The sequence below is a fragment of the Branchiostoma belcheri genome, unplaced genomic scaffold, assembly GCF_001625305.1.
Source record: "Branchiostoma belcheri isolate BF01 breed outbred unplaced genomic scaffold, Haploidv18h27 scaffold29, whole genome shotgun sequence".
In the NCBI taxonomy this organism is placed as follows: Eukaryota; Metazoa; Chordata; class Leptocardii; order Amphioxiformes; family Branchiostomatidae; genus Branchiostoma; species Branchiostoma belcheri.
The window spans coordinates 251235-323323 of NW_017803898.1; the positions used below are offsets into that span (position 1 = coordinate 251235).

The window sequence follows — 72089 nt, forward strand, 5'->3', positions numbered from 1 at the left end:
TGTCATGTTTGTTGTCGTGTTTTGTCCCCTGCCATTCTTGCTGTAACATGACACTGTGTCGGGGACAGCTGGGGACAGCATAACAACAACATCCGCACGCGCTCACTTCCCGCCAAAAATAAATACAGGCTATCCCTGTCACGTGATGCGACCTTGACCAATGAAGAACGACCTTGGGACGTAAACATTGGCGAATGCTCTGGGCGATACCATCAGAATCATAAGGAGGGGAGAACCTGCGAGATTTTTATCTATGGCTCGGAAAATCAAGGAAAACTCTAATACTTCAGGAAGAAAAGAAAGAAGATGTGGAAAAAAGAAGACAAAAATAATTTCTCCAAACCAGTCTGAAAGAGAGAAATTTTGACGGTCGCAGAACATACAAAAGTACAATTTTATTATCAAATCTAACCAAGGACCTTCAAATAGATCTATTTGAAGCTCCTTGATCTACCTTAATTCAACTTCAGACAACTTCAAAATAAAAACCTCCTTGCCTTATTAGAAAGTCTTTGAATAATCCTTACTTTGAGTGAAAGCTTCTATTGCAATTCGTGTGACGAAATATTTACGTAGGCATCACTGGTGTTACATGTTATTAGGCCGTATTTAAGTACCAACAATACAGAGGTCGATCTTCAAGGTGGATACGTGTATGTTAATCCTGACCCTGACACTAGCCTAGTATCCGAGACAGCTGGCGGCTATCTATGGTACAAACTGGGTCACAATCTGCAAGAATTGACCTCCAACTTAGTCCAAGCAGATGTTGTGGTCAGAATACAGGCCGGTCACAAAACGTTAATATACTCTTGCAGATTAGTGAAAAACACTTTCGACCATATGGCAGGAGGCCACAGCAAGCTGATTTGTTGGTTTTTGGATTGGGAAAAAGATTCTTAAATTGAACTTGAAAAACGCCAAAAAAAAACACCAGTTACTCAAGCAATTGGATATGATTTTGGAAACGGTCAGACGTTTCATGTAGCATACATTACCTTTCGTTAGTGACACTAGAGGACTTATAAGCAATAACTGCTTGGTACATAACGTTAACAGTTTCAGCGAGTGAATTTTGTCTGACGTTCAAGCACATTCAGTTTGTTTTATAAATAGTATCTTTTGCGATTTCTGGTGGTGAGCGTTTTAAAATGTTTTGAAATAGAAAGACGCACAAAAAGGGAAAATAAGCATGACCCTACATCTGATTTGAGATTAAAAGATGCACATGTGTGCACAGTGAAACTGCACACCACTCAAAAACCGTACAAAACGAGCAAAGACAATCAAACTACAAGCTGAATCCACAGGTCTATTAGATAACCCAGCCCGTTACGTAAATAACCGCCTTATCTTGTAAACATGTTTATTTGTGTTGCCATGGTTACGCTGACAGGTTAATCGTTTGTGTGACTTCACTAGGCCTCATCTCAACAGTTCCACAATAGACCTTAGCTAGGTAACTGATGTCACCGGAGCGAACTGAATAGGCATAATTAACTGTAGACGAAAACGGATTTACTTCATTTACTACATAACGCACGCTGCAAACTGTGACGTCTAGGCCGTCCTTCAGCCCTTAGTCCTTTCTTAAAGATAAAAACCTGCTCTTAGTATATTTTAAGTACATTTTCTAGGAATTCACAGATAACACAAGTATCAAAAGGGAGGAAACTGGTTGAAAAAAGTGAATAAACACAGCAACTCTGACACCTGTGGCGTTAAGGCGTCCTTAGACTCTTTTCTTTAAAATAAAATAAAATAAAAACTTTCTTTTAGTACATGTATATAAGTAGATCTGCAAGAAATTCACAGATAGCTCACGTATCAAAAGGTCTCAAAAGGAAGGGAACTGGTTGAAAAAGAGTGAATAAACGCAGCAACTTCGACACAAGAAAGGAACAAACCTAATTTGTGGGTGGGGTTTTACCTTGTTACACTTTGACGTCAGTTCTGACGTATTTACCCCCAGGACATGTCCACACTGCATTGTCATAGGTGATCTCTTTGTGTACATAATGACATAATGACATCCCCAAACAATACTGTACAACGAAAACTCTGCGAGTTCGTATATAACGTTACCTGTTTTGAAAAGAGGGAAGAAATACGTAAACTCATCGTATGTTCATCCATCTGTATGCAATAGATGTAGTGTAGCACTTTTGTAGAATTTTAGTGTCTATACGACTTATGTGAAACTACATGCGCTTAGACCTCATGGGCATGAATGTGCGAATATTAAACATCATTGTCATTGTCATTCATTCAGCGTTGTTGTTTAAGTTCACCCCCGTTGCGGCGTAATGGACTCGTCCACCGCGGGAGTGACGCAACGTTGAGAAAGACAACAACAGACAGACCCATACGTGGCGGCCGAGAGCGCTGTGCGCCAAAATTACCCCGACGTTTACAGCCGAATTACGAGCTCAATTCTCGCGGATTTAGAGTTCCGACAGCGGTTTTAAAACAAGGTAAGTGTCGACAATGCCACGACTGTTTTTGGTTGAGCTGACTGGTTTGGAATAGCGAGAAATCTGGATTTTTTCCCGGGGTATATTTTCACCGGTGCGGTGCTTGAACGTGCTGCACCGCTAATATTCACGGATGCTAGATTTTAGAGTCTTCTCATGATTTCTCGGCTGTAGCGCCATGGACAGAGCTTCATATCTTCTCTGCGTGTGGATATGATTTGTTTAATGAACAGTGTCTGTGTGTTTGCTTCTCTAGGCTTGTTTTAGAAGAGGGTTCTTTATTTTTAAAGGCGACTATTTTTGTTAAAGCGGTCCATTGTGTACATAAATGGCTTGCAGCTGATCGCCGCATCCAAACGCTTGCCTGCCAAATCCTCAGTTCTCAGAATTCAACACAGCATCCGCTTCATTTTTTACGGATTCGTTGCCCTATGTAGAGCTTGTAGAATAAAAACTCTGACAGCTTGCTTTCTTGTGTGAAATTTTGTGGTTTCTGCAGCGATTTTACTTTGTGTTGTTTCGCTGCGGTAGGGCCTTTCTGCAAAAGGCACAATAATTCGAAAGTCACGGCTGAAAGATCGATCTACTTGGCACAAATCAAATATTTCTGAACCGGTAGAGATTTCTGCGGCACTAGGGGCTTCCTCTTGCACAATTTCCCTTCGTGGAAGTGTAGGGAGTGTTTGTTTGTGAACCCAGGGGGGCTAGGGGCGAAGAAAGTGCACCTTTGTTTCACGTGAACGGCATCTGGTGGCCGGGCTGGGACGGTCAGGGGGCAAAGTTGTCCCCCTCTGTTTGGACTCTAAATATCCGCTTGGCGTTTTATTTGTTTGGCCCGAGTGGGTGTTGGAAGACAGGATTGATCAATGTTCATGCGGTCACTGCCCTCGCGATCGAGTTTTTTTTTTTCGTAGGGAAAACGAATAATAGATAATTTTGAAGGACAAATCGTGACCCATTGATAGAATAGGGGTCAAATTTTGACAGGTGTGTAACCTAAGAAGGGGGCAGCAGGTTGCTAATTTGCATGAAACAGATGTTTGAAATGAAAAGTGAAACTGCGAAATCTGGTTCATTCATTGGATAATTTTGAAAAGATTTTTTAAAACGGTTTTCTCATTGTTGGTGAAGAACTTCACAAGTTTTCACTTTTGAAATTGGCTGCCATATCTTTTTCCCCCGACATTTTGTTGTAACATTTAATATTATTTTGGAAACAAAAGGGTATATACTTAATTTTTAAGTGTAACACTTTCCTAACTTCAATTGTGACCAATTAAGGCATGTATGCCCAAAATTTTAATTGACAGTTGAAAAGAAATTTTAAGTTTATCCAGAAATAGTTTAGATGGCTCCCAAAATAGATGACACACTCTTGGGACGGTTGGCCTTCGCCTAAAAGAAATGTCATTGTTTACAGAGGAAACTCTCCCAGACATGCCCTCATCCTTGTACTTTGTAGTAAATTTAGGTTCTGACTCAATCTTTTTTAAAGGTGGTGTGATGTTGTCAAGTGTTTGGTTCCTTGTTGTCTGTTTATAGTACTAGTATGTGAGAAGTTTTTCCCAAGCAGATGTTAGGAGGAAAGAAGGAAATGATGTGTGTTGTCTTCTCCATTTTTCTGATTTCAAGTAGCCTGGATGCCAGACCCAAAGCACACTGGACACAAAATATCTCAGTGTGCTCACTGAGATATTTGTGTCCAGTGTGCTATGGGTCTGGAACCCAGGCTAATTTCAAGGGATTGTTGTATGTTATAACTAATGTCCAAGGCTTGAAATATGAACATGTGTACTAGTATGCAATTTCAAGAAAAATTGTTGAGATTGTAGAAGAAATGTAAATGACTCGCCAACTGAAAGTTCATTTATTTCATTTTCATATGGCTTGTCAAGTTCTACAAGGAATGCAATTTTTTCTGTTCAATCCAACATTTCGAAAACTGGGAAACTAATATAATGTTAGAACCACAGTGAACATTTCTAGATAATGCACAAGAAAATCATTCTACATTGTATATATTGTCCTTGATACACAGTACATTTTTGATGTGAACGAGTCCTGAATAGGCATTCTGCATTCTGATATAATTGATTACATGGCTGGTCGGTTTTCAAAGGACGAGACTATGAATATTAAATCTCGTGTAATAAGAGCAGCTGACGTTGACATACTCATTCACACGCATGGACTCCTGTTGAGTAATCTGATTATCACTCTTGTGCAAAATAGATAGTCTCCATCAGACTCCTTTGCAGGCCGAATAAATAGTAGAAATCGGCTAAGGGGAACATCATTGGCCAGAGGAGTTGGCTGGCCATAGAGGGTCCAGCTTGCCTGCTTGCCTTTCCGATCAACTCCTCTGGCCAATGATGTTCCCCTTAGCCGATTTCTACTATTTATTTGGCCTGCAAAGGAGTCTGGTGGAGACTACAAAATAGCAGCTATAAGAAATTTTAAACTGTTGCTTCCATGTCACTTTTTGAATGGTTCTAATCAAGAAGCTTTCTAATTGAAACTATAACCAAGGAGCTTGGTTGTTTTTTCCGTTAATGCCCATGATCATGATGATGATCATTCTGGCATACTCATTTCCACCCGAGCGAAGTGAGGAAAGTCCTATAAAGTGCCTTTTCCAAGGGCTTAAGGTTGGTGACATGGTAGGATTCGAACCCAGGACCTCTTGGTTCTGAGCCGAATGTTCTGCCATTATGCCATATAATCAAGTGTAGCCTATAACTTCTAAACAAATAGTCTGTCTGGCACCCTGTATCTAGGTCAGTAATGAACACACGTGTAGAAGCACATGTTTAATTTATAGTCTTGTCAAATTTGAATAGGCCACACCAAGTAAATTTTATGGATGACGTCCTTTGGAGACCCTAAATCTAATGCGAGAGGGCGAAAAAAAAACAAGAAGGGCCCTAAAAAACAAGATGCCTAGATTAGAAATGTACTAAGAGACGACAAATGTTAGGACACAAATTGAATGAGGTGACACAGTGTAACAAGCAAGAAGCCTTTTATTCATCATCAAAACAGCAATAAATCAGGTGGAACAGTGGACAGTGAAAAATTTTCTGTTCTGTTCCGACACCTCGCGTTACGGGTTTCACGTCAATCTGACGATTTGCGACACTGCCGTGACTTTGGTCATAGTTACAGGAAGCAAAATTTCTTGTTTTTTTTTCTAGGAAGAGGCCAAAATCAATGCGCGCGCGGACGTCATCCATAAAATTTACTTGGTGTGGCCATACATAAAAACTGGATCTGACCAAGGAATTTAACAGGTAACATTTTTTAACCCCCTTGATCTGATTTACTTGCATTGGATAGGACTGCACCCTTTCCACCTTGAACCAATTGTGTGAACTCAGTAGTGTCTTTTCTCTGAAGTTTTCACTTTTTGGTTAGATTTTTGAGATTCATTTGAAAAAAAGTTCCTTGTCTAATTGCTAATTTTAGAACACTGACCCATTTTGTACCATATCAATCACTTTTCTGGACAGGTATTGTATTTCTGACCTTTTGTGAGATCAGTCAGTGCATTATTGCTATATATCCGTACACTTCCGTTTAATTATTTATTATAGAAACTGAAAGAAAGAAAAAGAAAGGATTACTGTACATTTTGAGGGGGTGTCTGCAATCTCTTATGATTTGATTGTGAAATACATGTAGCTCCATACAAATGCACCTGTTTTGTTTCTTTGTTGCACAAAGGTGTGAAAAAACCCTGGAAGCCTATCCACCCTCTCTTTGCATAGGATAATCGGTTTATTCCTTGTCTTAAGGGCATCTGGTGGTACTGCACGTGCCATCATTATATAAGACAAAGTTTTAAAAGTTTGATCGGACAAAAAACGGCCACAATTCTGACTTTTCAGGCAGCTCTATATATGCAATCAGAAAAAGCTCCCAAAGACCCTGAAGACCCCCAAAACCCCAAGTTTTCGGCATGCTATAGAGGCTACCATCCAGGGTGGTTTCGGTGTACGTATGTACATTTTGCCTCGCCGGCAATACGTGATCTTTGAATTGGCGCCACGTGATCCGTTAAGTCAACAGGTAGTGCCAGGTTGGTACAGGTAGTGCTGCCGGCGTGCGAATGAATGGGTCAGGCTCAGGTATCACAATAACAATTGTGTAGACCTGGGATTAGGATAGGGCCCATTCACTCACAGGAAAGTGGCCACTCCAGACTGTAGCAGAGGACAGTAGACAGCCACTAGGACAGGTACAGGTGTGTGTCTAAGGCTTTATATTTGCAGTGTTAGAATTACCCACCTGTAGTCTGCATTTTCAGTACTGTAGTAAAAGAAAAAGTAAGCAACTTGGCAATTTTGGAAAGTGGCCACTACAGACTGTAGCAGAGGACAGTGCTGTATACAGACACTAGGACAGGTACAGGTGTGTATCTAAGGCTTTATATTTGCAGTGTTAAAGATGCCTATCTGTAGTCTGCATTTTGCAGAGACATTTTCAATATAGCAGAAGAAAAATTAAGCAACTTGGCAATTTTGGAAAGTGGCCGCTACAGACTGTAGCAGAGGACAGTAGACAGCCACTAGGAAAACAGGTACAGGTGTGTGTCTAAGGCTTTATATTTGCAGTGTTAGAGATGCCTATCTGTAGTCTGCATTTTGCAGAGACATTTTCTATATTGCAGAACAGAAATTACGCAGCATGGCAATTTTGCAGACAGAGAAAGTCTGACTAGGGGGGTTCAGTGGTGTCGGTCTCATTGGATATGGCCACGGTTTTGAAAATTGGCAGGACTTTACAAAAAGGGTTAGCAAATAAGACAATAGAATAGGGCATGGATGTTTTGTTCAAGGTGCCTCAAGTAGTGAGGATTTGGATTTGTACCTGTATTAGCTTTTCATGTCACTTTCTTTGTGATTTGACAAGGTAAGCCCTAACTCGAGTTACTCCTGATTGCATGCTTACTTAGGTGTGTTGTTCTATTTAAACACACGTCATTTTCTCTTTCTGTTTTCTAAGACAGTGTTGCCTGTAAGTGTCATGCATTGCCACATTGGTTCAATCCACCTGACCCACTTCCTTAAGTACATAATAAAAAAACTCCTTAAGAAAGATTGTTCGTACAATTCTCTTATTTTTGCGTAACATAAAAGCTCAAGGCATGGCCCTCCTTAAACTCGAGACTTCCGGATTTTGTCCCATCTGAGAGGATGTCCCTAACAAAAGAAGGAAATTTTACCTCAGTCCCCCTCAGTACAGCACTCAGATTGCTGTATGGACTGTGGGTCACAAAATGTTTCCTCTCTGACTGACTAACTCCCCTGGTATACATGTATATACTATTCCCTTTATTTTCACCAATTTCTACTATCTTTCCAGTGACCGGCAATGCCTGGTACTGTGGTAGAGGCTAGACTCTTTGTGTTGCTGGGCCTAGCTTGTATGCTATAGAGTATAGTATGGGTCTGGCAAGCCTTTTGTAACAGTAATCCTGATACCATAACAGTACCACTGTTTTGACCGTGACCAATTCCTAGTGACACAGTTTAGCCTCCCTACATGGGGCCACTTGTGGAGTGTCTTTCAGCGGTTCTGGTCCATTACTGTTAGGACTTAACTGATTTTCCAGATGTGTTGGAGGATGGATTAGACTACCAAAAAGTAAATCCGGTACTGGAAATAGCAAAATACAGTGAAATATGATATACAGTATTTTGTTTTTTCCTTTTCTACATCTGGGTATAGTGTAATGTTTTTGGGCAGTTGATATGCGGGTTTGTGTGTCTGTTTGTCCGGACAAAATAGGTTGATAGCACATGGGTAGGGGGAGGATTGACAGGCAGAATGACAAAAGGTCAAAATCATATGTCAGATAGCTGATGAAAAATTCTGGTGTTTCAAATTTTTTGAGTAGGAGAACAGTTTATTACCTTCACCAAGAAGGTTATGTTTCCAGTAGTGTTTGTATGCGTATGTACCCATTTTGTACGTTAATTCGTCAGTCGTAAATGTTATAACATCATCCAGCGAAGGTATGAGATCGTGGAAATCTAGTTTCTTAATACGAGATAAGAAGGACTATGAGAATCCGTTGCTGTGGCGCTATGCACTACTGAGTTATTCTAGTCACTGCCAGAGTACACTCGGATGTATACATGAATAGTGCTGCATACCGGTTCACTGGACTTGGATCTGGACTTGTAAGAATGTTTAGGTTCGAGTCCAAAAAAACCTAAAAGTCAAGAACCGAGTCCGGACTTATTACCATAAAAGACCATTTCACATACCCCTTTTCTTTCCAAACCACGTAAAACCTTCCGTAGATTGTAAAATCTTTGTTGCAAAACGAAGAAAACATTGCCATCGGGCATTGTCAAGTGTCGGCCTCCATGTTATGTGGCCAACGTTTCACCCAGACAACATTGCAAGGTTGCCAACATGCAATTTTGTAGATGCCATTGGTTTAGGTCCGGACTTACAAGTCCGGAACTGAACCTAAACCTCTGGACTTGAATCCGGACCTGAACCTAAAATTGAGTTTAGGTATGCATCACTATACATGAAGGCACAGCGCTTTGATTAGAAACGACCTTTCCCGTCCAGCAAAGAAATAAAGATGGCTGTCAGCTGCAAGGGAATTTCTTGTGCTTTGATTTGGAATTCAGAATGCCCCTCTGACTCAGAGTTCGTGCACGGCAGCAAAAAGCGCTCCTGAAAAATCAAAGGCTTGTGTAAGGACTTATTGATGAGTTGGTATTTTATGGAAGGGGTTGAGTGAGTAATACAGCTAGAGGTAGTACGGTCAACCCATGTCAAGAGGGCCTGCAAGCCCTTTTTCGTAAGGCGTAATCAGGCCGTTTTAGACTTCGTAATTCGTAGGCAGCCTCCGCAAAAATCAACGTAATTCGTAATTGGACATTAGTCGCAAATCGTAAAGTCGTAATCAGCTCTGAGACTTTAACGTAATTCGTAATAGGCGGCGAAAATTTTGCGTAATTCGTAATCACTACCCCCCCTTGCAGGCCCTCTGTCAAGTACATGTAGCCTTTGTGGTGTAACGGTCAACATGCCTCTTTTGGGTCAAAAGGCATAGCCTGTCATACTTTAAAATTCAGCTACGCATGCTATTTGGAGTAGTTGTATGTAGTTATTTAGGCCATACCAATTTAATTTGTTGGTTCTCAACTAAGTTTTGGCTATTGCAAAGTGCTAGCCCTGCTGACAAAGACATTAGACAATTTGGAGTTTGACTTGAATAGCATAATATGACATGAACTCATAATAAGTCTATATCAGCATTTTAAGTATCTATAAATTTCTTTTCCCACAATTTGGATTTGCTAGTTTTCTCACTGTTGTATATGATTCAGAGTTTTGGCCCAAATTATTAGATGTTATCCACTGAATCAACTTGATATTGCCCAAGCCCTGGTGTTCCCAGAAAGGCCCAGGCTACCCTAGCTGCCGCCCAGCCATCCAAACAGATCTGTTATTTGAGAGGAAAATTATCAGAAGTTATGCCGGGGTCAAAAGAGCAGGTCACTCCTGGTGTCACAACTATCAGTACTGACATCAACTACTTCAACTGTGGAGTTGATATAAGGACACTAGTACTGGAAATTTTATGGATGACGTCTTTTAGGCCTGCAGACTCTATCTACATTGTGTACTGCAAGGGCACAGAAAAAGATGAGCCTAAAAATCATCTGAAGACAAGAATGATACGAAGAGCCAAATTACATAGTATCAAGGTATGACTCTGTTTTGACGCATCAGACTTTTATGTTTACTGTATGTTGACAACTGTTTTGCTTTACTGTATGTAACAATTAAAGTCTTGTGTAATTTTGCTGGGCCCCCTTGGAAAACAGCTGATGCAAGCTGAATGGGGCTACCCAGCCGTCTTATGATGAAATAAATAAATAAATGAAGGTAACAAGTTTTTTCCTGATTCAAGAAGTGTAGAAAGTGATGCTAGTGTGATAGCCTACAACGAACTCAGTCATTGTTCTATGTAATATAAAAATTTTGTTGTGGGCTATTCTTAGTTACTTCGTGTAGTAACAATTGGCTCTGACTTTTGTTTGAACTTGCACGATTTAATATTACAACAGTCCTGAACAAAGTGGACTTTGGTTCAATTTGATGTTACATTTTGTATGATGCAATAACTTAACAATCAAATAAATGACCTACAGCTTGACCTTCGTGTCAGTCTATGGTTACACAATTCCCCTAGACTTCCTATGACTATACTGCAATTTCAAATAAGCAAACAAACAAACAAACAGACAAACACACCAGAAATATAACCTCTGTACATGGAGGTAGTGATAAGAAAACAATCTTCTGTCAAGAAAAAATAGCATTGATAAAGTGCTACAGTAAACATTCAGTTGACTCTCTACTAGGTGAAGTATTAAGGTGTAAAGTACAATGGGGGCCTGCATGCCCTTTTTCGTAAGTCGTAATCAGGCCTTTTTAGTCTTTGTAATCCGTAGGCAGCCTTCCCAAAAGTAGCTGCAAAGTCGTAATTAGCTCTGAGAATTTAACGTAATTCGTAATTAGCGGCGAAAATTTTACGTAATTCGTAATCACTACCCCCCCCCCCCACCATGCAGGCCCTCTACAATGTGTTGTTCACTGAAAAGTTGTTGTTTGGTACCAGATTGGGGCATGAAGCACCTCTGTACGTGCTTGGTCACTTAGTAACTCGTACATGTTATGTACTTGGTGTTAAAACCACTATGCAGCGATTTGGTGTTTGCGGTGTGTGGATGCTGACACAGTATGTTTGTATTTGAACTGTGGCCTTGTATAGATTTGTGCAAACTTTGGCTACCAAGCCACAAAGTCAAATAGTTGTTGAACAGATTTAGACACTAGGCAGCTAGCACAGGTTTAGAACAGCTCCTGGAGAAGCCAGACATACCTTTTGATTAAGGTACATTCAAAGCACTAAAATGAAAAGAGAAGAACGAGAATATTTCAAAGTCAAATTTGTTAGAGCACTGAAAATTTTCACCTTTATATAATTCTAGTATGTAGTATCAAATTTGAAGCAAAATCCTGATATAGATTCAAATGTTTCGACTGGAAAAGCCTTGTCGTCACTGGTATGAGTATGAGCAATTGCTGTTTTTGTTTACATCATGTACATGCAAATTACTTAAAGACATATGCAAATTATTGGTAGGTAAATCTCTCAACTGTCACCCACTTTTTGCCTACCACTAGCTGGCCATGACGTCATGGCCTTTGCTCGTATTGTACTTTCATTTAGACTGATAGAATTTTCATTGCCTGAAAATGTAATTTATTTCCTGGCATACCAGAGCTAGTGTGCCTGGGTGCCTGATGAATTGCATCTTAATGTCTAAATGATCCATACAACATGTATTACAGATGTATGCCAGAGGTAACTGACCGCAATAGCATTATGGAATTCTGGGGTCATCCAAACTTTTAATACTGTTATTATTTTGCAGGGCTTGAAACACACATACATGTATAACGTTACCATAACACCACCTGTAGATGGTTTAGGGATCAATGTTCCTTGTCCTATGTACATGCACTGGTGCAGGTAATGCTGAAAATATCCTGTACATACAAGTTTTACCTACACCACTCAAAATTTAGTAAAAACTGTTCAGAAACCTTTGTCATTATTTCTATTGTTCTTCATATGGTGCTAGCAGTAGCAGTCAATGCAGCAAATTAAAATACACAATACATGTAGTGATAGCATCTTTGAATACAGTATACGAGATCGGTCCAAAATGTCACTACTAGGTACATTTTTCCAACATAATTTTTGAAAGACTGAAAGGCAAAGAAAATTAATGGCACAGGTCTTGAGTGCAGGTTACAATGTGCCTGTACCAGTTCAGGTTTTAGACAAAGAAAAAAAAAAGAAACATTTCGAGCCCTAAAACTCTTATCAGCTGTTTGTCCTGCTTGTTAGCTGTTGTTTTAGCCAGGTGTGGCGAAAGGTGCGGCCTGAACGCCATTCCTGCATGGCACAATAGTACTGCACTGCTGGGTCAATATTGACCTGGAATGTTAGCCATTGTACTAGCATCAGTTAGGGTATAGAATGTCTGTGAAAAACAACTTCAGGTTGTTCATCGATTGTGCGAGCTGTCGCCTCTCGTGACCTTCACATTGTAAGAACTAGTCTAGGATTGTTGCCAGGTAGATGCTCTACATGATCTAGAAACACTGCGGTTTTACAGTTAGTTTTTCCTAGCACGTCGGCAGAATGTACTGCACCTGCGGGAAACCCGTAATGTATTGTGCATAGCACTATGGTAGAATGTCTAGACTCATATAAGGTTGTATTGGCGCATATAAGGTTAACACTCCGTCTGTAGTTTCCAAATGTTGTGTCAGAAAAGATATTTTCTGCAACAGGCAAAATTCTGATGCAGCGTTGACCAATAATCCAACGAAAACTGTGGAAAAGTACTGATGTACCTACATTATTGTTTACTTGAAACTGTGGGAAATGAAATGTAATTGTCAGCAAAAAAATATGTTTTTGACGAAATCGTAAAAATTATCTGAAATCTGATCAGTACACACAGGAAATTGTCCCTTACGTGTTTATTGATGCCATTAGTAACAGTATTTACACAAACAACACCAGTCCTAACATTCGTTGACGTAACACCGTGTCCTTTCACAAACAAAAACAGGTGGTCAGAGCATCTGCTGTTGCCAAGGCAACAGCTTTTGTTGTGATAAACAACATCGTTGTTGTTTCTTCAAGGTCATTTTGCCCTTGTTAAGTCTTTTTGACCTTGTTTGTAACAGCTGATCGTTCTAGTTACTAGATATTTTATTATGAAAGTTTTTTTGTATATGTAAACTTTAATCATCATGTTTTATGATAACATTAACAGGTACAAAATCATGCCATTCAAGAAGGCAAACTGCCGAACAGAAAATTGTTTTTGACAACAATCCAACTCTGCATGCCATAAACCTACCCTTAATAGCATTTCATCTCAGGGATATTAGCCTTTTTTGTGAGAAACATAAGCGTACATTCATTGCCTTTGGCAGCAAAACTGATCACATAAGTTCCTATACATAGCGTGAACAAAAGAGGTGACACGTGATTGATATATGATGGATATGGAAAGGGAGTGTCTATCATTAGTTGCTTTACTGTTTCACGAGAACTGAAGGCCAGGCTATTGTTCTGCAAGCTTTTAGTTTTGCTTGCACAGCTGTTCTAGAGGTGGTCAATTTTATTTACTGCTGCTTTTTAAAGCTATAGCATTAAAAATCTTTGGTATGTTTTTTTGTTGCGCAAGAAGTGTTACATAAAGAAAGAGCTCAGGTAAGAACTTGTGATGCTTGATTGTCTTCAAAAGAAAAACAGTGGACTTATGAGCTGCAGTCATGGGTGATTTCTGTGGTATTGGGTAAAAGCCTTTGTTCGACCACAAAATTCCAGAAAAAAAGTTTGAAATGCAAAGCAGCTACATCTTAATTCACATAGTACATACCATGCTGATCAGTCTTCAAAACTGACAGTTTCTTAAGTTATAGTAACAGTTGAACTTCTTTTCCTACAGGTGCGTCCTTGTTGTGTGTACATCTGCAATATTATGAGGTGACAAACTAAAAAAGCGACCCAAAAAGTACATGGAGGGGGATCCAGTCTTCGTGGTCAAAGGTCAAGAGCCAAAGGGCACGTGCAGCAAGATGGAGAAGGAGAAGGAACAGGCGGATGCGGTCGCCGAGCGATGGATGATGATCGAACACCTGAAAGCGGAGGAGGAGGAGGAGAAAGGCGGGAGAGACGTTTGCCCGTGCTGCGTTCCGGGCGAGAAAGACGCTCACAGGACAGAAATGGAGGAGCTTTGCGGCTACCGGTGCTGGACGCCATCTTGGCTGCAGAAGTTCACGCACGGGAAGTGCGTCGTCATAGCGATAAGCCTGCTGACGTTGGTGCAAAGCATGCTGGTCTCGGGCTACCTCAGTAGCGTCATCACCACCATCGAGAAACGGTTCGAACTCCACAGCAGCCAGTCGGGGCTCATCGTGAGCAGTTACGAAATCGGGAGCCTGCTGGTCGTGGTTTTTATCAGTTACTTCGGCGGACTGGGCCACAGACCGAAGTGGATTGGCTGCGGTGCGTTCCTGTTGGCTCTTGGTGCTGCTCTCTTCACGCTGCCCCACTATCTGGCCGGGAAATACGACTGGGAAGCACGCGATCTGAAAAACAGAACAGAAGACAGTAACCTGTGTAAGAACACGACAAATAACGGGAATAACGCCGACTGCATGTCCAAGTCGGGAGATTCCATCTTCATGTTCCTGTTTATGGGGGCGCAGATTCTGATTGGCGTGGGCTCCACCCCCATCTACACACTTGGTACGACCTACATCGATGACAACGTGAAGAAGAGCCAGGCTTCTATATATCTAGGTAAGTTTATGTGTTATTGTATAAAAAAACAATTACTGTATGTATCTAACCTGTTATTACAATTTATATACTAGTATGTAGATGGATGGATGGATGGATGGATGGATGGATGATTGGATGGATGGATGGATGGATGGAAGGATGGATGGATGGATGGATGGATGGATGGATGGACGGATGGATGTGTGTTTGTAAACGAATAAACAAGGAGCATTAAAACCAATAATTAAAACCATATAAACCAACATTTGCTTGGAGAAAACCAATTTTTATTAACACACACACACACAACAGCCAATGAGATAAAGATAGGATGTTACATTACATTACATTACCTAATAGTTAGCAGTTTGTATTATACTATACAATACTCCATTACAGAGGTCATTGACTTCCTTTACAGAGTAACAAAATTCTGAGAATTGAAGATTCTGCCACTACCTGTATCTTCCCGTGTATCTAGCTTAAGTCTCACTCCCAGTGGTTTCAGAGAACCAGCCTAATTAACCTGCCCAGTCCCACTTTAAACGGGGTCAGCAAGACTGATCTTCTGCTGCAAGATTTATTTTTACCTCCATCAAAAATGGAGTTATTGTTTTTGGCGCTTCTGTCTGTGTGTGTGTGTGTGTGTGTGTGTGTCTGTCTGTGTGTTTGTGTTTCTGCACATTTGTAGTCAGCATAACTTCATGACGCCTTTATGGATTGTGATGATATTTGGTATGCTGGTAAGTCTTAGGAAGTCGAAGGTCAAGGTGAAATATGGGCCTCCTGGTGGATGACCTTGGTACTGCAGCAGAACTTCTGGTTTTTGTATCTTTTGTCCTGAACATGCTATGGTCTTGAATTTTTGGTGACAGATTTTCCTGTCAGGAATAAGTGGTGTGGGTTTGGTCCTCCTAGCAGCTTGTTCTGGAACTGCAGGGCACTTTCTGGCGAAATGTTTAAAAGCCAATAAGTCCAGATAGGAACAACATATTTTCGTCATTTTTGGTAGGTAGGTAGCTGAAAGAGAGATGTACATAATTAAATGCAAATTATGCAAATGAGGATTTTATTTGCATAATTAATGAGGAAATTCTATATTTACAGTGTTTTACATTATAGTACTTTCATACATGTAATGTATGTAACCTATGGCAATTAAAGAAGAAATTTACATTTACATATCAAGCCCATATTTCATGGAGGTATGAAATTGGAGTTATTGGACTGACATGAAGAAATTCAATAGCTTACATAGCACAAATATCAATCTTTAATTTATGTAATAAGAATATAAACATGCATAAAACAGTATTATGTGAGCCTGTGGGAAAATTTGCACAGAATATCACAACTAATTATGTCATAGAGGTATGAAATCTTTGATTTCTTGCTTACTATAGTATGTTGTTACAGCAATGTAACTAAGAGTTTTCTGCTTTGCAATATGCTTTCTGAAGTCCAATCCCTCATAAGAGTTATATATATATAGTGTTATTAAATCTCTCAGCATTTTATCCCACACAGACACAGCTGCTATCAGAAATTATTATTAAGATATAACTCACTTGACAGCTTATAACAACTCCATAATTAGATCCATAACCACAAGATTTATACGGTATCAAATGCTCACAATGTGTAAATGACTTCAAGTTACCTTGTTACATTTTAGTGTGTGTGAACTATTGTTCCAGAATATTGGAAACACATTACAGTGTAACATAGATGTTTTAGCGAGGTGCAATGGGGCAGTGTGATCGATACTCAGCCTTTATTTTGTTGCAAAGAGGACATTATGTATCCCTATCACATTTATAGTTTATACATCAATATTTTACCCACATTATAGATGGGAAGCGAAATGAAGAAAAATGATAAGATAAAATGAGTTCTGTATTCGTGTAGTTATTGTATTAAGGCAAAGGAAAGAAAAAGGGGATATTAAATAATTATGTGCTTAATTTGGCAATCTATTTCTGTAACAGCTATTTTTTCCCGAATAATATATGGTTGTTCGGACTCATAATACATGTATATGGGAATTTACTGTGTTCTGGAATGGAGTGATACATACACGCACATATATACATAGTATACATACAATGACACATACATGTACACAGTAACACACACACACGCACACACATACAGACGCGCACACACACACACACACGTATACACACACACACACACATGCATGTACACACACAGACATACACACACACACACACACACACACACACAGACACACGTATGTACACATACACAGAAATGTATGAAGAAAGCCAGCTTTTTACTTTTTAGCTACATGAATTCGGTAACCATATTCTCTTCTTTTCTGACAGTGATACCAACTGTTCAGCAAAGTTCTAGTTGTGTGTTACCGCAGTGCTTTCTGATTTGATTTGTCGTAATCTTCAGTTTTCTGGCCAGGGCCGGTTGTCCCCTAATTTGCCTCCGATTTCTGCAGTCCGCTAACCCAATTTCCCCCTGCATGTCTGATATCACGCACCACTCAAGACGAGATTACAGCTGACAGCCTGGCTGGTCAGGACACTGTTGGGAACCACGCCACATCGGAATGTTAACTGTCACATTAATAAGCCTTCCTTCCGACCCACTCAACGTAAATGACGCCACATTATGTACTTTACTTCTTACAGGTAGCCCCAGCCTCCCTTACCCTACCAACTGCCGTATCTTTGATATTGTGTTTAACTATATCCACCACTCTGGAAGATTTGACCAATCTCAATAATGTTATGCTAGGTATTGGTGCGCCAGCCACTTTCATTTTATGTTAATGCTATACTTTATGTCATCTTTATGTTTACATTTGTATTATGTTTTATGAGCAGCGGATTTACATAAGCACAACAAGAGCTTCCTATCCAATGCTCAAAAATCCATGTGAATAAAATAAATAAAAAAATAAGCCACCATTATAAAACCATCCCTTTGCAGGCTCAAAATTCAGTTTTGGAAATAGCTGGTGCACAAAAAATATTTCAGGTGCACCATATAAGATAAATAGAAAACTAAATTATGTTTCATTTCTTAAGAAAAGTACTATGAAAATTATCTTTATTATCTTTCTTACACTTGTATGTTTTAGGATATGCAGTATACTACTATACATTTAACATCTTTACATATGTAAACCTATGAAAATATTTGGGTACACTGGTGCACCCACAGAAAAAAATTGGGCCGGTGCACAGCTCCAAATTTATGTGCACTAAGGTGCACATGCACCCAGTATTTCTAGCCCTGAAATTTGAATACCAGACAGATTTCATTATCCTAAATATTTTTTTGTTTTGCTGCCCTGAAATTACATTGGATGCCTTTACATTAACAATTTCCAGGGAATAAAACTTAACTGTTTTTGATTAATTAAATCTTTTGTTCAACTGAATCGCATAATTCCATAATCCAGTGGTACAAGATCCTGACTTATGACACAGTTTAAGTTCTCTCATCTGATAAGGAATTATTAATCTCATATCCATTGTTCTCATTCTTACTAATACATAACTTCCAATTAACCTTGGTAGCCAGACTTATTGTGCTGATGAGGGTAAGTACTGATTGGTTATTATATGATTTCCATCTCATAAATTGTACAAATGTCATGTATCATGCAATTGCACTGAATTAGACTGGAACTGATAATTGAATAAATATAATCTACCCAATTCATCGTTCAAGTGCTAACATTTTATCATATGTAACTATCATATTAAGTCTTGATATTTTGATCATTTATCATCTAAATTGATAAATATTGGATACACAAAAACAGCCATTTTGCATGTACATGTACATCAAGTACTTAAACAGTGTGACAAAATGTGCCCATACAATTGGAAAATAACATCCAATTCATATAAATTACTCTATAAGATCATTTTAAGATATAGGTTTTTAAAAGTTCATTGTCACAACCAAAAAGTGAGAGAGGTCTGTCATACCATACTTTTAACTGGTTTGGTAGGACAGAAATTTAAACCTTGTTGTGAACAAGCCATAAGTGGGTGACTTGCATCACTTCTCTACAACTTGACCCTAAGGTCAATCTGCAGAAACCATTTTCTTCCTACCTCTCTACTACATTCAGATACATGTATCTACAAACAGTTCTCGAACAAACACACAGACAAACAAACAAACAAACACACACAGACACACAGACAAACACACCCAAAACTGGCTGTCATACATTTGTGAATAGTTTCATCAGGTTGGTAAGTTAGTAAAGAGACTCTTTTTACACAACCAAGTTGCAGATTGCACTGCATATTGACACAGTTCCCTGTAACCAGGTATATGTGTAGATATGTAAATATTATATGTTGCAGAATGCATCTATGCTGCATTGCAATGTGAACCAGTCAGAATTGCTCTGAGGAAGGTGACAGACGGTCACCAAAATGTCGGCTGTGATTAAAACACTTGGTTGTGTAAAAAGAGTCTCTTTACTCTGGCTGTCAGACGTTATGTAAGCTGCCATGTTGACAGTCCTGCGTACTTTACTCTGAGTTACAGCCAAGTGTTTGTGTGCTACATTCCTGCCATGTTACTGCTGACCCCAGGACCTACTGTCAACATGCTGGAATGGCTTTCATTCTCACTATGGCTCTCTGTACACCCATGTACATGTACAAATGTACATCACCCTTTGCCTGTCACTAGTGTCAGGGCTGGAAGCACCGGTACTACATGCATATGCAGTCTAGTGCAGGTACTAAATGGTCGGAAATAATTTTCTTGCATTCCTAACGTCCCTCTGAGGTGTTAGAAGTGCAAGAAAAATACTCCCGACCTTTAAAAAAAAAATCCGCACATTATACGTATAATGTAATTTTGGACGTTTTTTTCCGTGCAAAACCTAAGATTTAGAGCCTGAAACGCGTTATACAGTATTTCGAATTCCTGCACCTAACTGCAACAGTTACTTGTCCATTTTGCTGCATTGACTGTTACCAACAAAAAAATGGTTTCTGAACAGTATATGTTCTACTATTCTTCCTAAATTCTGAGTGTTGAGGATAGAGGCAAGTGGCGGGCTGCCATCAAGCCTCAGTATTACAGTGCAAGCACGTCTAACCCTTGGAAGACGGGAATAACATTGAAACGATAAACCAGACAGTGAGTGAGTGAGTGCGGGTAAAATTTGTCTGTTGCCGGTAATTTTTATTCTGGACAGAAAAAAGTATTTTGAGCCCTGCGCTGTCAGTGTATTCCCCAGCCCAGCATATATATTTTAGTCTTGGTAGAAGCGCTTTCAATTTTGCCAGCAAGGCCTCCGGGGGAGTGTGAACCTGCTCCATGTGGAAGAACTCAGATAAATATATGTCTTAGCTATGCAAGTAATAAAGGGTATGTGCCTCAAGGCACTGTAGTAATGATTATCAGGCAACAATCTCTGTAGTCATCTAAGTCAAAAGAATTGACAGATTAGGAAATCTGCCAACTGCAATTTTTCATTGTAGTAATTAATTGCGTCTCCTGAGCTTTTATTCTTACCCTTTTCTAGGAAAAGCAAAGTCAACTTGAAGGTAATATGTTAGGTTCAAGTATAAGACCTCTGCCTAGACTAAGTTTCTTAAAATGACATCTCTTTCCATATGTTAGTCCTTTATTTTCTAGGTGGTACCTTAAAAATCAATCCAGGTCCTTCCAGTAACCGTCAGAATTTTTGGCATGTTTGCTCCATGAATGTTGATACACATTGGGATAGTGTTGTTTCAACTCAGTATATATGTAGTTATATCATACCCGGGCCGCGATAACGTTCGATAACGGGTTCCGGACTGGGCCATACTTTACGGTACGGCCCGGTCTGGAACCCGTTATCAAACGCTTCCATGGCTTCCATAAAACGGTTCGAACGCGTTTCTCCCTAACCGCGTGTGCCCCTTTCAAAAATTCGAATACAGAATCCGGACGTTGGAATTGATGTTGTTGCATTTTAGTGTTTAGTGGCACCAACTATATGTACATGTAAGTGACTATAATATTGACTAGTTTCCAAGCCTTGAAAACTGCACTGGATGCCTTTAGTTTAATCTGAGGATAACCTCATACATTACAAGCAGACAGATGGTTCATCACGGTTCACCATGGGGTTTGTGGGGAACGCATGGGGTCTGCATGGGGGATTGGGAATCAATGGAAGGTGCAATTGAAAGACAATATATTGGGTCATGATATCAACCCACATCAATCAAAATGGCACCCTGACAGGCAGTACTGTACAAGGAGGAATTCTGTATATCCCTGTATATACATTCTTCCTGCTACTGGAAATCACTTTATGTTCACTGTAGCAAAAGTTCGCGGTATGACTATGAGAAATATGGAGATGTTCACACTATCACAGAACTATATGCTGAAGGAATGAAAAAAGAAAGTCAGCAAATTATTTGTTAGCCATAGATTTTTGCGAGCCTCAAAATGTGTCAAATCATATAGCCAGGAAATAATTAGGAAGTATTTAATATAGTTATATTTAGGCTCGAGCTTATATCTTTAAGTACGGAACAATATGCTCACGGTGGCAGCAGGTGCCGAAGAAAGAAAGCAAATTATTTGTTAACCATAGATTTTCTTTGCGAGCCTCAAATCATATAGTCAGGAAATAATTAGGGAGTATTTAAAGTTATATTTAGGCTCAAAACTTAGTAGCAAAAGTTTCCGGTATGAAAAAAATGGAGATGCTCATGGAACTATATTTGGTGTAGGAAAAAGAAAGCATATTATTTGTTAACCATAGATTTTCTTTGTGAGCCTCAAATCATATAGGCAGGAAATAATTAGGAAGTATTCAAAGTTATACTTAGCCTCAAGCATTATTATTAACTTGAAGTACGGAACTGCGTTTGAAGTACAAAATGCACATCCTCTTGTTGTGGAGTCAAAAACTTGAAGCCGCATGCAGAGAGGGTTTCCAATATTCCTGGTACCAGTCAACGACCCATTACCGGGTTATTTTTAGCCAATAGGATCATGTGCGGATGGAACTTATTTCCGTCGAAGCACCCAGGAAGACATTTGACACAAACACCTGGAATAGGAAGAGGCGAGGTGAATACTGATCAAGGGTTTGGAGTAATCCGTATCTTTATCTCCTCATAATTTACACTACAGGCAATCACGGTCTGATTGGGGAGGGTTAAATAAAGAAATTACTCAGGGCCCGGTCATGTATATTGTATGTAGTAGGATCACAAACTGAACGTGTTTGGGGATATATTATGAAACAAGTTTGAACTGGAATTTCCAACACAAGAAATTGGACTCAAATTTTAGACTGTACAACTGCAGTCTTTGTCAAAGAATGAGCAATCCACCGCTTCCATGATGTCACACAGATAACACACGTGACTCCGTAAGCAGTGGGTCATAGGTTGCGGAAAGTCTGTGGCGCCCCCCGTCTCGGTTGAGTGGATAATCTTTGAAGTGTTTTGGGGTAGTTGAAATTCGTCCACCCACCAAAATTCTGCTGTTGTGTTACGGAAGAGGCAGCATCTAACTTATTCTAAGGTCCTAGTTGGTGGTTGGTTCTATCACAGCTTGCTTGAAAATTCAAAGAAGCTTTCAGGCGCTAAAATCCCTTGGGGAATGTGTCTGGCCAAACGTTTAACAAAAGCACACCATAAATTCACATTATACATCAGGGTGGTTTTGCATTAAGTGTTCTAAGCATCTTACGAAAAATATTTGTTGCCCGTGTTAAAATCATGAATGTATTTTTGGGTCATCATTTCAAACCAAGCGTGACATTCGAATCAAGCATGACATTTAGTTATTCCATGCACATTTACTAGACGTTTATAACCAGCCAATCCTGTATCCTTTGTAGCTTGCAAAGCTGGTGCATTGCGCTGAAGGGCAGATATCTTATACTTACACATGATATATAGCCTGGACTTTGCTTTTCCTAGAAAAGGGTAAGAAGAAAAGCTTAGGGCAGACAAATACTGCAATCCCCATGTATGCGCTGCGGTGGTTTTAAATGGAGCCTTTTAAATGTCAGTTTTTCAACATTAGACCGCAGGACTGGATTTTAGATAGAATAAAATGAATTGTAATGCAAGGAATTTTTTTTTTATAAAAACACAGTACACATCTGTGTTTAAAGATTAATAGAAAGAGATGTCATTAAACTAAGCTTAGTCTACAAGCAAAATTTGCCACTCAAAATGTAGGAAATAGCATTTCAGAGGGCCAAGATTTCAAAATACATGGCATACGTCCTGTATGCCTCTAGGATGCCCCTTCGGTGTTTGACATGATATTACGTCAAACAAAATTGACATGACAGAACAAAATTTTAGGCCGGCTAGAAGAACACTGGTATTAAATCTACATATTGGCCATGGTTGCATTTTGACTTTGAATCAGTGCCTGCTGGGTCACATTTGATACCAGGTAAGATGAGGGAACGGTGGAAGTATTACGGGATTACGTGCTGTACGTGACACGTCTTTGCGAGAGCCTCGCTGCAAGTGGCAAGCTGTCGTTATGAAGTTATAAACTGTGTGATGTATTCAGATTCATAGATAGGGTACCCCAGCGGCAGGGGTCGTATTTGAAGTTTTTTTAAGGTATGGAGCAATCGATTGTTAGTATGTGAACAAATGGAAAAAGGAATTTGCAAAGAAAATTGATGGCACTCAAAAAGCAAAATGACAACGAAAAAACTCCAAACTGCTTATAGTATATATAATAAGTTTACACTGAAAAAAATCATTTTTATGCACCGCAGAGGTCATATTTGAAGTTTTTTTAAGGTATGGAGCAAGAAGGGTTGTTAGTAGGTGAACAAATGGGAAAGGAATTTGAAAAGAAAATTGATAGCATTCAAAACGCAAAATGACAACAGAGAAATAAACAAAACTGCTTACTAGAATAAGTTTACACTGACAAAATTCGCACCCCTCAGTGTGTATAATGGTATCTTCCCCATAGCAACCAAAGTAAAAAAGGAATCAAATTCACCAGTCATAATAGAAGGACATTAGAATTTTTTCAGCAAATTCTTTAATCTCGGTAAGACCACATTCCCATACCTGCACAGACAGCCTTGTGCCATGTATTTTTAATGCATCTGTAATAACATCTAAGTTTGGGTCGTTAAAGGCATAAAACTCAGGACAAATTAACGAAGCGTCGTGCCCGTATGTGGAGAACTCTGGCAGCCGATGATGATGTGCAGATAACAGCTTCCCGCTTAGGCATAGGGAAAATAATGTAGTGTTTCCTGTTTCCCGACCGACCCTAGAAAAACTGGCAACCCTAGACTTTTTTTGGGGTGGACCCCTGCAAGGGACATAAAATAAATAAATTTTTCAAGCTGATCAACCTTTTCTAACTCCATGATCTGACACCTGAGTGATAAAATGTTTTACTATCTGTTTTCCGATGCTAGACGCAGGAAATTGTGTTATGCTTTCATCAATAGAATATATGCCACCAACAATAGCATTATATGCTGCCTTTTGAGATCAGACTGCCAATTCAGGAACACGTATTTTAAAAATGTATATAGATTGTTGTGTGTTTAGTGTCTATGTGGTCCTGTCTGTTACTATGGGTTTTTTCCTGAAATAAAGTCATTCATTCATTCATTTCCAGCATTGACATTGAAAGTATAAGTGTCCTCATGCACGTTTTTTTACTTTGTTAAACTGTGTTGTATAAGTTGGATCATGTTGGATCACAAGTTGGATCACTTGAGATTGCCAAAGTCTAATAAAAGAAAGAAAGGAAAAAAAAAAGATAATTCCTAAACCTACCAACCCCATTTATTTCAAGACTGAAAGTGAAACAGGAAACACAACATTTTTTCCCCTAGGCCCTACTGTGATCTAACACCTCCTCAGTAATGTGCTGTACAATATTAATGAGATTTTCCCAGCTTGCTGGTATCTTTAACGTGTATTTTTATTGACAATGATATCGATGGCCCTGGCATGCACATGGTGTAATGTTACATATCATGGCTAATATAATTTGAAATGCTTTCTTTCTGCTATGCAATGTGCAAGTTGTCAGAAATTGCAGCTGCAATTCAGGAAGGTTTTCTGCAAATACATTGTACTTGTACTCAAGCCGCTTAACATGTACATGTAGTGTTTTATATATGAGTCAGTGCACATCTTTCTGTAATTTGACAGAATTTTGTCACTGGTGACAGACAAAATTTTGCCCAATCTGTCATCGTTGACAGAAAAAAATTGTCATGTAAATGTATTCAACTTTAGATATTTCAATAAACTAAACTTGGTGTACCAGCAAAATTTCCCTGGGCACAAAATGCAGCAAACAGCATTTCAGAGGGTCAGGATTTCAAAATTTGGACCCCCCCCCAAACAAAATTGAGATGCCGAAAAAGGTTGGCTAGAGCACTGTGTCCATGCTAGCACGTTGTGCTATTACCTATATCCAATAGAACTGTGTTGTGAGTCATATCCTATGGGGCCTGGCATTATTAAGTTGCCATTTTCAACTGTCGCATTATATCACCACTTACATGTTCTGTATCTGTATAGCCAGTATAACCGCCTTTCGGCATAACACACCAGCTTCACAGGCACGCGACGCGGCGGCAGTTGGCTATATTACACCGATCGAGTTGTTACACCTTACCCTTGAACTTCTAGCTCTAGACTTTGTTTAAAGGTATCTAATGACAATGCACCTACTGTACTTGGTGACAGTGAGTTCCACTCTGCAATAGTTCTAGGAAAGAATGAATTCTTGAACACCTCAATCACTATCAGCCAGCTTGTATCTGCATTCAATTTTTTTCACAAAAATGACTCACAGGCCATTGTTGAAGCTGTTGAGTTGCTGAGATGGACATTTTTCAAACTTGTTTACTGCAGTCTTGGCCAAAATTACTGCCATATATATCTCAACTTCCTGACTTCACATGAGTGTGGCCTGATATAGATGATGCAATTCACTCCATTAGGATCTTGTAAACAACATCAAACTATACTGAATTTGTCATAGAATAAGGAAAAATGTATATGTGTCATTTCACAAATTGTTGATAACACATTAAAGTATTACTGGTACTAAGTTTTAAAATCTGAATAAACAAAAACAGCACTGAATGTCCTAGTTTTGAAATAATAATGATATTATGGATGAAAGACAAATTTTAAAGTGAGTTTCATCTTGAAACCAACATACCCAAGAGTTAACATTAACTTCATTCTGTCTATTTCTTTGTAAGGACTTCTACTTTTGTCCAGTCTTGACCAACGTTTTTCACTGAGTGATGTTGCCCTAACTCTTAATCTCCAAGCAGATCCTACAAAATGTAGCTAAGGTGGCAAAAAGACAGTATCAAATTGGCCAGGCAGTATCCATTGGCCAGAGAGGGTCCATGTGCAACCCAGCAAGGTTGGTGGGGATAGCGAAAAAAAAAATGGACCATCTATAATTTAGTATAAAAAGGTAACCAAGTTGAACCATCTTCCCCCATCAACCTCTGCTTGGAGAGTACTAAATCTATCACTCCCCAGATACAGAGGAACACATTATTACTGTATCATTTTCAGCCATCAATGATTAATACACATCTCAGGTGAGCTGAGTATGAACACGATCTCTCATCACGGCTCTGGTTTCTGATTTATCTTGTCATAATGACTCCAGATCTGGTGTTACTCTCACTCAGCTGGTTAATTATTTATCTACACATTCAGGTGATCTTTGGTCAGCAAACTTGTTATTGCTGCGCAGGTGCTTATATAAAACTGATACTTACGGATTAATTTTCTTTCTTTATTTTTATCAATTTTGGCTACGGGTAGTCTCTTTAGCTGAATTAAAGGCTTGCTTTAAAGGTGAAATTTGAAGGTAAACAGAATACCGTTTTGATACTAGTGAAGAAAATTCAGTTGAAGAATCAAATCACAAATCACTCAAATCCTTCAAATTTAAGTAAATGAACAGTCATAATGGTATATCATCAATTGTTAATGATAGAAAAATTATATGTAAACAAGCTGCCTCCAAGTCTTATCAATTTACAATGTCACACACACACACACACACACACACACACACACAAACAAAACTAAAAACATAACCTCCTTGGCAAAATGGTTTTATTAAAAATGTAGATCATTCAAGATCCAAACGTCTTTGTGTGCCTAAAGAAGCATTCATCATCATACTTTTACTTGTAGTTGTACAAAACAAACTGTATTCATTTTCCAAAACGCACCATTCATTTGCCTCCAATTCCTGAGGGCCAATATCCTGACTCTATATTACCTTTGATATTTCACGGATGGGCAGTTTGAGATTGAAATTACCGGTTATCCAAAATTCCTGTCGCGCTGACGTGCCAGGAAATGAGGTATAGGAAATTGAGTTGGTGTGCTCGACTAAGGACGGCTAATGATAGACTATGAGTGGGAACATCCTGTGGTTCTTATAATCACGTTTCTAAGTCGTGAGTTCAGCAAGGCTCTGCCTAAGCATTCAATGGTATAGGGCTCAGAAAATGCTTTTTACTGCATACCTGCACCAGAGCGTGTAACATTGAAAAGTATCTGCACCAGACAAATTTTACCTTGTGGTTCTTATATCTTCTTATAATCACGTTTGTAAGTCGTGAGTTCGTGCCTGTAGCAGCAAGTCCCTGCAGCCTAAGCATTCAATGCAGGACTGGAAATCCTTTTTTTCTGCATACCTGTACTAGTGCGTGTAACATTGAAAAGTATCTGCACCAGACAAATTTTACCTTGTGGTTCTTATTTACCTTATCTTCTTATAATCACGTTTGTAAGTCGTGAGTTCGTGCCTGTAGCAGCAAGTCCCTGCAGCCTAAGCATTCAATGCAGGACTGGAAATCCTTTTTTTCTGCATACCTGTACGTACCAGTGCAGCTAACATTAAAAATTACATTTACCAGACAAATTTTTAGCATTCAATGCAGGACTGGAAATCCTTTTTTTCTGCATACCTGTACTAGTGTAGGTAACATTGAAAATTACCTGCACCAGACAAATTTTAAGCATTCAATGCAGGCTTGAAATACTTTTCTGTATACATGTACCTGCACCAGTGCGGGTAACATTGAAAATAGCCTGCACCAGACAAATTTTACCTTCATCACTCAGAATTGAGGATCACACCAAAAACTGTTCAGAATTCTAGAAACCAATGCCAATACCTGGTATTTCTTTTGTACTTCTTGGGTGGTAATAACATTCAATGCAGCAAATAAAATCCACATAAGTATACCAGTTTGCATTCTAGATCTAAATATTTTATGGAGGTCTGAGATCTCAGAATTCTTGTTTTTTTTCGTAAGGAAAGCCCCATGGACACTGTTGACCAGTATAATTGATGACTGTCCCTCCCTCCACTGTTGCTATGCAGAATTCCGACTCGTTTTGCCATAATTAGAGACTGGTTTATGCTCCTGCTGATGTCCAATAGAACTCCGATGACCCATTTACCGACTCCTCGGCCCTGCAGAGACCAAAATTTGTTTTCAATATCAGGTCACCTTTTTTTAAGCCTGGGTACTATCCGGATTTTCGCTCCGCAACGCTCGAAAAAAATCACTTTTTGATTGATCTTGATTTTTTTTTTAGCATTGCGGAGCAAAAATCCGGATGGTACCCAGGCTAACTATTTTCATGAACACCATGAAAACTATTCTATATTTTAGTTTCAAATTTTATATTATGTTGATGAAAAGACAATACATAGGAATTGAGTATTTTTCATATTGTTACTGACATATTTTTCATGATTAGAAGGCATTCAGCACCAAGGACAGACATACAAAAACACTATGTTGATTAAAAGACAAAACAAAGCAGTTGTTCAAGTTTGAGTAATTGTTAGAGTAGTTGTCATATTTTCATGATCGAAGGCTTTTAGCACCAAGGACAGTCATACAAAAAACAAGATCTGTTTTCCATATTTCACATTATGTTGATGAAAAGACAAAACAAAGGAGTTGTTTGAGTAATTGTTAGAGTAGTTGTTGACAATTTATCATGATTGGAAGGCATTCAGTACCAAGGACAGACATATAAAAACAAGATATTTTCCATATTTCACACTATGTTCAATGAAAAAGACAAAACAAAGAAGTTGTTCGAGTTTGAGTAATTGTTAGAGTAGTTGTTGGCAAATTTGAAATGATTGGAAGGCATTCAGCACCAAGGACAGGACGTGCAAGAACATAATCTTTTTTCCGTATTTCATATTATGTTGATGAAAAGACAAAACAAAGGAGTTGTTCGAGTTTGAGTAATTGTTAGAGTAGTTGCTGACATATTTTACATTGGAAGGCATTCTGCACCAAGGACAGACATGCAAAAACAATGTTTTTTATACATGTATTTCATATTATGTTGATAAAAAGACAAAACAAAGGAGTTGTTTGAGTTTGAGTAATTGTTAGAGTAGTTCTTGGCAATTTTTCCTCATTGGAAGGCATTCAGCACCAAGGACAGAGATACAATAACAAGATCTTTTTTCCATATTTCAAATTATCATGATAAAAAAGACAAAACATAGAAGTTGTTCGAGTTTGAGTAATTGTTAGAGTAGTTGTTGGCAAATTTGAAATGATTAGAAGGTATTCAGCACCAAGGACAGACATACAAAAACATAATCTATTTTATGTTTCAAACATACAGACACACAGCTAAAATGGTAGAAATGTGAAAGTCGTAAATACTTAGAAATGTCCCATAACTATAATTGTAAAAAAAAGCAACTACATATTATATTTTAACAATAATTGTTAAAACTTGCTGCCACTGTAATTGTTTTTGTTTTTTCACTAAAATATTCCATGTACAAATCAACCGAAACTTTGATCCAACCAAGCGTTCCATATTAAACATTAACCTTCCTGGCAGAGGGCAAATTCTGGATGGCATAATAAAATGGTAAGCAACATGATACTAGAATGACTTTCAACCAAGGACATTCATTATAAAATGTTTTACCTAGTTCTTACTTCAACCTCCTATAATTTATGGTTCCATTCATGTACATGTATGTTAAATTATTTGCTGCCATAACTTGTATCTTCTGCAATTGTCGTGCAATAAAGTTCAAAATATTAATTTTAGTGTGGTTGAAGGTTGGACCAGATATGATATATGTGTTCTCAGCATTCTAATAAAATCACCCAAATTTGCTGCCAGCCTCAAAGTCAAACACAGGAAATTAAAGGGCAAGAATTAATTAGGCTTCAACCAAAGGTTAAATATAATAGATAGGTTAAACTTCAATGTCATGTTGTACGTAATAGAAAGGAAAGATCAGTCCACTGTAACTTTGTCTGCTTTGGTGCAGTTTAATATTCCAATATTGTTATTAAAATTTTTATTACTGTCAACCTTGCCATGTCAGTTAGTTTTGCTGGTGAGGGAATACTTTAATACACTTTGTATTCGCGGTAGCAAAATTTCACAGTTTGAGAAAAATGGAGGTGTTCACATAACTTAATCTTCAAGGTGACAGAAGAAGGGGAGGGGCCCAAAGGCAAAATATGATACAATGATTCATAACTTAATAAAAAAAACCATAATGATCTATCTAGCATTGCGAGTAGCGTGGCGAATAATAAAACCATAATGATAAGTTCACGGTACAGAAGTGACCATGAAAACAGTGAACATGAAAGTACCGTGAAAATATCATGAATTACAGTAATGTTTTTCATAATATACCTGCTGATATTAGTATGATTAATGACCAGCCTGAGGTGGTTTAGCACAGTTATTTATTATAGCCATTTCTAGTGTTTGAGTCAGGTTTAGGGATTAAATTTGAACATCCATAAAAAACTGTCATACTTGTAATTACAGTCCACAGCTTTTTGTGTGATCCATACATGGTGCAAGGGATACACTTTAACATTATTGTAAATATCTTTCCACCTTTTGGCAGAATTGTGTGATTATAGTTTATCTCAAATTGTGTTCCTTTAGCACACTTGACAGTAATGACAGCAATGATGATTTTGCAGGATGAGTTTTCTCATATTTATGATAATCACCTGTGCCTGGGAGGCAGTCACCAATCTCTGCGGCACAGCTTGTCTTCCCTAGCTACAAACACCATCAGTACAGCTGGGAAATCTATCTTAGGCCACACCAATTTAATTTGTTGGTTCTCGGATTCGCCTCTTCGTTTTTTTCTGATTTGCAAAAAAAAAATATGATTCTGGTTCTGAATCAACTGAAAAATGCTCATGTTTTGCCCTCAACAGTTGAGGAAAGTCCTTTTCTTCCTAGGACTAGTTGTTACAGTTTTTCCATCTATCAATGCAGTGGTTTGATTAAAAGTTCAAAATTCAATGCTTAAATTTCAACCCAGCCTTTTGTGTTGACTTCATGGCTCATATTGTAGCATTTGGGGCTATAATAGGATGCCTAGACCTGCTTTTATTTTTTTTTTTTTCGCCCTGTCGCTTCATATTTTTTCTGAAAAAATCCGAGAACCAACAAATTAAATTGGTGTGGCCTTAGCTGTAATTGTGTTCATGAAGAATTGTCATGATATGTGTAGGTTGAAGCAGCTTGATGTAATTAGCTTGGCAAGAAGATTTTGGTGGTGTTTGTTTGTGTGTGTGTGTGTGTGTGTGTGTGTGTGTATGTAATTATGTATCTGTGTGTTTGTGTGTGTGTGTAAGTGTGTGTCTGTGTGTGTATGTATGTGTTTGTGTGTGTGTGTGTATGTGTGTGTGTGAACACGATAACTCGAGAAGGATGGTCTTGATATTTAGTAGGTAGGTAGGCCTTGAGATGATATGAAATATCTTGGAAATATGTCTGGGCCCCCTAACATTTACCACAATGATACCTAAAAGTAAAAATTTAAATCATACTAGAAGATAACAGTAACTGTATCAGAATGTGCTTTAATATGCAAAAATAATATATGACCAAGATATGACACATGCATATACATGTAGGAGATATTTTTACACTGATGGTAAGGAGGTGTATATGTGTGATTTTGACACCATTGATTCCTCCCAGTGTCCAGTCTAGTTTGAAGAGGGAAGTAGAAGGAAGGTTATAGCCCTTCTGGACTCCCTAATTCGGTGATAAAAGTCTGCCGGCTATTCTAGGATAAGTGGCATTGCAGGTAAATGTGAGCCTTGCCTGCTGTAATATGCCTGAGAACACATTCAGTTAGTGCTATGATGGACTTTAGTATGTAAGAATCGCCAGTGCCCAGTTTTCATAGGCTATAAACCTGAGAGCTGTAAGATGCAAAATATGGAAGATTTTAAGTCTGACATTTTAAGTACAGACCTGGAGGGACTGGTGTTAGGAGCGCTGGGGGATGTTAAATAAAATAAAATGAAAAGCCTATTGTAAGGAAACTTAAAGAATCGGTAAGAATCTTGACTTCAATAGAGCGCAATGACAACGTTAGCATTAAGCAGCAGAAAAAATTGAGTCTATATTTACATTTTTACAGATACATTTATACACCACTGAGTACTAATTTTATTCTGTTCAGTGAAAATGGAAATCATTTGAATTTTATTGGCCTAAAGTCAGTGGCAGAAAATAGTGCACTAAAAGGTTTTCTCTCTGGACATATGATAGTCACTTCTAAAAGTCTTGGTTCTCAGTTAAATCTAGCAAAAGTTCAAAGGTAAATGGCTTCCCTGTTTCAACTATACAACTCCAGCCTTTGTCAAGGAATGAGCAATGCATGTATATCATTAATTTTCCTTTTATGGTAAACAAGAAAGGTGCGGAGGTTAATCTAGGTCACTCAAGGTCACGCACATTGGCTCCTCGGAAGGTCAGCGAATGTTTCCCCTATTTCGGCGCCCTGCGGCGAGCTTGGCGCGGGAATCAGACATAGATCTCACACCCGCAACGCTAGATAGATCAACCCCAACCCCATCATAGCTGGCTTACAGCACCCAGCCTGTTGATGTATGCATGAGCTGCACTCGGCCAAGGGCCTAGGGAAAAAAATGTTGTGTTTCCTGTTTCAGTCCTGAAAAAAATAGGGTCGGTAGGTAGGGATTATCTTTTTTACCTCCGGGGGAGGAGACATCCTTCCGCGGAAGGGTTTTGTGAGAGATTTAGATTTTCATGTTCGCAGCTGTTTCTCGAGTTTGGGTGGACGGATTCTTTTGAGACTCGGTATATGTTTTGCTATTGGGCTGCAGATGATGCACGTTCTTTTGTTTTTATTGTATATGTGTTTTCGGGCGTGAAAATGGTGCCTTTTGGTGGCCCCAAAACACCCCTTTGAGCTGAAAGTGGTCGCGACCGCTGACCTTTGGCGTGTTTAAGCTATTCTCGGTCTGGTCCATGTATATGACCCCTCACACAGAGGGGTGTCCGGTCTCGATAAATTCTTTGTTTAAAACCCCATATAAAAATATACAATAAAAAGCCTGGAGGTATAAAATCTCAAATTTTACTTGTTTCTTTCTTTTTTTTATTAGATTTTGGCAATCTCTAGTGATTGAACTTATACAATACAGTTTAAGAAACTAAAAGATGCATGAGGACACGTATATTTCCAATTTTAATTCGGTTGGGCCTAGGAAAAAAATGTTATGTTTCCTGTTTCCCGACCGACTATATATTGCACACGTGATAGCAGAAAAAAAAGCATTTCAAGCCATGATATGTAACATTACACCATGTGCATGCCAAGGCCATCGATATCGGTGCCAATAAAAATACACGTTAAAGATACCAGCAAGCTGGGAAAATCTCATTAATACTGTACAGCACATTACCAAGGTGTTAGATCACAGTAATGCCTAAGAAAAAAATGTTGTGTTTCCTGTTTCCCTACCAACCTGAGAAAAAACTGACTAGACTTTTTTATGGGTGGACGCCTGCAAGGGGCATAAATTTTTCGAGCAAGTCAACCTTTTCTAGCTCCATGATCTGACACCTGAGTGATAAAACGTTGTACAATTGTTTTTCTAACATTGACATTGAAAATAGAAGTGTCTTCAAGCAAGTTTTACTTTGTTAAACTGTATTGTACATGTACAAGTTGGACCCCTATAAAGATGATATAGATGTCGCTGAAGTCTAGATAATAACAAGAAGAAAAAAAAGATGATCCCTACCTACCGACCCTAATTTTTTCAGGACTGAAACAGGAAACATGACATTGTTTTCCCTCGGCCTAACCAAATTAGAATTGAGGTTTACGTGGTGCTATAAGAAGGGTATAGATTGAACGCGAGTCAATCTGTACCCTTGTCGTTGTCTGTTGTAGTCACATTTGTCAAGTCTGGTCGGGTAGTTGTAATTTTTGTGAGGAGAATTAAACCAGTGTACCGCAATCACGGCGCAGGGCTGGTCCATTCTGTCTGTGTTAGAGGGGTGTTTCAATTCCTGGACTTCAATTATAAACAGGGATACTAATAGGTTCATATCTATGCCTTTTCTTATGATATTTACATAGTAAGACCACACTTAAGTTGCAAAAAAAAATATTTAGGTTCTGAATCAACTCCAAAATGTTACTGTTGTTTTATGGGTCAATGCAGTGATTTGATTAAAAGTTAAGCCTGGTGTGTTGACTTAATAGTACTTGTCGTAGCATTTAGGGCAAACGTAGGATGTCTAGGCCTGTTGCTTTATATTTTATTAATATGTTTTATATCTTTTTGTCATTCATTTTTTCTGAAATATATATAAATTTTTGTTGCCTGATCATCAATTTAAGCAAAATTGACGCAAAATTTCAAAGACTCTAAAAAAGAAAAGCTTGTTACTGATAATAAATGCTTCCTCAAATCTCCGTTTTCTTAAACACAATTCACCCAGTCTAAAAGTACACTAGGCACCCTTATTTAGATAGCAGAAATGAGGAGGCAACCTATTTGGGGTAATTGCAAGTAGGAGCCGCAGGTAATTTTGGCTACCCGCAGAGAATCTTGATAAGATGTTGTTTAATATTCTGTAAGAGTCTGCGGGTCAGAACTGCAGCTGATGAAGGGAAGTGTGGACTCATTTCCGGTGGAAATACGCCCCCCTCCCCACCTGCGCCAATTAACCTATAGGAGCACGTTGGCAGAACGTACTGCACCTGCGCGAAACCCGTAATGTATTGTGCATAGCACTTTGGCAGAATGTCTCATATAAGGTCATATTTGCGCATATAAGGTTAACACTCCGTCTGTAGTTTCCAAATGTTATGTGGGAAAAAATATTGTCTGCAACAAGCAAAATTCTAATGCAACGTTGACCAAAAATGCAACGAAAATGGTGAAAAATCGGAATTCTGCACAGGCGCAGTATGTTTTGCCGACGTGCTACCTATAGGCATACAGGAGCATGTTGCCTGCGCGAAACACTGGTAGATAATTTATGGTTTTTGTGTTTTTTTTTGTCAACGTTGCAGCAGACATTTGCCTGTTGCAGACAGTATCTTTTCCGACATAACATTTGGAAACTACAGATTGGATGTTAACTTCCTCCAATTAACCTATAGGCATACAGGTCGGCAGAACGTACTGCACCTGCGCGAAACCCTGGTTTTTCACTGTTTTCCTTGGATTTTTTGGTCAACGTTGCATCAGAAATTTGCCTGTTGCAGAGGATGTCTTTTCCGACATAACATTTAGAAACTACAGACGGAGTGTTAACCTTATCTGGGCGAATACAACCTTATATGAGACATTCTGCCGATATGCACTATGCATTATGGGTTTCGCGCAGGTGCAGTACGTTATACAGGCTACTAATTTTAAAGGCATCCAATGCAATTTCCGGGTGGCGAAAGAAAAATATTCTGGATAAGGAAATTTGTCTGATATTTGCATTTACTACCATTTCTTGGGACATTTTTCTCATATTTGAAGCTTTTTTTGAATAAGCCCCCAAACAAGCTACGTAATGCATCTCTTTGTTTTTTGGGTACCACCCATAAATAGCTAGAACCAGCCTATGATACAAATAAAGCAAAAGGAAGTTAAGTTTTACATTAATTTGCTTACAGGCCACTTCTCACAAAAGTGCAGATGTCTGATTATACTGTAGATAAGATGCCAATTTCCGCACTTGCACAATAACTCTCATTCGATTAGCCCTAAATAGGCTTAGGATAGGTTTTGGTGTGGCGTGTTATTGTCTTAGAAAAGGATTATGCTGACATTTGGAAACAAATTTAGAACTGAGAATTCAACACTTGAGACTCATAATGTGGGATGTAGTTCCTTACATGTATGTCACTGTATTCTCTTTTTGCAACAAGGTCTTATTAAAATTTTCCCTTATCCATAATAAAGGAGATAAAATTAGAATCATCTACATCTACTAGTCAAGTACTTCTCGTTAGTTGCCAATAGCTTGCTAAGCACTTTGTTTTTGGCAGCTTTTGCTTGATATAGTCATCAGCACTAAAACTAGCTGGCTTACTGCTGTATCAAGTTCTATCTTGGAATGCTGACAACACAAGGGTTGAAAATTATTGAGCATCAGGAATATCAGTTCTGACACAATGAAGGGCATTCAGTACCAAGGACAGCAGTGTGTACTAAAGCTTGAAGGTCAAACAGAGGGTACACAGTAACTTTGAAGGTCAATCAGCACCATGGACGGAACTGTTTTACAAAGCAGTACTGCTGAAGGTTGTTCAGCACCAAGGACGTTAATGTTTTTATAGAACAGTAATTTTGAATGTCATTATACACCAGGGACAGCAGTGTTGTTGTGACAGCCCAAGGTCATTTAGAACAGTAACTTAGAGGTCATTCAGCACCAAGGACAGCAATGATTACAATGTTAATATGATTACAGTATACCCTGGTAAGGTCATTTTTACAGTAACTCTGATGGGTTTGCATGTTTCAAAATGCTGTCTGATACTCAAGGGAAAGAAAACATCACAATATCAATAACATTATCCAATCTGTTCTCAATATCTGGGCCCGTCTGTACACATAGATATATTTTAACTATTGTTGTTATGTGTATTTTTATCTGTATGTTTTATATGGGTGAGTCATGCCTGAAATACAGAAATAAAGTTGCAATATCAAATGCTTCCTTCTGTAGTCATGGGCCCAAAACACACTTGATGGCGAATGCAGATAGGGTCCATATACAGATTTTTACTATAAGTTGCTATTACATGTATGTATTGTATGTTTTATATGGGTGAGTCATACCTGAAATAAAGAAGAAATAAAGAAATAAAGTTACAATATAAATGCTTCCTTCTGTAGTCGGTTAGAATTGGTTATTTGGTTGTGCGGCCTCCATGTATATAGAATATCTTATTTATAAGTAAAACGTTATAATATGTAGTCACCAATTGATGTTAATATGTCTGGAATGTTATATTGTTTTAATCTATGCGATAAGAATTTTGTATTATGTTGTCAACAAGTCTAACATGAATGAATTGTTAAAGAACCACAATTCAGCCTATGTAAGGCTGCCAGTGTTTTTATCCTCAATAAACCATAAACCATTTCAAAAAAAAAAAAAAAGACACACTTGATGACTAATGTAGATAGGGTCCATATACGGCCGCCCAAGGACACAGAAGCAATGCTGAGACTATCTTGACTGGCCTAAGTGCAGTTTAATGGTGCGGTTAATGATGGTGAGAGGGGGGCTGGGAGAAGTGTGGGCATCACTCAACAACCACTCTGCTGAAAACCCACATGCTCAGAGATCATTCCCTCCAGGCTTCTATTAAATATTGGGAGTTCCATTGGAAAAGTTTCACTGGAGTAGTCTTCCCCATACAAAAATATCAAAATTTAGAAAATGTAAGGATAATTCTTACACTCTCCAACCACTTTGCTGAAAACCCACATGCTTAGAGATGGGGAAAGCTAGTCCCTCTAGGCTTCTATCAAATAACGAGTGTTTCGTTGAAAAAGTTTCACTAGTACTGGGGAAGTCATCCTCATACAAAATTTGGAAAATGTAACGATATCTTGCACTCACCAACCACTTTGCTGAGAGGGGGTGCTCAAAGTCATTCCCTCCAGGCTTCTATTAAATAATGGGTGTTCTGTTGGAAAAGTTTCACTGGGGAAGTCTTCCCCATACAAAAATATCAAAATTTAGAAAACGTAATGACATCTTAAACTTTATTTCATACATCATCTTACAGTATTGTCTAATGAGTTTATAAGAGTGGTTGTTAATAACACAGGGAAATGCAAGTTTTTCACTCAGTCCTTTTTGTCTTATTTGCTCTCTAGATTTGAAAAAAATGTCATCTGAGAACCACAAAACTAAATTGTTGAGGCCCACAGTTTAAAAAATCCAGCTACAAACTTATAATCTGTAGGCAACTTCTAAAATTGCAGATCAGGTATAAAATTTCCGAACCATCAATTCAGTAACGGAAAAGAAAGTGGCTGCCTTAGTCTGTTTTATCGTTGAACACATCGCCACAAATCGCCGGCATACTGATACCGGTGCAGCATCCTAATGCAGGAATACGGCACTGTCATAATTTCCCTTGTTGATTCCCCTCTCACGGCCATATTTCCTTCGCCTACTTGAAAGTTGATGCACTCTCTGGATGACTGCCAAAAGAGTCTGCATGCTTTTTTTGTGAGGCACAGCGAGAATTCTGATTCACCGTTAATCGTAGCTGGCTCTTGCTCTAATTCAATGATAATGAAGCATTATCAGTATATCTTTCGTGAAGTGTAATTGGTCGCTTTAATCCGACATAGTACTTTATTTGTTTTCTAGAATTATTGTTAAATGTATGTTATTAACAAATTTTATATATCGTGAAGTCAAATACAAGATTGCCCAAAAGTCAACAGCATGTCCGATCCAGTTGTGTCTCTTTTTGCATCCTAGCTTTTCGAACTGAGATGCTAAAATCAAGCATACTGGAATATACCAGTCAATTTGTAGTTAAACTTCATGTCTGTTAAATTTTCCATTGAGATTTGTCCCCCCGTACAGACCCTCTGCTAATAATACTCCCACTTTCATGTTAACCGATCATGATGCACATCACTTGTTTTATTTGCCCAGATGGTCCTGATATTTCGCTTAATTATAACAGTGCAGCATCAAACGATATCCAAATTTTTCTCACCCTCTGTTTTTGCTTAGTTGCCAGGTTACCAAATAAGCATTCGGAAGCATGTGTCCCATACAATATGTTCATCAAACACTTCCGCTGTGTTTTATAATGATATATAAGCAGCAATATGTCTTTTCTATTTACCTATTTACTGTCATGGTTTGCTTTATTTATTTGCAACCATGGAAACTGCGTGTTAGTTATAGTTATACGTGTTTGTTCTATTACCTGGACTTACATGTAATTTAGTGTTAAACAACTTGAAAGACTCAATTTGAAGTCAAAGCACGATTGCGTACGCGTCCACTGTGTTAACTTTCTAACTGTCTAAATTACATGTAGACATTTAACTTGAGCAAGGTGACAGAATTACTGGTTGTGTGTAAGAAAATCCCTATAGTATATACCTTATGCTCTACCAATTTGACATAATTTTTTTCAGCAGAAATCTTGCTGCTAGCTCATAAAATTGTGCCATGACGGTAATTAGTATTTACTATCTTTGACCTACTTGGTTTATTACCTTCCACGGTAATGTATGGCTGATGGCCAATTTCAGACATTTTTACAGCTACTTTTATGTCCTCTTTTAGTACGTTTTACAGCCTTTTATTTAACTGCATCTAGGACAGACCTTCTTATGTTACAAACAAAGTAGTTCGTGTAATCTTCTGATCGCTATTTTGATTCTACTCAGGCTTTTCTTACCGTGTATATTTTTCAGTAACTAGGAAAGGAACCTATTTGTTACTTAGGAATGTAAATGTTGTGATGTTTTTATGGTTTTATTGGTCTGTGTGATCTCCAGTTTTTATTACAGTTTATTTTTCTGTGACCATAGTAACTGGTTTTATTACTTGTTGATTGTTGATAGAAATGAGATGAAGGTAACAATAATATTTTGTGACCCTTGTATGTAGGGAATAAGTTTTTAGATTTTTTTTCTTTATTTTCTGTATAAGTAGTGACTTTCTGCAGTTAACCAAGGAGCTTTGTGATGAAAGCTTCTTGAGCCAACTGTATAATGCTAGCTGATTCAGAAATGAAATGCAGGTTGACTTTTAGTGCTACTTGACTGACTGTGCATTAATGTAAGTATGGCTAGCAGACTGATCTACAAATGTAGACATAATGGCAAGGGAACACTCTTGAAAGCTCTATTCTAGAGGCTCTTAAACTTTTAAGAGGGTTCTCTTGCTTGTCTGAGTTTCTGTCAAAGTGCTAAAAATAACCCCATATCTCTATTAGCTTCAACAGCCATACTCTGGTCAGTCCTTGATAAGTTTTTAAATTAGCCCTGTTGGCAGCCACTCAGTACTTTGAGCTTTTAAAGTGCACCGAAGTAGCCATGATGCTACCAATGAAAGTATTGGTTACAGGGATAGACATCAGGAGAAGATCATGCTTTAATACTACACCGTCGTTAAAAGGTAGAAACGAGCTATCAACTATCAACTTCAAAGCCTAGATTATCCCACCACATATCTAACACAACAGTAAATTGAGATAGGGTTCTGCAGTTTAAATACTACATTTGTGTACATGCCAAAAAAAACCCTGGCCGCGTGCCTTAGACCGATACAGAATATCTGACTTTCCTTTCTGTACAGTGTGCTGATGTTACTTTAATGACTGTTACTAGCAGAAAACCAGGCCAAGCTCTATACTATAGGAAATGATTTGTTGCTGTGTCAGTTGCTGCAGTCCCCTGTTGTTTGAACACTATGTGGGTTAATGGATATGTGGTATAGGGCCTGGGAAAAAAAGTGTTGTGTTTCTCGTTCTCCGACTGACCCTAGAAAAACTTTCTGATCCTAGCCTTTATTTCCAGTGGAAAGGCCTAAAATTTTTTATCAGACATCTAAATTTCAAACCCTCTGAACTGTTACTTCACTCATATTCACAAGCAATCAAATAAAACTCTGGCTAGAAGCATGTCGGCAGAACGTAAGTTCTGCCTACGCGAAACTATGAATTTTCACTGTTTTCGATGGAAGTTTGGTCAATGTTACACCAGAATTTTTCCTATTGCAGAGGATATGTTTTCAGATAAGATATTTGGAAACTACAGACGGTTTATTTACCTTATATGCGCAAATACGACCTTATATCAGACGTTCTACTGAAGTGCTATGCACAAAACATTATGGGTTTCATGCAGGTGCAGTACGTTCTGCCGACGTGCTTTGGTTAAATGTGTTGAAATATTAATATTCATTTCTCCATGGAGTTAATGTGGGTTAGTCCCACTGTACCTGTGATAATGACTAAGGATGATCCTGTGTTCAGCCCACAGGAAACTGATGAAATAGGTGTTTACACATGTCATTATGTAGGATCAACCTGTCCGAGTTTTAAACAGATCAATTAGTTTAGGTGTCTGTCTGAATCATCAACCTTCTTGCTGCAGAGATAGCCTCCATCTACCTTAAAAGCTTTAAATTTCCTTCTGAACACAATCCTCAAGTTTTTAAAATTAACATTCTCTGCCATCTTTTGGCATACATGTACATGTAGTCATACCTCTGTTGAATTACCTACTACCTGTACTATTAGCCTTCATCTACCTTTAATGCTTTCCTTCTGAATACAATCCTCAAGCTTTCAAAATAAACGTTCGCTGCTTTTTGGCATAATCAAACGTCTGTTGTATAACCTACTATTTTACTCAATACCAATTGGCTTTGCATTGAGCAACACTGTTGAAAAAAATACATGAACATGACCTTATATGACACGTTCTGCTGAAGTGCTATGCACAATGCATTACGGATTTTGCGTAGGCGCTTTATATACGTTTCACCTACATACTGACATATATCAGGGTCATATAAGGCCTCTTCAGCTTGCTACAGTCTGCATAGATTTCTTTGAGATGTCACACACAACACACAGTACATTTCTCGTGTACCACATGTAGTATATGAATCAGTCTTTCTGCACTGGCATGTAAGATTTGTCGCAGTCGTACATTACATGAGTTCAGCTGCCATGGTAGACACCACAGCACATCCATCCTGTTCTTATCATAGCTTTCCTCCTGTGAATGTCTGAACATGAACACTGAAAGGTCCGAGAGTTCATCTCTAAAGCTGAGAGCGTATCCCATCATAAAACAAAGAAATGGTTTGGAGGTTGAGGACATTGCTTGTCCTTAACCTTCCTCCTTACTGTACATAGCCAATGGAAGAAGTATTGCCAAATGAATGAAACTCGATTGGTGACAGGGATAGATAGCAGGAGCTTTCGCTACGCAGTCATCAAAAGGTAGAAACAAGCTGATGCAGCTATCAACTTCAAAAGCCTTAGGCCTATCCCACCACATACATGTATCTACATGTTGTAACTCAGCAGTAAATTGAGATAGGGTTTGGAGGTTGGGGACATTGGCTGTCCTTAACCTTCCTCCATACTATATGGCTCATTTATATACCTCAGTAGCCTGGGTACCATCCCCAGTAGTATATTCGCAAACTCTATAACTGGGTCTGGACTTGCACACATATGTAGCGTCTGGAGTCTAAATATTCGTTCAGATTTTGAACGAGCGCGCTGATTGGTCCTAATCGTCTAAGCCCTTTTTGGGGTGTGTACATATTAGGTAAGGGCCGTTCGGACACGTTAGCGTCCGTTCGAACGTCCGAACGGCTACGTTAAGATAGATCCTTGTTCTTATCTTATTTTCATCAACATGTCCCGGACGGCGAACCGAACGCTAAAGCGCACATGATATAGCCGTAGTCAGTCTTTCCGCGATCGATCATCAACAGGGCTGACGCACAAGCCGCTCAGCTCTTGTGGAGGTTGATGTTGACCTCGCAATCACGTCCGTTTTGGACGATTTAGACGGAATATCGTCGCTCAAAAATGAGCAAAAAGATGCATTGAACAATTTCAAAATAGAACGCACCGAGAAAAGGAACACTCGCGCGAAGATCTGTGTTTACAAAACAACAAACATCACTTGAATAAATACAGGCGCGCCATTGGCCGTCGCCTCTGAGGCTCAGCCAATCAAATGAAGCCCCGCTGCTCGGGCTAGCTCATTACGTGACGTCATGACCAATCGTTTTATATGTGTGCAAGTCCAGACCCAGTTATAGAGTTTGCGAATATACTACTGGGGATGGTACCCAGGCTAATACCTCAGGGCATTGATGATATAATTCGATATGGGTGTTCCAGCCTGTGTGATATTAACCATAATTTCGTATGCAGGTTTTAGCTATTTTTTTGTGATTCCACATGTAGCTTGTTTGAGGGCTATGTCAAATAGTAGTAGTACAAGACATAATAAAAATGACATGTAATTATGATGAAAATGTGATAAGAAATGGCAGTGAATGAATGACTGATTGAATGAATGAATGAAAGAATGAATGAATGAATGGATGGATGGATGGATGGATGAATGAATGAATGAATGAATGAATGAATGAACCTTGTTTCAGGGTTATTTCAAGTAAAAAATGACATTAATAATGATGAAAATGTGTTCAGAAATTGCAGTAAATGTAGTATACCAGACAGCTTTTTCTCATCCAGAATATTTTTGGTTTTGCCAACCCGAAATTGATAAAATTAATAAACCTTGTTTCCCTCTGTGTGTGTTTTCCCAGGTATCATGTACACAGCAAGTGCAATTGGTCCGGCGCTGGGGTTCCTGCTGGGCGCTCTGTGCATCAGTTACTACGTGGACATCAACTGGCTGGATTTCACCAACGTAGAGATGACGCAGAAAGATCCCAGATGGGTGGGAGCATGGTGAGTTATGATTGGTCCTTAGGAATGAAAGAAGCAAGCTGATTGGTCATAAGGAGAGTGAAAGAAGCAAGCCGATTGGTTTTAATGCAATGAAAGAAGTTCTCTGATTGGTAACATCTTTTTGGAGATGATGCAGAAAGACCCCAGATGGGTGGGGGCATGGTGAGTTCTGATTGGTCCTGAGGAGAGTGAAAGAAGCAAGCTGATTGGTTGTTAGGAGAGTGAATGAAGCAAGCTGATTGGTTGAGATGCAATGAAGAGAAGTGTTCTCATTGGTAACTGACTAGTAAGATACAGTATTGCATCAACTTGGCTGGAAGGATAAATGCTCCAACAAGTAGTGTGTTAAACTTTGGTTGGCTATTGTGACATGTGTGGTAAGTTGTTTTTAGTGCTGTACTAACCTGCATGTGTCTATGTTGTACAGGTGGGCAGCATTCCTCCTATGTGCCTTGTTCCTGGTGCTATGTGCCCTGTACTAACCTGTATGTGTGTATGTATGTGCCCTGTACTAACCTGTATGTGTGTATGTATGTGCCCTGTACTAACCTGTATGTGTGTATGTATGTGCCCTGTACTAACCTGTATGTGTGTATGTATGTGCCCTGTACTAACCTGTATATGTCTGTATTGTACAGGTGGGCAGGATTCCTCCTATGTGCCTTGTTCCTGGTGCTCTGTGCCCTGCCCATCCTGGCCTTCCCTGCCACGCTGCCCAAGGTTCTGCGGATGGAAAAGACGTACCACCTGACAGCCGAGGGCACGGAGGAGGAGGGTGATGGCAGCACGCTGCAGGGAGAGGAGGGCATCACGCACATGAGCTTTGGCAAGAAACTTCGAGGTGAGACCTCATTCCTTTTTTTTTAAATTTCACTTTAGGCCACACCGACTTAATTTTATGGATGACATCCTCTGAAGAACCCCAAACTAGTGCGCGCGGGCGAATAAAAAAAACTCCGGCCAAAAATAAAAATGCTACTAAACCACAGGAATACAAAGCTGGTATTGTGAATTTGAGGCAGTACTTAGCCAAGTACACGACAAGCCGGCACATAATGGCTTTTTGTGGATTTTTTTAGTTTACGTATGTACTGAGTTCTTGAGTCGTGGAGCTCCAGTAGCCTGGGTGCCATCCTCCAGAGTTACCACCGGCTCCATATTGTCACTAACTACCATGGACTACCCAGGCCTAGAGCCAGGCCAGAGCCTCAGTAGACATTTTTTTTTACAACCGGCGAAAATCAATGCGCGCGCCTTACCTGTGTATCATATTGATTAGTTAATTGATTGATCAAATGGTTTATTGACTAGTTAATTGATTGACTAGTTAATTGGTTGGTTTATTGATGGTTATTGATGGTTATTCCCCAGACATCCCCCATGCAGTCCTGAGCCTGTGTACCAACGTGCCTTACATGTGCATCATATTGATTAGTTTACTCACTAGTTTATTGATTGATTGACTGGTTTATTGACTGGTTTAATGATTGGTTATTGATGATTGTTCCCCAGACATCCCCCATGCAGTCCTGAGCCTGTGTACCAACGTGCCTTACCTGTGTATCATGTTAACTAGGTAATTGATTGGTTTATTGACAGGTTAATTGATAAGTTATTGATGGTTGTTCCCCAGACATCCCCCATGCAGTCCTGAGCCTGTGTACCAACGTGCCTTACCTGTGTATCAGCCTGTGTGCCACCATGGAGCTCTCGGTCGTCACCGGCTTCATCACATTCGTACCCAAGTTCCTGGAGTCTCAGTTTGGAGTCTCCGCGTCGGAAGCCAACCTTCTCACTGGTAAATACTCAATATTTACTAATAGTCAAAAGTCATTTCTGCACCTGTATGTGGTGCATAGGGCTGCACCTATCTTCATTTCTGTAGCCCTTGGGCCACACAGTAGTGGTGTGTGTTCAACTCCCATACTCTTTCCCAAATGCAGAGTGCTAAGCAGAGAAGGCAGTATGTACCATTTGTAGAGTCTTAGATGTGATAACTGCTGCGGATCGAACCTATCGAATGCAACGCGAACACTCTAACCCCTTGGCCATTGGACCGGTTTAGAATATCATTTTATAGTAATTTTGCATGTATTTGTCAAATTGCATATAAAATGTTTGCCAACATGCAAATTTGTATATGCCATGTAATCCAGACTTTTTAGTTTGTATTTGCAGAAAGTATGTCTGAATTGTAGAACAAAATTTTTACATTCTGTAATATTGCAGAGCACTGAAAAAAGTATTTCTACAACTAATAAACCACATGTCCCCCCCCCCTCCCAGGAGTGGTGATCATCCCCAGTGCAGGCGGTGGCATTTTGCTGGGCGGTTACATCATGAACCGGCTGAAACTGGACCTGAAGGGCGCGGCGCAGTGGTCGCTGGTCAGCGCTGTCGTGTCGCTTATTTGCCTGGCCACGCTGTTCACCGTCGGCTGTCACACTATCAACATAGGGGGGCTCACCATTCCATACAGCGACAGGTCAGTAAAGTAAAAATTAGTGTAAAAGTAAAAGTGTAAAAGCTAAAGTTATCCTAGTGAGTATCTTAGTGGAGTGTCTTGCCACGCTGTTCACTGTGGGCTGTCACACTATCAACATAGGGGGGCTCACCATTCCATACAGCGACAGGTCAGTTTTTATTGTTATGTTTACGGAATGAAGACATAGTGCTTTTGCTACGTTTCCTCTTTTTCTTCTTTTCCAAACCAAAAAGGTCAATGACCTAAACCAGACTGTCTGTTACCATGGTAACTACATATACTGTTAGCTATAATTGAATGCCTAGACCTGTTTTCATTTTTTTTTTTCGCCCTGTCACTTCATATTTGTTGTGAAAAAATCTGAGAACCAACAAATTAAATTCGTGTGGCCTAATTTTGTGAATTATTTGGAGACACCTATGCTGAGGATACTTCCTCCTCTGTTACTGTGTATTTTCCTTGACCTTGTTAGAATGTCAAGTAGTGAGTAGAGTTGAAATTCAGAACAAGTAGACAAGCTTTAGATCTTAATACTTTGATTTTCACCATGAAACCCTGATGGGATTCAGTGTTCTGTCTTTGATTTAGGATCACACTTATTCATACCGGAAGATGAGCAGAATTGAATAGTGAATCATAACGCCATGAATATTATGTCTTCTGCATTTCTACAATAACTACAGGATTGTTTTAATTGGAAACCTAAAATCTGCCTTTTCCAGTCCTACTGCGAAATTAACTCTAAAATATTAGCCTCCACCAGGCCTTTCTACGGGAATACGGATTGTAGAATTCAGCAAAAAAGGAGAGTAAAATTTGCTAGAGGAGTCAGTCTGCAAAAGGTTGTTTCTTTCCCTGTGCAGCCAGTCAAACCCCAAGACAGCCAAACTCCCCTGGCAATTATTCTCCTATACATAGCCAGCGTAGTTAGTCCGGTAGAGACTTAACAAAACTAACTGGATGTACAGTACCACAGGCAGTGCAGCTCTGTATTATGGTAACTGATAAGAACGTATTGATTTTCATGTTTTTGACTGCACGGCTGCCATAACCCTGCCCATCAAACAACCAGAAGAATGGAGTTGAATATGTGGTTAGGGATTTGCCCATGAAATGTCAATATACATCAGGATAGTTTTAACTTTAACTATGTACAAAAGTCACTAGAATATTGACTTTGAAAAATCTGGTTTCCGAGCCCTAAAACTTCATTTTTTGATGGTTTTAAAATTTTTTGATGGTTTTAACTTAAACTATGTACGAAAGTCACTAGAATATTGACTTTGAAAAATCTGTTTTTCAAGCCCTAAAACTGCATTTTTTTCACCTTCGAAGTAAAGAAGTAAAGAGTTTACGACATATTATTGACATGTTAACCTTCTCCCTGCTACTTAACCCATAACAAATATAAATTTGGTGCCATGAGGCCACCACAACAGTTAGATGGGTAATCTAAAATGTATCTTGAAAACTTCAGTCTAAAATGTTACTTTACATGCACACTGTTATCAGAAATACGTCAATGCACAAATACATTTTCTACAATAATCCCTTCACATTATCCTGTCAGACGCTCCTATTTTCAAGTTCAGGTTCAAGACTAAATTACCTGTCAGTAAGGGATGAACTTGGATCAGGGATGTTGAGCCGCAAATCCAGCCATTCCGTCTAGGAGTGTACTGGGCCAATCCCAGGCCAATATACATGTAATGTCTCATGAGCCGGAGGACTTTTTGTATGTCAAAGTTAGAAAACCATATACTAGAGGTGACAAGGTATATCCCACCTTTAGTACTTTCATTCCAAGAAAGTTAGTATTCTATGCAACTTCAAGGCATCCAATGCAATTTTATGCTGAGGTCACATTTCCAAACTGGGGCCCGGCCGGGTAGTCATTTGGAACGAAAAAATATGGTATAAAACGCAACAAAGCACAGAAATGTTGAAAAATATGAACAATGGAACTATTTACGTATATTCTTGACGAAAATTTGTGATTTTTCGTTAATTGAAACAGCCCGGCCGGGCCCCGACTTGGAAATGTGACCCCAGCATTAGGGTGTCAAAACAAAAAATATGCAGGATGAGTAAATATTTCTGATTTTGAAATTAACTGCAATTTTTCGGATCATTTCATACATGTAACGTTACTTGAAGTGTTTGAAATAGCCCAGAAGCAAGTTATGTGAAGCACCTCAGAGTCCTTATTTTTCGGGTATCATCCACAAATAGCTAGAACCAGCCTACAATATAAAACATTAGCACCCGTAAAAATGACCCCACTGTTTTTGTAATAAAATGAAGACACTTAGATGCTTGAATGGACACCCTGGTGCCACATCAATTTTTATTTGGGAGCAAATCCAATCAACCCACTTTTCCTTAGTCTCGGAGTCTGTTGTTGGTCAGTTTATCAAATTAACAATATTTCTATAACATAATAATGGCTACCCCATCTCCTCCCCAGAGTCCCTTGGGACACAGATGTCTTCTTGTTCCCAGGAAGGTCATCTGCAGGCATAAAGGAAAAACCAGATATGAAGTGTGTATATACACAGACATGGGCGGACCGGCCCATTATTTTACCCCCCGTTTATGGGTGATGGTATCTCCCTTCGCCTCTAATTTTCTGACATAATTGGTGCCACCTGCTTTTAGCTTCGAGTGCTTAAATCTGATGCCTTAGGCCACACCAATTTAATTTCTTGGTTAACGGATTTTTCTAGAAAAATAATGGAGCGGGCGGGCGAAAAAAAATAAAATAAAAACAGGCCTAGGCATCCTATTATGGCCCAAAATGGTACGATAGGAGCCATGAAGTCAACACACCAGGCTGGTTCAAAATTTAAACAATGAATTTTGAACTTTTAATGATACCACTGCATTGAAAGATGGAATAACTGTAACAACTAGGAAGAAAAGGACTGTTTTCAACTGCTCAGGGCAAAATATGAGCATCTTGCAGTTGATTCCAAATTTTTATTTTTATTTGCAAATCAGAGAAAAATGAAGCGGCGAATCCGTTAACCAAGAAATTAAATTGGTGTGGCCTTATCTGTGGTTTTCAGAGGATTGAATTGTTTTTTTTCTGTGGTTTAACCTTTGTACGTCCTTTAGCTGATACAATTGGCATATCAGATTCTTTAGTCTTGGCTCTGGCTAGGTATTGTGGTTGTTAATTTCATTTCCTAATGGTTGCAGAGGGTGCGAAATGTGATAACTAAATGCTGTATGGAATGAGTCATACTGTCAGACTGTCCTAGGTAATATTCTTTAGTCACTAGGTAACTGCATGTATGGCTCAGAGCAAGCTGTGTTCTCTGAGTTGTGTCTGATCTGTAGTGTGCGATGGATCGGTGATGTGAAATTGTGTAACTGTAGATTGACAGTGAAGTCAAGTTGGAGGTCAAAATAGTCTCCTGTAGGCTGGCAGGAAGAAGCAGTGGAGTATGCAAAGAATCGGCGAGAAATTCCAAAATTCACAACTTTAAATACTTCACAGAGGTGTGAAGTCTTCCATTTCTTGTTAAACATTGTGTCATTTTTTTATTTAATATTCTTTATCTCTTGTTGTTTTTTCAGTCCCAACTTTGACCACCAGGCACCCAGTGAGTTCACAGCCAACTGTAACCTGCACTGTGACTGTGCCATCCACTCCTACTCCCCCGTCTGTGGCTCAGATGGTATCACCTACTTCAGCCCATGTCACGCAGGTTGCAGGAAGGTCACCAACTTCTTATGGGACGGGCAGACAACCAAATATGTGAGTAAACAGTTGTTTGTAAGCAGGTGTAAACATCTTTAAAGTTAAAACTTTAGATCCAGCACGATAAAGTTCTCTCATCTAGAGCTTTTGACTAGTCTTCCTCAGTAGACTGACCCAGTGAGGCTTGTCACATGGCTTCTCTGAAGTGTGACATCAACACTGGGTCAAAGGTATCTGGTAGGACCACCATTGCATAAGGATCATCTGGTCACTTTCTGATTATCCTTTAGATTATTATACCCATTTTGATTCAAACATTGAAAACCCTGCCTAAAGTGACTGTCTGTCTGCTGTGGCCATGTTCAAGTGGTAACTATAGAGTCACTGTATTCGTGTTGTTCTAAAACCATCTCTCTTAACTTAGTAAGAATCTTGACATTCAAGTACAAATGTAGGGTAGTCTTTATAATATGGTTCCTGCAGTTCCTTTGTGAATCACTAGGGGTCACTGCTGATTGGTAACATGCCTGCGTCCTTCCCCCACAGAACTACACGGACTGCAGCTGTGTAGCGGTCGTCTCCGTGGAGACCATCAACACCAAGAAGTACCGAATCGAGGAGCAGAAACTGAGATATGGGGGCCATGTCATCACTGGTAGGGCTCTTCTGCATTCCAAAACGTGCTCCATTCCAAAACATGCTTTGGATCCATGTTTGGATAATAGGAAATGACATTAAAATCTCAGAAAGAGAATATTCAAAACATTAAATCAGTACAGTATGCATCATTAAAATATATACAACTGTAAATCATATATAGGAATGATAGGAATACTACCAACACAGATGAACTTCCATGATAGTCATAGGAATGAATTTAATTATCATTGTAATGAATACGGAGATATTCGCCAGAGAGTTTTTTCGTGGAGTAGCGTCACTTGATAAAGAAATTTGTTTTTAGTCTCTCAGCTGTTCTACATTTTGGCAACAAAAGATAATTATGGTTATGTACGCTCTGTGTCCTACCAGTTTCTTCTTTCATGTCATTTAGGGAACGGGGCTTGCATCACAGTACATGATAACAACAACTTTTTTTTCCGTCTGACAGGGAAGTGTCACCGTGACTGCGGCACCCTGGCTCCGTTCCTGGTGTTCCTGTTCATCGTAACCTTCATCACCTGCTGTGCTCAAGTGCCTGCCATGATGGTCACCCTCAGGTGAGGACAACGGCTTGTTTACCGAAGGAAAGCATATTGTTTTTGCTCTGTTGTTTCCTCTTCTCCAAACACAAAAGGTCAATGACCTGAACCAGACAGTCTACCACCATGGTAACTGGTGTTGGGTTACATCATGTTGCAATTTCACAGCAGGAGGGATTTAGACATTTCTCACCATATATAACGCTTAATGTGTTTGAGTAAGAATTAACAGAGCAGACCATACATGTATGTGAAGGTAAACATTATGCATTTGTTTTGCAAATGTTACCTTTCTAGTCTGTTTGTTTTATTATCACCTGCTGTTCACAAATGCCAGAAAAAGTGATTTTAAGTTCTTAGTCTCTTGTCTAAGTCTAATCGTATCTTGACCACCTTTAACAAATGTACAAGTGTGTAAACATTTTTTGTCCACCATTCCCACATTCAGGTCAGTGAAGAAGGAGGAGCGACCTTTTGCCCTTGGCATCCAGTTTGTCCTCTTTCGAACGCTTGGTGAGTGGGCGTATACCATATATACTTGTACCATATACATATACATATACCATATACATATACCATATACTAGTACATGTACCAGTCCATATAATTCTACACGGTGTATTCCATATCACCTGAGGTACCAGCCTATTGAAGATTCTGAAAGATAGTTGTAGGCATCCTTCCATCTCAAAAGATGATGGTAGCAGTCTAGTGTTGTGGCTGTACACAGCATCTACGTAGTATGGCTAATATCTTTGCATGGCAGTTCTGGCCACAGCTGGGACACAAGAATGTTGAGATACCTTGTGAAAGATTATTCTGATATCACACCAGAAAATGTAATTGTCTAACTTTCTAACTAACGCATATCAATCAATAGTTAGTGCTTATAAACCTGCCTTTCTCCTGCAAGTCTCTAGCACTACTTACGAAAGTTAGTTGAAGGTACTTGAAACATCTGAAAGTTTCAAACTCATACTTTAGTATGTAACTGTTTTTTGGCATACTATCTTATTACCTGAATGTCTAACCTTCATTGACATTTTCTGTTCCCCCCAGCCTACATTCCCGCCCCGTTCTACTACGGCGCCTCTAATGATTGAGTTGGGACACAAGAAAATTGAGATATTTTGTAAAAAAAAGATAACACACCAGAAAGCTGAATTGTCTAACTTTCTTTTCCTTTCCCCACAGCCTACATTCCCACCCCAATCTACTACAGCGCTTAACCATTGTGACACACTTGGGACACAAGAAAGTTGAGAAACTTAGCGAAAATTGAATAATTGTCTAACTTTCTCTCCCTTTCCGCCAGCCTACATCCCCGCCCCGATCTACTACGGCGCGACGATTGACACGGCCTGTATCCTCTGGCAGCCGCTCTGCAACGGCGACAAAGGTGCGTGCTGGGAGTACGACGCCACACGGTTCCGATTCCTGTACTTCGGTCTTTCGGCGGGGTTAAAGGCCATGTCGGTTCTCTTCGTCTTCATGACCTGGATTTCCCTACGAAGGGCGGCCACGGAATATGTCGAGGACGCGGAAAACAGGAACGCTGATGCGAGCAACGCGTCGACGTTTAGCGAGGAAGGGGCGGTCGGGTACGACGAATCGTTGGACGAAACGAGAACAACGATTCTCAGCGAGGACGGCAACATTAGTTTCCAGTCTCCCCGATCTCTATGTCCACCGTTACAGAACGGTATGTTAGCGTATGAAAGTCATGTCTGATGGTAGGATATTTAGTAGAAAGCCTCCATAGCATGCCAAAAACTGGGGGTTTTGGGGGGGGGTTTCAGGGTCTTTGGGAGCTTTTATGTGCTATTTTCTGATTGCATATAGACAACATAGCCGGCCTGGTTGAACTGGGCTCATCAGAAAACAGCCGAAGACCACCAAACCCCCAGTTCTATAAGCCTGCTACAGAGGCTATTTAGTAGAAATGGTTGTAAAATATAACTGTGTATGAATGTTGGCTGTTCCTTTCTTCTGTGGACTCAAAGAGCCTGCTACATCCAGCCATGTATTATGTAAGTAACAAAGAGGACATTGCATGAAGACAATCTGTAACAAAAAGGTGAACTGTTTGCTGCCATTTTTGTATAGTCTAGCCACAGAAATTGAAAGAGCCAACATTTGGTACAAATCCCAATGTACAAAATGTACTTAATGCCACATGTACTCTTCACATGCTTATCTCACCTGACCACCCCTTTACTGAGATGGATTGTTCCTGTAGATACTGGTATCTACATGTACATGGACTGGCCCATCTCAGAACTGGGGGTGGCGTTAATATTTTGAAAGCACTCTGTACAGGAAGTTGCCATGACCAAAGAGAGCACATATGGATGATAATATATTTTAAAACTTTGATGACAAAAAGGATGTATAAATGAGAGCAAATGATAATGTACAAGTAGACAATGTCGGCAGGGTAGTAACCAATGTCTACATCTGCGCAGCGGACTTAAACAAAATCTCTTCAGGAAATGCTAAACTACTGCTGAAAATATCACAGGCTTTCTATCAAAGGAGGCCAAAATAATATAGAAAATGGTGTCAAAATGAAAACTTATTAATAAGAGCTTCGAATGAAAGCTCATCTGTGTTGGTGGAATCCATAGTTGTAGAGTTTAAACTTTGTGCCAACACAAGAAGGGAACTCACCATAAATTCACAGTTAATCTCGTCAACCTTCGTGAGATGCGCTCGCTGACTCTCTGGAAGCGTGATGACATCAGTAAGTGGTGAATGATGATGACATTGGCCAAAAATTTATGGTGAGTTCCTTCTTTGGTGTTGGAACAAAGCTTAAACTCTACAACTAACTTAAGAGCTTAATACTACATCTTGAAGGACACTGTAAGTTGTGTCTTGAGAAGTTTTGCAATGTTCCATCGTCTTGTGGCTTTCCGTCTTTAGAATGCCTTGTCATTGTTGTTGAGTCAGTGCCTCAGGAGCAGGTTTTCAACTACAGCAAAGTTAGACGATGTTCAGGTAGCTTTGCTCTGCCCTACAATATAATATAGCACCATGGTTTGTACATGCATGTCTGTGTAGAGCAAGCCGACAGTGATATAGGGATAGAGCAGCATGTTGGCAGAATGTACTGCGCTTGTCAGAATGTACTGCGCTTGTCAGAATGTACTGCGCTTGCGCAAAATCAGTAATGTATTGTGCATAGCACTTCGGCAGAACGTCTCATATAAGGGCATATATTAAGGTTAACATCCTGTCTGTAGTTTCCAAATGTTGTGTCGGAAGAGATGTTGTCTGCAACAGGCAAATTTCTGATGCAATGGTGACCAAAAATCCAACGAAAACCGTGAAAAATCTGGGTTTAGTGCAGGCGCAGTACGTTCTGCCAATGTGCTGGATATAGCTTGTTTTGTTTTAGCTCAGTGGTGTACCTTTGTGTATATATGCATAGTTTTTTCTTTGGTGCAATTTCAGAGAAAATGTTTGTCATTTGAAACCAATCAGTATCTTGCAAACTTGCCATGATTCTTGTGTATTGCCAGTTTTAGGGTTCTCTATATGGTAGTCATATATACTGTATAATTGTTCATTTGAGAACAATTTACCCACATTTTATCATTGCATTTTGTACTTTTCGGTGTTCCTTCTTGTATTCATGTGTGTTACAGTGTTAGGTAATCAAATTTCCATGTTTCTAAGTTGCATAGATGGCCAGTTATGCTATATTTAGATAGTAGTTAACCGTAAAATCAGTAGTTTAATAAGACATTGTTATCAAAGATGTGATGATAGTTAGCTAGTGTTCAATTGTATTGTTGATCAATCTTTGTACATTAGCGAGTGTAATGTGAGTAAATATGTGTACCTCAAAATCACCATCTAGCCACTAGCAATGCAAATTTTGGACAAGAAAAAAAAAACACTGTCAAAGTTTTATATTGTACATTGTGAATGTGTTAGATAATGAGCCTATGTAGATAATATTTTTACAGAGGGTAGAGTCCACTATAAATTAAAGTGTGTCAGAAAAGCTATAGGCCATTATATTATGTACTTAAACTAAGGAATGTACTACTTTTTTCAAGAAGGGTCCATGTGCAGACGTTGTGCCAGTTAAGTTGTACTTAACTCTGAACCAAACTTGTGACGTTGATATGATTTTAATTTCTTTCCAAGTACGGTTTTATCTTGACTTGTGAGGATTTTTTCATCAATACAGAATATATTTCTGTAGCTGTAGAGTTTATTACCGACATACACAAAGAATCTCAGCTTAAGTTCTTTATTGTGTGAACACTTTTTGGACTGGCAGCGCCATTTCATTGGACCATTTTGTGTCAGTTTGACACTGACTTTTCGCATACTTAGTGTGATGTTGTATATCATATTTCTCATTTTTCCATATTGGGAGGACTATGATTATATGTTGTTAAATCATTATATTCTTTGGTGATTATATAGTGGTGTTATTACTAGTATTTTCAATGAGATGTTATATTGATAATAGATTCTGTGAAGGATCTTGATTAAGTTTCAATAAAGAGAGATAGATATATGAAAAATGTTCTGGCTATAAAAGTTATCTTTGATTCAGACTTGTTTTTTCATCACATACTGCTTCAAAGTTGTGGATGACTTTGCACACTGAAAGTTGATCTATAAATATCTAATACGCAATCAAAAATAATGCTGCTGAGTAAGAAACTGTTAAGATTTGTTCGGAGAAGGTGTGGTAGTTTTAAATTCATTAAATAGTACTTTTTTGGACGTGTGGAAAACTAAAATGACAGAAATCTTGACGAAAAATCATCATATTCATCCTCCTGTTAAAGTCGTTCTAAGAATGTTTGTCTGAAAATGAACAGATCCAAGACTAAAACGGTTCTTTTCCGATAAATCTGTGATATTTAGGTAGTCGGGGCGAGCCTCAATGTCAAGAACAAGAGCAAGACAGACCTGAAGTAAAACCCCCATAAGAGCCCATCGCGTTTCCCCACTCGCGAAATGGTCAAATCTGGGAATGAGCGAGGCTTCGTTAGCGAGATACGGGCCCTTTCTGAACGGGTGCTCCAAAACGGGGGTGTGATAGGGGATGAATTTCCGCTTTTTCAATTTTACAAAATGAACATTTATGACATTTTTCGGCACCCACATTTTCAGAGTATAATCTTCGTGGCCTCCACTCTATTCCTACTTAATGCCTTTGTCTGAAGTTTCTTCATTTTCGAGTTACACGCAAAAATGTGTTTTTATGATCAGCTGATCGCTTGCAGAAGTGGCCATCGCCTTTGCAGAAGCGAGTTTTTCGGTGCCGATCTCATTACCATATGAATGAAAACCAAGCAGATGTTGGGAGGCAAAATCGCAACTACTTTGGGTATCGCCATAGTAACGTTATACACCGGGCATCTGACATCTATATCTGTGTAATGCAGTGTTCTCCCGACTCAGATGTAATTTGAGTGTGTTCATGCCTTGATTTCCTTCGTATATCACAGTCCTGTAGTGATATTCAGTTTGTTGTAATGCAGAAAAGGCCAGGTTGGTACCGAAGCTATCCCTGTCCTTGGTGCTGAAAGCCAGCCCTAAACAATGTTAAGCCCCCCTCCCCTCCCGCTCGTATTTTAGCCGGGCGAACTGGCATTTTCCGCCTCTTTTTATTACATAAATCAACTCCTTTCCTATGTAACATCAGCTTTTGCACCTCTGTTGCTTATCTGGAGGAATAAAATTGCCTCAAACACTCTCGTTCGTCAGAAAATCCTTCGTAACTTCAGTTGTTTACATCAACAGTAGAGCGGTATCATAGCTTCGAATCGGCTGTCCATATTTGGGCATGAAACTACACGTCATGAGGAGTAAACCAATCAGCATCAATGTCTCAGCCACGTTGCAAAAACACGGCACAGCCGAGGACCAATCAGCATCAATGATACAAACTTTATGACCCTCAGCGCCATGGATCAAAAGCGACTTCTAGCAGTCGTTAAAATTATTGCAGGTAAAATCGTCTCCATTACCTGCAATACTAACGTGGATTGCTAGAGGCCCCCACTGACACGTGTGACGAATGCATTGACACGGTACCACCTGTGGATCACCAAATAACTTGAGCGTGAGGGAGTAAAGTTGGCAATGAAGGGATGTAAAGACACATAAACAAACAGGCACACAAACAGGCACACCAGGAAACAGTTAACTATTTTTGGACGGTAATAGATGTGTATATAATGTGGAAGTAATTTCTCTTTACGGCTAAAACAGTGGTGCCAAGGGCGCCAGACTCGTACGGTGACGGGCGGAGAGTGTACGCGCGCGCGTTCGGGCCTTGGGTAGCCCGTCCCCGACTCACGGCCTCCTCCCTTGGAAGCCAGACTAGTATCGGGCCGTTAGTCAAAAATACAGTGTATTACAAAGAAAACAGTGTATTGCAGGCAGATTACACTGTAATAGACAAATACGGCGTTTGTAAGACAGAATACAGTGTATCTGAGGAATTCACTGTATCGCAGCCAGTACACTGTAACGTCCCTCCAATACACTGTAACGCCTCTCCAATACAGCGTAAAAGTCAATACACTGTGACGCCCCTCCAATACAGTGTAACAGTCACAGTACACTGTGGTCAAAAATACAGTGTATTTTGTCAAATTACAGTGTAATTAGCTTTTGACTGGGCTATACAACCATACCATCGGGAACGGCGAAAAAGTACAGGGTACGGCACGAATTACCGGGTACGGCTTGAAATTTTCGCGAGTACAGCACGAATTTCCGGGTACGGCCAGAATTTTTGAGCGGGTACGGCTTGAATTTCCGGATACGGCCGGTGAAAGGAGTTTGATCGGGGTGCTCTCCCTACGTTCGGGCGGAGAGTTTACGCGCCGTTCGGGCCTTGGGTAGCCCGTCCCCGACTCACGGCCTCCTACTTCGGAAGCCAGACTAGTATCGGGCCGTTAGCCGTTTTTCTTCGGCAGCCAAGAGCCCTTCGCTCGCCTATCGCGGGGGAGTTGATCCCGAGGGGAGTTGGCCGGCCCGATGCCAGTCCGGCGGCGTGCGTAGGGCGGCGGACGGAGAGTTCACGCGCGCGCGTTCGGGCCTTGGGGAGCCCGTCCCCGACTCACGGTCTCCCTCGCTGTGCCTCGTTGAGGCGGCAGACCTTAGTAGCGGAGGGCACAGCTAGCCTGCTTCGCAGACTTGTGGGGCGGCGGCGTTAATTTTTTTCGGGGAGCGACGTGCGTTTTGCCGCCGAGAGAGGGTTTCAGGGTACAGCACGCTAGCGCGGTCTGGAGGGTTTGCCCGTCTGATGCGCAGCGGTGTGCGGGGAGGGCGTGAGTCGGGGACGGGCTACCCAAGGCCCGAAGGCGCGCGCGTAAACTCTCCGCCCGTCGCCTTACGACTAATACGAGTCTGGCCGCCTGGGTAAAACACTGAATATACTGATCGACAAACAGATAAAGACACTGTTGCATTAGCGCCCGATGTCGCGTTTACGCGTTTACTGTAAACGCGTTTACACCACACGCGTTTACAGTACACGCGTTTACAGTACACGCGTTTACAGTACACGCGTTTACAGTACCCGTGTTTACAGTACACGCGTTTACACCACACGCGTTTACACCACACGCGTTTACACCACACGCGTTTACACCACACGCGTTTGCAGTACACGCGTTTACAGTACACGCGTTTACAGTACACGCGTTTACAGTACACGATACAGTGGATTCCTCAGATACACTGTATTCTGTCTTACAAACGCCGTATTTGTCTATTACAGTGTAATCTGCCTGCAATACACTGTTTTCTTTGTAATACACTGTTTTCGGTCAAAAATACAGTGTATTTTGTCAAATTACAGTGTAATTAGCTTTTGACTGGGCTATACAACCATACGTTTACACCACACGCGTTTACACCACACGCGTTTACAGTACACGCGTTTACAGTACACGCGTTTACAGTACACGCGTTTACAGTACACGATACAGTGGATTCCTCAGATACACTGTATTCTGTCTTACAAACGCCGTATTTGTCTATTACAGTGTAATCTGCCTGCAATACACTGTTTTCTTTGTAATACACTGTTTTCGGTCAAAAATACAGTGTATTTTGTCAAATTACAGTGTAATTAGCTTTTGACTGGGCTATACAACCATACCATCGGGAACGGCGAAAAAGTACAGGGTACGGCACGAATTACCGGGTACGGCTTGAAATTTTCGCGAGTACAGCACGAATTTCCGGGTACGGCCAGAATTTTTGAGCGGGTACGGCTTGAATTTCCGGATACGGCCGGTGAAAGGAGTTTGATCGGGGTGCTCTCCCTACGTTCGGGCGGAGAGTTTACGCGCCGTTCGGGCCTTGGGTAGCCCGTCCCCGACTCACGGCCTCCTACTTCGGAAGCCAGACTAGTATCGGGCCGTTAGCCGTTTTTCTTCGGCAGCCAAGAGCCCTTCGCTCGCCTATCGCGGGGGAGTTGATCCCGAGGGGAGTTGGCCGGCCCGATGCCAGTCCGGCGGCGTGCGTAGGGCGGCGGACGGAGAGTTCACGCGCGCGCGTTCGGGCCTTGGGGAGCCCGTCCCCGACTCACGGTCTCCCTCGCTGTGCCTCGTTGAGGCGGCAGACCTTAGTAGCGGAGGGCACAGCTAGCCTGCTTCGCAGACTTGTGGGGCGGCGGCGTTAATTTTTTTCGGGGAGCGACGTGCGTTTTGCCGCCGAGAGAGGGTGAAACCCTCAGGGTACAGCACGCTAGCGCGGTCTGGAGGGTTTGCCCGTCTGATGCGCAGCGGTGTGCGGGGAGGGCGTGAGTCGGGGACGGGCTACCCAAGGCCCGAAGGCGCGCGCGTAAACTCTCCGCCCGTCGCCTTACGACTAATACGAGTCTGGCCGCCTGGGTAAAACACTGAATATACTGATCGACAAACAGATAAAGACACTGTTGCATTAGCCCGATGTCTTTTTTGATTCACAAAACGAGATTGGAATTTGGACGTGATAGCCAAGTTCCTTGTCATACATCATATTACATGCCTATAAAGTTAAACAGCCACAAAGTACGTCAAGTCTTAGTTCCAGCAAAACTCAAACTTTCAAGCTTTCTGTTTCTTTTTCGAATGTCATTTTCACGTGTCATGAAGAAGAAGTACTCCTTACAAAGATACAATTCTTGTTAGAAAGTCTAGGCGGCACTAAAGTTGCTTTTAAGACGCGATTTGAGCTAATACACGGCGTAAGTATAGGCACTTCCGGTTGCATTCGCCTCACCGCACGGTGTCCACGGAATCGTCACTTCTGCAAACGGCGACACCGTGAGCAGACCGAAAAATCACGAGAAAACGGACAATTACAGCGTTCGTTGGGTCAAATATCAATGAAGTATTTAAAAATATACGACAGAACTGCTGAATCTTGAATAAAACTCCCAGCAATAGGTTTAAAAACGAAAATTTGGGTCCCTATCAAGTATCAAACGATAAACCCCAAGAGAGCCTAATTTCAGGCCGCACGAAAACGGAAGTGCGGAAAAGGCCCGTATCTCACTAACGGAGCGACTTTCATTCCCAGATTTGGCCGTTTGGCGAATGGGGAGATGACGAAGGCTCGGAAGGGGTTTAAAAATCCGGGCATGTTTTTGGCCTCAAACTTCATTTTGCAGCTTCGCAAACTTCTGAACACTTCAGGTATGAATCATTATACTTCTAGAAAGGCTTTGGTGAAAAAAATTGGAACAAAAAAGGGGAATCTGTGCGTTTTATTGATGTTTGTTGCTATTTTCGTTTCTGAGCACATTTTCCTCGATTTTGTCCTAAATATCAGTTTCAACCGTCTACAAACCACTTGGAAGTAAAGATTACATCATATAGAAGATGTTTCCGTTTTTGTTTGCGTTATTTTTACTTAAAACGCTAAAGTTTACACCCAATCCTGCCTATATTTAACCCAGCATATCTACACAGTTCGCCTGGAGGATTACGTAATTACCTCGCATGACGTAATGCGGCACCTGGACTTAATGTATGCATATTTCTGAGCCTCGTTATCAGACGAAATCCGCTGATTTGATTGGTCCCAAGTTTAATCGAATTAATAGTCAGCTTAGAACAACCAAAATTATTTCAGACAGAAAAGGAATCAAAAGAACGAAAGATACCAAGTATTTAATAAGAAATTACTACTAATAGAGGACCCCTACTTCTTACTAAAAATGCCAAGACAGAAAGATGACAGTAAAGCTTTTATAATCTCTTTACTCTGTGCAAAATATATACATAACTTGGTGAAGCAAATGTGTAAAGATAACAGTGCATCTAAAACTCCATATAGAAAACAGTGATATCATTAAAATACCAATACAAACATTTACGTGGTTTTACACAAATTTTTCATTAACATGTCAAGTTTAAAATCATATTTAATATCTTCTGTATAAGTGCTATTGGATTAAAGAAAATAACATTGTTTCCAGTATATGTAAGAAATTCAAGTGAGTTAAAACCTTTTTTGAATCCTAATAAAGAATAAACCACAATTTTCTATTATTGCAAATTTCTTCAGCTTAAGTAATGAGAATAGAATTTGGATTAAAACTTTACCTTTCTGTTGATCAGAAATATAATCTCTTTATCATATTGCAAAGCCTTAAGAAATACTGCAATATTGCAATACAAGATTTGATTACACCAGTATAAAAGATAGGTTCATTTAGGGAAAATCCATCTATATTATACATCTTTGCATAGTCATAGAATTTAGTATGAAAATAGTCCTAATATCTAATAGATACAAGGTGTCACAAAATACACAATCTACCAGCTTGTGTTAAGGATTTTAGAATCAAAAATATAAAATTTAGAAAACATTTACAGACAATGTATGAAGTATTTACATGGTGCGAGACTTTTTTGTGCACACGATTAAAAGGTGTCCTTAAATCTAGAAAAAGTCAAAGCAAGTGCTTAAGATAAAAGTAAAATCTTTGTACATACATTTTAGTGCTACATGTAGGTATTTGCTCAAAAAGCATTGTACGTAAGTTACAAACTTAGTGTTGATGAACTGTGCAATATATTATTCAAGACAAGTTCCTTTCGAATGAATAAAACATGACTATACTTAACTTCAAAACATTGGGCAGTTCCAGAATGGAATCAAGTCATGAAAAAGTAGTTTCAGATTAAATGCTATTTTCTAGTAGCCTTTACCAGGTTGGGAAGTAGCTGGAAAGAGTAAAAATTGGGAAAGAGTATAAACAGGGAGCAACAAACTGTTCTCTTATTGCAGACCAACTCCCCTACTCTCCAAGCAGAGGTTGTGGGGGAATGATTGTTACCTTTTTATATATAGCCGTTTTTTTTTGTCGCTACCCCGACCGTCGGTGGCTAATGTATACTGCCTGGCCAATTTGATACTGTCTTTTTGCCACCGAAAGGGATCTGCTTGGAGATTACAACTCCCCTGGCATCTGTCGATTTGGCCAATTTCTACTCTTTCCACCCGCTTCCAAAAGCCTGGTGGAGGCTAATTTTGCCTCCTGTTGCACCCCTCAGCACTCAGTGCTGCCTGCCTTCAGACTGGTACGTGACCCGGCCCGCGGGACGGACAGGAACTGTGCCGACCCCTCCCGGGAGGTCAGCCCGCCTGAGGTCGTGACCTTACGCCGCCGCGCGATGCTGTTCAGACTCAGCGTGGAGCCGAGGTTCTCGATGCTCTGAGCGCGCTCGGCGAGAGCCTTCTTCACGTCTTTGTCCATCCCGACTACTCCCATGTCACCAAACACCTGCGGAAACATGGTTTGTATGTTAATAGCAGGTAATGAAATCTCATAAAATAACATTAGCGAGATATAGAAAGCTTGCCATTAAATATTTTGTAAACTATTATTTTTGTTATCTTTCATTGATATTTCAAGATTGCTATGATCTAACCTTCTCCAAATTGTTAATATGGTAGCCATTCTACCTAGAGTCTTTCTGCTCCACTCACACATATTCTGTCATCTCTGGCCATCAAAAATCGGTGTGCATCTATTATTACCTTCGCCAAGAAGGTTATGTTTTCAGTGTTTGTGTGTGTGTGTGTGTGTCTGTCTGTAAACACGATAACTTGAGAAGGCCTTGATAGATTGTCTTGATACTTGGTAGGTGGGTAGGTCTTGATGAGACCTCAAAATGATTAGATTTTGGACCCCCTAGCGGCTTATTATGGTACTGCAGCTGAACTTCCGGTTTTGATATCTCATGATCTAGACATGCTATGGTATTGAAATTTAGATGGTAGGTAGCTCTTGTGCTGGGAAAGAAGTGGCGTGAGTTTAGGCCCCCTAGAGGCTTGCTCTGGAACTGCAGGGATAAATTCTTGAAAATATTCAAAAGGGGATAACTCAAGAACCGGTTGACGGATCGTCGTGATTTTTGGTATGTAGGTAGCTTACGTGATGCTTAATATAATTATGTGACAATTATGCAAATATGGATGTAATTTGCATAATTTATGGGGAAATTATATAAATCAGCTGCATTCCATGATAGGACAATTGAAGCTTGTGACATTGGTAATTGACAACGAGAGAAACACAGGAAGATATTGATTATGTTAAAAAGAACTTAATTTGCATAATTAATGAGAAAATTTTATAATTATGTAATGATAACTGACTGGAATTTCATACTTGTGGTATTTGAAAGTTTAATTGAGGTGAACATCATTAAACATAATTTATTGAAATCAGGACCTCATTTGCATAATTTATTAGGAAATGCTAGAATGCATTCTTTGTTGATATAAGACTTTTCGTCTTTTGGTTGATATTATGATAAAACAATATAATTTATGAAAATTAGGTTCCTATTTCTTAAATCAGGGGGGATAATCTAATCTAAACTTTGTCAGTCATAAAGATTAACATCATTTGGCGAAGGTATGAGATCGGGGAACTCTAGTTTGGTATGCAGCAGGGAGATGATTAAATGAAGCATGTCAGCAGAACATACTGTGCCTGTGTTAAATCAAAAAGATTTTTCATGTTTTTTTGTTGGATTTTGGCATCATAATTTTGCCTGTTGCAGAAGACATCTTTTCAGACTCAATATTTGGAAACTACAGGTGGGATGTTAACCTTCTATACACATATACGACCTCATATGAGACAGTTCTGACAAAGTGCTATGCACACTACATTACGGGTCTCGCACAGGTGCAGTATGTTCTACCTACGTGCTTTAAATGGAGAAGTTCCTTACCTCCACAATGGCTCCGTCGGGCAGGCGTAGGAAGTGCCTGTAGAGCTCCCTCAGGCCGTCCAGGTGCAGTGTGTGGATGGACAGGTGTGTGGTGATCTCACGCCGGCCGGCTTTCTGCGCTTCATGCTCTCCCTCCTCCCAAGTGGTATCTTCCACCTGAAACATGGACAGAAAGTACAAGTTAGGGACGCTTGAGTGTGCTGGAGATTATTAATAAGTTTCTAATTCACAACAACCAGAAAATCACTAAGGAAAGAAAATCAACAAGGAAACAAAATTCAACGTCACTAAAATGACTTAAAAAAAGATCAGATGTTTAACTGAAATGCTGTTTGTTTGTTTCTTTGCTGTTTGTGTCAATTTTAAATGCCTGGAGTGATGACAAAAATGGGCTAAGAAATGGCTATAAATATCAGACAGATTTCCTCATACAGAATACATTATCCTGTATTTTGTGTTGCCACCCTGAACTTGGATTGGGTGCCTTTAAAGGGGAACAAGAGGTTCAATAGAACCTTCATGGCAGTGGCCAATTTGTCAATGCTAGGTGCTTGCTGCAACTTCAAACGCCTGGTAGCGCTCTAAACATGAAGGACTAGCAAACTAAGTGTAGGAAATCACTTAACAGACATACCAAGCATGATATAATGACAGATTTTATTGAACCTCTTGTTCCCCTTTTAGTAAGCAACCCTTACTACTGTATATTAAACACTCCTGGCCTGACCTGTTCCTCTTCCCAGATGTAGTCATACACTGCGACCTTCCTGCGTTCTCCCTCCTCCCCGCGCCACTGTTCCGCCTTCCCAACCACGTGGTTCAGTTCCTGGTTACTCAGCTCCAGGTCATGAGGAACAAAAAACTCCTCCTCCTGACCATGCAGACGGTGGTAGATGTCCAGCATTCGCCCGTTGTTGTGCAACCTGCCAAGGGGTTAAAGGGAAAGTTTTTTTTTGTCTATCATGTGCCAACGTAAACAATAGCCTGGGTTATAACAGTCAAAATAACACTCCTGGCTAATCATTGGTTTACAGTAACTGCAAGGTTCTAGTTACAAGTAGAAGTCCCAATGGTGGAAAGAAGATGCTGGTGTACTCTTGTTTGGAATGACTGGAGGTTGTTGTCAGTGATCAGGCCGACCATGTTGTCTGGGAGACTGTTCCTGGAGTAACTTCTATAGACAGGCACAGTGAGGGCATGTTTTCCAGTGGAGAGTTGAGGAAGGGAAAGGAAAGTGATGTCAAGCCAGTTTTAGCTCACTAAAAAGCTAATCTTCCACTGGTCGTGACAGACAAGACAGATGCTACATGTATGTACAGTATTTACAGGTAGACTAGACGGGTCCATTCCGTGAACAAGGTTGAAGGAGTTAGCCGAAAACTTGGGGTAAGTCCCAATTCATTCCAGTGTTTTAAGCAAAGTTTAGTCTTTATTTCACAAGGATATTTCCTTATTATACTCCTTACCTAAGGAAGTACATGTAGAGGATGGTGGCAGCCAGGAACATGGTGAAGATATAGAGGAACATGACCATGGGCACACTGACTATTCCTGACCCCTCCACTCGGTCAAAGTGCCACCACATCTTAAACGCATCTCCGATCGGGATGCTGCCTCCCAGGTTCTGCCAGCGCTGTAAACACAAACATAAACATAAATAAACATAAACACAAATATAAACAAAAATCACCAATAGGGATGCTGCCTCCCAGGTTCTGCCAGCGCTGTAAACATAAACATAAACATAAATTTTATTTGTTTACTGTTTTGTTACTTCAATTTGCATTGATTGGAAAGTATATCAATTATTATTTTCATTTCAGACATATTATTTCTATTATTTGACCTCTGATCTCCAATGCACTTTTATTTTTCTAGTACGCTGATTTTGTTTCAAGTTTGTCATAATTTCAGCATAATTTGTGTATTTTATTCATTATCAATATAATTGCTAAAAGTAATTATTATTATTGTCATTTTATATTATGTTGCTGGACTCCAGGAAGAATAGTATCAAATGGCATTTACCATACTAATAGAGACCTCAATTAACAAACAAAACAAAACAAACAAACATAAACATAGACACAAACATATTAAATAAAAGATCTGGCAACAGGGTGCTCCTATTATTGTTACTTAACAAACCATTACTAAGCTAGCAATAGGGAGTAAAATTCGAATGTTATGCCATCTGGTGTTAGGTATGGATTTATGTAAGAATAAAAAGAGGAAAAAATAAATATGCATCTGTGGACCTGCGTCACTATTAGAATTTTCATCATAATCATAGATATTAATGTTATTCAAATAGCCAGCTTCAGACAATTAACTCCACCATTTACGTAAGACCGATCCTGGGTTGTTTGTCACACGGCATTGCGGATCAGCTACATGCACAAGGAGGCTGACACACCCTACAAGAACAGCAGCAACTTGTGCCCGAGTTCCTGTCAAAAAAGTGTCAACTGAAGCCGCTATATTCTGACCAACTAAACAGGTATGTGCCTGCAAGTGGATTAGGATTCAGGGCAGCAAAACTGGAAATATTCTGAATAAGGAAATCTTTGTGATATTCACACATACTGCTTCACATTAGCACATTTGAGTACTCAGTATTTCATACCTTTGGCTTTAACAACTGCAGAACAAGCCCCAAAAAGATGAGTCCTTTATTTTCTGGGAGGTACCCCAAAAATCAGCCAAGGGCCCTTCTAGTAACCATTTTCCATCAGAATTTTGGGAATGTTTGCTCCAAGAGGGTCAACATACATTTGGATAGTGTTGTTTCAACTCAGTATGTAGATAAATGACTGGAATATTGACTTTGAAAAATCGTGTTTCCAAGCCCTAAAAACAAAAAGTGGACCTTTGAGCCTTGCGGGGGGTTCTTCCCCTGGCTACGGGCATGCTACTGATACACCACCATGACACTTTGCTAAGCCACAGTCTGTTTAAAATGTTTTTAAGGCTTACGACCATTTTGACATCACAAGGCTTTACAAAATGAACACAGCAACACATCTTATCTATGAATATTTACCAGGAGATGTTCTACAAAAGCATATAATAATTATTCAGTAGAGGCACATAACTACATGTACTAAGAAACACAGTACTATAATGACATTTCAGAAAAAGGATTCATTAATCTTTTTCAGAGAAGTGTACAATTTTCTACTCTTCTGCTTATTTTCTTGTCTGGGACACGGCCATAAGCATCAATATTTAAGCATATATTAATATCAATATTAATATATAAGTCTCAGACAATTAACAGGTCTATACAATAACAACAGAAAACAGGGACCGGCCGTTTTCTGTATTTTTGGGCGCGGCTGAAGGACACTTTTACGTGACGGATGGGGGCGCAGATTTTTCATTAGGCCACACTGCCTTAATTTTATGGATGACATCCGCGCGCGCATTGATTTTCACCTGTTCTAAAAAAAATAAAAAATAAACAAATAGATAAAAATCACGTCCGCCAAGGCTCTGGCCTGGCTCTAGGCCTGGGTAGTCCATAGTGGTTAGCAACAATACGGAGCCGTGCACCCAGGGTACCGTATCTCCACAACTCAAGAACTCACGACATACGTACAGTGCCGATTAAAAAATTCAGCAAAAAGCCAGCATGTGCCGGCTTGGTGTATACCTTGCTAAGTACTGCCGCAAATTCATAATACCAGCTTTGTATTCCTGTGCTTTAGTAGCATTTTTATTTTGGGCCGGAATTTTTTTTAATTCCCCTGCGCGCCCTAGTTTGGGGGTCCTCAGAGAATGCCATCCATAAAATTAAGTCGGTGTGGTCTTACCGGAAGTTATCATCAACACGGTTCCCAGCGACAAATCCAAAATATGCCGTAACCTAATGGTGGTAACACCGGCAGTACCCCTCCCTGTGTCCGACAGTCCACTGGGACATTTGTTAAGACTGATGAGCTGCACAGAGCGAAATGTCCACCAGAACACCCCAGTATACCTACAGGGTAGCGCCACTGTGATTTGTAATGCGCTGTGTATAATATATAATATATCCCCTTACACATGGACTAGAACCCAGAACCTAAAGTAAATAGATTCTATGTCAACAACTCTAGCCTGACCCCAAAGGCATCTTGCCACTCTCCCTCAATCCTTAGCATAATATATACTCAGCAACAAACAGGGCTTGAAATTCATTTTTGGGAATAGGTGCACAAAAAATATTTTGGGTGCACCATATATGAAACAAAATAAGTAGAATGTCGCTAAAAAATTATGTCTCATTTCTAAAGAAAAGTACTATGACAATAATTTTCTTAGTTTTCTGATACTTTGATGTTAAGAATATGTTGTATACTACAACTGTACATATAACTGTACAAACTTATTTGCATACGAAAACCTAGAAAAATATTTGGGTGCACTGGTGCACCCACAGAAAATAATTGGGTGCACAGCTCCAAATTTGGCCAGCCCCGAACAATACACAGTCACAAAGGAGACCTAGGGTATGTCCTAAAGTCATTGATAAAGGTCACTCCAAGTTAATCTTTTGTTCTATTTTAGAAGAAGTTAGCAAGAGGGCAAAACAAAAACAATTTTATGCAAGGACAATTGGAGTGTAACAAAATTTTTCTCTTGTACAAACCAAGAGTTTAACCTGGGATGTTTATATTCAAGTTTTCAATCATTTTTTTCTTAAAAATTTGAGGTCCAAGATAAAGTTGGAGAGGCCTTACTGAGGTGCTTCCCATTCCATTCAGGTGGCAAGACACAATGGGCAGAAAAGTGAGAAACGTGCTGATTTTCCTTCTCATCATCCTGAAGGAATCCAACATGCCAGAAGGTTACTGCAGCTGTAAACTACCTCCCTCTCAATCCAGGGCATCATTCTGCAAACAGGGCCTCACCAGCATCCCTCAGGACCTCCCAGCATCCATCCATGCGTTAGTTTTACGCAATAACTTTATCAGAACTGTAAAGCAATCTGAACTGTCAAAGTATATGGGTTTGTTTTACTTGTGCCTCGATTTCAACAACATAACGAAGATTGAAGCTGGCGCATTTCCAAATCGACCCAGGCTACAAGAGTTGCACCTGAACCACAACCAGATAACGAACATCCCTCCTGGTACATTTGCAAATCTTCCCCAGCTACGCCTGTTGCACCTGCACAACAACCGGTTGACTACCATCGATTCTGGTACATTTCCAAAACGGAACAGGCTAAAAACCCTGACTCTGGGCTACAACCAAATAACTACCATCGCTCCTGGTGCACTTGCAAATCTGGCCCTGCTACGACTGTTGTTTCTGCAGAACAACCGTATAACTACCATCGACTTTGGTACATTTGTGTTCTGGCTACAAGAATTGCACCTGCACAGCAACCAGATAACCACCATACCTTCTGATACACTTGCAAATATGCCCTGGCTAGAAATCTTAAAGCTGAACAACAACATGATAACTACCATTCATTCGGATACATTTCGAAATCTGACTGACCTAAAACACTTCTGGCTGTCACAAAACCAGATAAGTACCCTCCATTCTGGTGCATTTGCTAATCTGCACAAGCTACAACTGTTGTACCTAAACAACAACCAGATAACTCACATCCTTTCTGGTACATTTGCAAATCTGCCCGATCTAAAATTGTTGCATCTGCACGACAACAAGATAATTTCCATCCATTCTGGTGCATTCGCAAATCTTCCCCAGCTACAAGAGTTGGACCTGCACAACAACCAGATAACTACCATCCAATGTGATGCATTTGCAAATCTGCCCAAGCTAAGAAACTTGTGCCTGAACAACAACCAGATAACTACCATCCTTTCTGGTACATTTGCAAATCTGGCCCATGAGAACATACAAAATGTAGATCTTCGCGGGAACCCCTGGCATTGTGACTGTAGGATGGCTCCCGTCAGACTAAATCCTGCATTTAACGACCCGATGTTGTTAACGCTCATAAGATGTGCCCAACCCGCCAGAGTTAAGGGACAGAGATTTGCAGATGTCAGTCCTAAAGAATTGACATGTAAGGAGCCGACTGTAACACCGCTAACTGTTGACAGCTGTTCTGCTGCAGTGTCAACACCTTCGGTTGGTAACACAGAAAGCAATACTACTAGCCCATCAGTCTACAAGCACACTACTTGGTCAACAGCAAACCCAGCAGAAAACATAAGCAAAACAAGAGTAACACTAACCTCGCCCCTCAATGCAAGCAGTCCAGACAAAGCAGAATCTGCTCCCAGTTCCCCACAGCCAACCAAATTTACACAGATAGCTGTACACTGGTGCTTCAAGTTCAATGCTGCCCCAATGTCAGATTCTGCCAGTAAAACAAGAGCAACACTAGCTTCGCCCCTTGCAATCACTTCAGAGAAACCAGAATCTGATCCCAATTCCCCCCTACTTGTTCTCATTCGCGCCATCTGTGGTTCAGTGGTTGGCCTGATTGTCCTGATTGGCACCATCAGTTTCACAGTTTGGTACAAGAAAAAGAGCAGGAGTCCTCCTTTAGGGCTGCATCCCAAAGTTGTGGTTAGTAACACAAACACGGCAGTTTCTGTATCAGCCAGTGGTGATGATCAAAGGTATGTGGATAGTGACCACCTACGTGTTCAGAGAGGGCAGGGCCAGGGTAATATTCAGTCTGTTAACATTGGAAATCTATCCTATAACCAAGTGCTAGCTGCCCTAATTCCAAATCCTATGTATGCAGGAAAAGGTAACACGGCAGTTTCTGTAATGGCCAGTGGTGATGACCACCACTATGAAGATGTTGACAACATACGTGCTAAAACAGGGCAGGGTCAGTCCCAGGCTATCACTGCATCAAACACAACAGCTACTGTGATGACCAGTGGTCATGATCAGACAGGGCAGGGTCAGTCTCAGGCCATCGTTGCATCTCCCGCAAAGACAACAGCTACTGTAATGGCCAGTGGTGATGACCACCACTATGAAGATGTTGACAACATACGTGCTAAAACAGGGCAGGGTCAGTCCCAGGCTATCACTGTATCAAACACAACAGCTACTGTGATGGCCAGTGGTGATTATCACGAGTATGAAGACGTAGACAAACCACGTGTTAAAACAGGGCAGGGTCAGTCCCGGGCTATCACTGTATCAAACACAACAGCTACTGTAATGACCAGTGGTGATGATGCTACAGGTGTAGGGCAGGGTCAGTATCAGCCCCTAAGCAAAGCCAACACAAACACCACAGCTACTGTAATGACAAGTAGTCATGATCAGACAGGGCAGGGTCAGTCTCAGGCTTTCACTGCATCAAACACAAACACCACAGCTACTGTAATGACCAGTGGTAATGATGCTGTAGTGCAGGGTCAGTATCAGCCCCTAACCAAAGAAAGCACAAACACCACAGCTACTGTAATGACCAGTGGTCATGATCAGACAGGGCAGGGTCAGTCTCAGGCCGTGACTGAATCATTGGATGTTACAAATCTGTCTTATGGCACAGGGCCGACTGTTTCTCAGCTAAATTCTCTATATAAGACATGCCCTTTTCCCTAGAGCGTAATCGGCAGTTTTAATTCTATGTGGAGTGTAGACGCACCACGCTAATTCCACGTAGAGCGTAATTGGCGCATTTTGTGTAGAGCGTACCAGTGCAGACCAGTCGCCTAAAAGCTAAAAAGCTAGGAAGTGGTGCTGGACTACATATCTTACTCTAAAATTTTACAACTAGAGTTACAAAAGAAATTTTC

At 40.0% G+C, this 72089-nt stretch overlaps 2 protein-coding genes across 3 annotated transcripts in view; one reads left to right on the top strand and one right to left on the bottom strand.

Annotated features, from left to right (window-relative positions):
* The first annotated feature begins 14048 nt into the window (after positions 1–14048).
* Positions 14049–54233, top strand: LOC109473007 (solute carrier organic anion transporter family member 5A1-like). 2 transcript variants are annotated; one of them, XM_019772892.1, is made up of 11 exons: positions 14049–14904; positions 43587–43731; positions 44370–44572; positions 45365–45529; positions 46018–46216; positions 48684–48758; positions 49799–49979; positions 50469–50577; positions 51034–51142; positions 51573–51637; positions 52440–54233. In XM_019772892.1, the coding sequence occupies exons 1-11, from the start codon at positions 14118–14120 to the stop codon at positions 52853–52855; spliced, it is 2454 nt and encodes an 817-aa protein (XP_019628451.1). In that variant the 5' UTR covers positions 14049–14117; the 3' UTR covers positions 52856–54233. The 2 variants fall into 2 exon arrangements, with proteins under 2 accessions (XP_019628451.1, XP_019628452.1); XM_019772893.1 differs by lacking the exon at positions 48684–48758.
* An 8386-nt stretch (positions 54234–62619) lies between these two features.
* LOC109473086 overlaps positions 62620–72089 on the bottom strand; it is a 24476-nt gene continuing 15006 nt past the window's right edge. The window contains exons 21-24 of the mRNA XM_019772996.1: positions 65820–65986; positions 65081–65276; positions 64354–64509; positions 62620–62891 (exon numbers count right to left, since the gene is read on the bottom strand). Coding sequence (XP_019628555.1) covers positions 62658–62891; positions 64354–64509; positions 65081–65276; positions 65820–65986 — 753 coding nt within the window. The 3' untranslated portion in view covers positions 62620–62657. The remainder of the gene's footprint in view (positions 62892–64353; positions 64510–65080; positions 65277–65819; positions 65987–72089) is intronic.

Bases quoted from the DNA above. Each gene is read 5' to 3' on its own strand.
- LOC109473007 (XM_019772892.1), top strand. From the start codon at position 14,118: ATGGAGGGGGATCCAGTCTTCGTGGTCAAAGGTCAAGAGCCAAAGGGC. The intron at 43,732-44,369 runs GTGAGTTATGAT...TGTATTGTACAG, and splicing joins CCCAGATGGGTGGGAGCATG to GTGGGCAGGATTCCTCCTAT. The intron at 51,143-51,572 runs GTGAGGACAACG...TCCCACATTCAG, and splicing joins GCCATGATGGTCACCCTCAG to GTCAGTGAAGAAGGAGGAGC.